We start from the raw sequence: 72,089 nt of genomic DNA, 5'->3' as shown, positions 1-72,089 counted from the left end.
AAGTCTGGGGTCAATGAGGTTGTCAAACGTGATCAACTTCTCCAGCTCAGTGGGTATATCTCGGGCTGCTATCTCATCCTTGATGGTATCCGAGAGACCATTGGAAAAAGCAACCCCGAGGGTCTCATTGTTCCAGGCAACCTCTGCTGCCAGAGTACGGAATTTAATGGCATAGTCAGCAACAGTTCTTGTACTCTGATGGACATGAGGCACTTGGCAGCAGAAGCGGAGCGTGCGGGAACGTCAAATACACTTTTAAACATAGCCACAAACTCAGGGTAGCTCTAGACAACAGGTTTTTGCGTCTCCCATAGAAGGTTTGCTCAGGCCAAGGCTCTTTCAGAAAGCAAAGATATCACGAAACCTACTTTACGTCTGTCCATGGGAAATGCCTGGGTCAGCATCAAAAAATATCTCAACCTGGTTGAGAAACCCTCTGCATTGGACTGGATCGCCCCCAAATCCCCGGGGGTGCGGAACCAGACATAGCTCTTATAGAGGTAATACTAGAGGCGGGTGCCTGCACAGAGACTGGAGAAGCAGCAGGGTCGGCTTGCAACATAGGTTGTACAGGGACGACCACAGTGGGAGATTCCAGGTAAGCCGTGCGACTCGGGAGCATTTGTAACACCATGGCAAACTGATCCATGCGGTGATCCAGTTCATCCAATCTGGAAAGAATATTACCAACAAGTGGACTGACTGCATTTTCTAAATTCATGGCCTACTGTCAGAAACCATGAAATCAGGCCGAGACAGAAGTACAGTTAAATCACAGTTGTTTAATAATAAAAGTAAAAAGAACAAATGTAGTCAAAACATAGCCAAAGTTCAGTAACCGGAATGGATAGTCAGCCAAGCCAGAAGTTGGGGATCAATGTAGTGAAACAGCAAGCAGGATCTGGAGCCAGAAGAGATGTCAGCAAAGCAAGTTTTGAACAGGATCGCAGAGATAGTTTCTGTGATGTGACCAAGGCAAAGGCAGAGCTCCTCTGGACTGGATGGCTTAAGTAGGCAGGACTGACGAGCAGGTTATCATAAACAGCTGAGTAACCGTGGCAATTAGCCGACAGCTGAGCGGCCAGCTCAGAGAAGGAAGGGCTGAGCCCACCCCTGACAAGAACAGACCTAAATACATACTCCTACTTCTGACATTCACAGTGATTCCACATTTGTGTGTTTTTTTTTGTTGTTTTTACCAGAAGCAGGGCTTAAAAACAAGTGTGCATTTTGCTTTTTATCCTACCTAAAACATACTTAAGCCTCATACACACAATTGGATTTTCGGCAGGGAATTGTGTGATGACAGACTGCTTAAAATCCGACCGTTAGTACGCTCCTTCAGACAATTGTTGTCCAACTTTCCGCCAACAAATGTTGGATGGCAGGCTAGTAAATTTGCGGTGAACAACAGTCTGTTGTCAGATTTTCATATCATGTGTACACAAGTCCATCACACAAAAGTCCAAAGTACAAACACGCATTCTCGGAAGCAAGGACAAGCCAGAAGCGGTCGGTCTTGTAAACTAGCATTCGGAATGAAGATTTACCATTCGTGGCACGCCAAATTATGAATTGTCGAAATGCAGCGCACAATTCTCTTCTTCTTTAATGGGATAATAATGAAGCTGCTTTGCTGTTGATACTGATGGATTATGTCAAACATATTTGAAAATTCTTTTGTTTTCAAGTGATATCAAGAATAATATTATTATGCTTGTTTTTTGTTTGTTTTTGGCCAAGTTACCAAAACACTATTATCATTATTCGTTTTTAATCTCAAAGATACAACTATGTTGGTGTCCCTTGTTAATTTTACATTGTATTTTTGAAAATGTACTGGCCTACTCCCAAACTGTCCTTTGAAGTAAAACACATAGCCAAGTATTATTCTACACAATTTTTTTATTGTGCATTAAAAAAAGAAAAAAAATACAATTAGACATGCTATCTGCCAGTAGAACTTAACCAAAAAGTGCATTCTATGCATCCAAAAATATAGAAAATATAACAAATCAAATCATTATTCAACCAAAAAATAAAATAAAATAATAATTAGTAAGTGTAGAAGGGGTGAAAAAAAAACAGACCAGTGGCCTTGGGGAGTCTTGGGGCTGGTATATGCTGCTGTGGTGGGTGGGTTGGCTGTGGAGGTTGTGTATGTGGGCCCACAAAATCACATAGGTGGGTGGTGGCATAGATCTCGCCTGTCGCCCCCCTGTTGAGGAGCTGCAGGATGAGCTCCTCGCACCTTCTCCTCTGGTCACTGGCCATCCCCCTTTTAACCTATTGGCTGTCACCACGCCAATCCCTCGCACTCATTTGGGTCAGTACGGATGGCAGTAGTGGCCTGGCTGAGGAAGGAAGCTATGGCCTTGTCCAGATTCCTGCTCTTCCTGGCCCTTTTAGGAAGAGGGCGTAGGGACTGACACTTTCCTGTGTATGAAAATGGGACATAAGTTGCTTTTTTTTAGGGTTTGGTTATCAATCACACACAATTTTGATCTCCTCACTGTTGCAAATTGAATGTGGACAAATAGCAAAGGCTATCATTCTAAACCCCATCATTTTTTATTCTTGTTCAAATCATTTTTGGGCACTACTGTCTATTGATATGGAAACCACTTTGTTAAGACAGAAATATTTGAACAATAAAGTCTAGTTATCATCATTTTATTTTTTATTATCAAATTTTTTTATTTTTTTTTCATTATATACATTATTTCATACTTTGAATCTACAATATTCAAGTTAATCCACATAAACACATTTATCTTAACAATTCTTCCCCCTTTCAAGCACAAAAAAAAAAAAAACCCCAATAAAATGTAAACACCTCCCCCCTTCCTTATTTCTCCCACCCCTACACCAGTAGTGCTCCCTCCCCCACTCGTCTCATCTCTTCCTCCAAATATAGTGTTTCCATTGTGCTCCACACTTCCCTTCCAAATCCCACAATTGAAAAGTCATTCCGTCCTTGTGATAGAGAAAAAAAAAAAGCCTGTACAAAAAAATTCTGTTTAGGAGGCTACTAAGCCAATTCAAATCACCCTTAAGCGTCAACCTTCATTTCCCCCCAAAAAAATAAAAAAAATAGTGAGAACTATATGAGGCTTCTATGAGCCATACATCCTTCATAATCCGTGAGTAAATATACCCTCTTCCCTTTATTATACCTGTTCAAACTATCCCTTCTCTTCTGTGCCCCCCTTCCTCCCTAAGTGCTCTATCCCTTTCCATTTCCCCACTTCTTATCCCTTCCCCGTATTCAACCCCAGGTGAAAGGTGAAAAAAAAAAAAAACTAATAAGGGAGAAGAGAAAAAAAAAAACATCCCTACCTGGGACACCCATGATCGAACCCAGAGACTACACTGCTCTTTACAGCGTTGTTCTATCTAATCTCTTTCAAGCAGCGCACCCATCCTGCCCATGTTTCAATGTTTTTATCTTTCTTGTCTTTTGCTGCATGCACCCATCTTTCGGCCTCCATTATTAAGTTAACCTCTTTCTTCCAGTCCGCCAAGGTTGGACTTCTAGTTTGCTTCCATAGCCTAGGTATTAATGATTTGGCAGCATTTAGTAAGTGTGGAATAACACTATTCTTATAAGCTCTAACAGACATTGAAGTTCCATGAAACAAAAAGTTCCAGGGCGTCACCTCTATTGGTCCGGGGGATAACCTTTCAACCCAAGAAGCAATTGCTTCCAAGAACACCTTAATCTTAGGGCAAGACCACCATAGAATCAGTCTATACATCTGTGACATCAAGTGTCTTTCAGTGGGTATATTTACACACATGGATTCAAAAGCAGTAAGAGAACTCACTGGTCTCGTCCCGGGTTTCAGACCCTTGAAAAAGCACCCCAATTGATGGTATCTCCACTCCTCCATAGGTATCCTCCCCATTTTCAATGTCAAATCTCGCAGGGGGGTTAATGTTCCATGAGGGGCAAATTTGCCACATGTTATATCCCCATCCCTCCCCCAGGCTCCAAAAAATCCCACCTCCTCCCCTGGAGGAAACCATAGGTACCCCTCCAATGAGGTCAGAGGGGATAGCCGAGGAGCATAATCTCCTGATTGATTTAATTTATCCCAAATTAAGAGTGTGCTCTTTGTTAATGGTGACGTCCATTTTGAGAGACCCCTGTCTGTACTCGGAATACACGGGATTCCGGACAGCTTCCTGCCTGCCATTATCTGCTCTATGGAGACCCATATTTTCTTTGCGGAGTCGTGGCACCAGTTCAGGATCCGCACTAAAGATCTTGCTCTATAATATAAAGCTACATCTGGTAGTCCCATTCCTCCTTCCAATTTGCCTCTACGCAAAACATCATACCCCAATCTGGGATGTTTATCACTCCATACAAATGCTATGAAGGCCTTATGTAAGGTTTTAAAAAAAACTTTGTGGGAGTGTAATTGGCACTGTGTGGAAAATATAAATTATTTTGGGTAGTACACTCATCTTTATGGCGCTGACTCTTCCAAACCACAATAATAACCGGCCCCTCCATTTCTGCAGGTCCCCCATTACCCCCTTCATTAAGGAACCATAGTTTAAATCATACAGTAGTTTAGGATCTGCTGTGATATGTATTCCCAAATATGCCAAAGAGTTTTTGTTCCAAATAAAGGGATAAGAATTTTGCAAAATCGTTTTTATCCCTAAGGGGACATGACTAGGTAACAGTACAGACTTTTCAAAATGTATTTTGAAGTTAGATAAGTCTCCGAACTTAGAGACCTCTGCCATCAAAGCCGGTAGTGATGTCTGTGGTGGTGAAAGATAGAATAATAAGTCGTCGGCATATGCCGAGACTTTATATTCAACTGATCCTACCCGTACCCCCTGAATTTCAATGTCTCCCCTCACTTTGCAAAGAAATGGTTCTAATATCATAGCAAACAACAGCGGGGATAATGGACACCCTTGTCTTGTGCCATTACGTATTTGGAAATAATCCGACAGTGTGCCATTTACTTTGACTCTCGCTCTCGGTGTCGCATATAATGCTGCAGACCATCAAGCGTTCCCCAGACCCATCCCCCTTAGCACCTCCGTCATGAATCCCCAGTTCACCCCGTCAAACGCCTTTTCGGCATCCATTGACAATATCACTCTTTGGGCCTTGTCAGGGCCGTGTTGCATCCAATGAAGGGTGTGTAATGCCCGAATGGTATTATCTCTGGCCTCACGGCCCTTCATAAATCCCGTCTGATCAGAGTGAACTAGTTTCACTATATGATCCTGTAACTGAAGAGCCAAAATTTTTGCTAAAACCTTAGTGTCTGAGTTTAACAAGGAGATGGGTCTGTAGTTCGCGCACTGCTGAGTATCTTTCCCTGGTCTAGGAAGTATCGTTATGTATGCCAACAAGTCCTCTGGAGGTAATGGATTGGAGGCATTAATTGAATTAAAATAGCTACATAACAGGCCTCCTAATCTGGTAATACATTTCTTATAATATGAACTGGTGAGCCCATCTGGTCCTGGGCTTTTACCTTTTGGCAGACTCGATATTACTTCGTTTAATTCATTAATAGAAATTGGTCTAATCTCATTCCTCGATTACCGAGGGCAGCGCTGAATTTTCTATATACTCTCGAATTTCTAATTTACGATGTTCTCCCGTCGCATTCAGCAAAACAGTATGAATGTTATATAAAGCCTTATAAAATTTGTGAAATTCTGCCGCAATGGCTTGAGATTCCACTATCTTTTTATTTTGGACTATTAGGCTATGCACATGCCTGGATTCTTGCTATTTTTTAAGCTGTCTAGCAAGTAGCCGACCACATTTATTGCCCTGCTCATAAAACCGATGCGCATAGTATCTATGCTTGTTTTTAGCTTTGCGGTCTAGGCATTGTGCTAAGTTATGTCTCAAGTCCTCCAATTGTTGGGCATCTGCTGTGTCCAAGTGTCTTTTATGTTTGATTTCTTATTCATTAATCTCTTTCAATAAATCTACTATTTCTTTTTGTTTCTCTTTTTTAATCCATGACCCGTGTGCTATCAGTTCCCCCCTAATCACTGATTTGTGGGCTTCCCAAACAGCCTGCTCTGAAACTTCTCCAGGCATATATGTTTTTATCTTACAAGATAAAGCCTCCACCACTTTATTATCATCCAGTAAAGATTCATTCAACCGCCAAGTTCGTTCTAGGTGGCCCGCAGAAATTGGAAGGAAAGTCATTGGAGCATGGTCTGAAATTGTTATTGGTTCTATAGTGAAAGAACGGGTCTTTTCAAGATAGAACTGGTCCACCAAAAAAATATCTAGGCGAGAATAAGTATCGTGTATTTTGGAATAATAACTATAATCCCTTTTCCCATAATGTGTTACACGCCATCCATCCACCAAGTGAAAGGAACGTAAGAGCTGTTTTAGATGCTTTAACGCTTTAAAAGATATGTGAGTTTTGCCCGTTGACGTATCTATCTTTGAATCTAGGGTAAGGGTAAAATCTCCCCCCAACATCAAAAGGCCCTCCCTGAATTCCTCCAACAGCTTCAGAATCTTTACAAGGAAGTTGACCGTTCCGGTGTTTGGCGCATATATTGAGGCAAATGTATAGCAGAAGCCGTGTAGTCTTCCCTTTACAAACAGGAAGCGACCCTCTGGGTCTATTTGTGAGGCTATTACAACCATTGGACATGTCTTTCTAAAGGTTATGGTTACCCCCCTTGCTCTCGCAATCGGGGATGGTGCATGAAACCACTGGTTAAACACATGCACGGGCATGTTTGGAATGGAATCCTTCACAAAGTGCGTCTCCTGCAAGAAAACCACGTGACCCATAAGGTGGCGTAGTTCCTGCCAAAGACTACCCCTTTTTGTGGTGAACATAAACCTCTCACGTTATATGATATCACCTTTATTGGGGCTGCCATATCCGATAATACTATTGCCCAATATAATCATCCAGTAGCTAGAGTGTCTCTTTGCTCCCAGCAGGTGTCCCCGGGGGGGTGAAAAAAAAAAAAGGGAAGAATTCCAAAAAGAGAAGTAAACCCCCCCCCCCCCACACCATCCCTCCCTCGTCATCCCCCCCACCCCCTCTCCTCCACCCCAATATTCCACTTTAGGGAATATGTACTAAACTATAAAGAACTCTGAGAGGGGGTGTCCCCCCCCCCCCCCCAGACCTCTCCACCTTCCTGCTACACCGCAGGATATCAAGTCCCTTATATCGGACCTGGCCTACTGGGCGACCCACACCCATACTCCCATGCATTAGTATATATCCCCCCCCCCCGGCATCATAATATATTCCCCTTTATAACTGCATCCGGCTATTTGTCCCCTCTGTAGAGACCTTCCCTATCATCCCTCTTACTCATATACACTATGCGGGGTGACCCCCCCTTTTTCCCCTATAAATGCAGGGAAAAAGGGGGAGAAGGAGCAGGGAAGAGAGGAGGAGAGGAAGAGAAGAAGAAAAAAAAACACCCACCTATTCATATGTTATTCACCTTGACAAACACCTCCATTCTGAAGATAATATATTCCCACCCCGTCCCCTCCCTCCATTGCTTATCCTCTTAAACACCAAATTTCATGTCTTTTTAAACACTGGGGGGATGCAGCGTATTTTATCCTCCATCTTTACAACTCTCTCCTAGTGTTAGATTAGGTTATTAAAAAAAATATATGTATACTTCTTTATGGGGCCCACCAGATCTCTGTTGTATATGCAATAGGTGTATCATGAGGTCACACATGTTCCAAAGGATGTATCCATGAGTCCATGTACCCACCCATATAAACACACTCCCTGTTTGCACAACTGACTGTGAAAAATATATATATATATATATATATATACACACATATAGGTGTGCCACAACGCACCCAATCACAGAGGTACATATAAATAAATGAATAAGAGCTGTCTATCACCAACCGTGTGTAAGGAACGTGTGCTCACATACATATACATATCTTGTGTGCATATTTTTATATGAGATCTCTGTTGTATATGCAATAGGTATATCATAAAATCACATACACTCCAAAGGGTGTATACGTGAGCCCATGTACACACACACAAACACAATCCCTGTTTGCACACTTAACTGTGAACGTAGACCCCAAATACAAGTAAACAGTTAAATATATATATCAAAAATAAAAAATACACCCACCTATTCATATGTTATTCACCTTAACAAACACCTCCATTCTGAAAATAATATCGTATTCCCACCCTCCATTACTTATCCTCTTAAACACCAGACATGTCTTTTTAAACACTGGTGGGTAGGGATGAGCTTCGAGTTCGAGTCAAACTGATGTTCGACTCGAACATTGGCTGTTCGCAAGTTCGCCGAACAGCGAACAATTTGGGGTGTTCGTGGCAAATTCGAATGCCGCGGAACACCCTTTAAAAGTCTATGGGAGAAATCAAAAGTGCTAATTTTAAAGGCTTATATGCAAGTTATTGTCATAAAAAGTGTTTGGGGACCTGGGTCCTGCCCAAGGGGACATGGATCAATGCAAAAAAAAGTTTTAAAAATGGCTATTTTTTCAGGAGCAGTGATTTTAATAATGCTTAAAGTCAAACAATAAAAGTGTAATATCCCTTTAAATTTCGTAGCTGGGGGGTGCATTGCCGGTCCGACAATACACATAAAAGTTCATTGATAAAAACGGCATGGGAATTCCCCACAGGCGAACCTCGAACCAAAATAAAAAAAAAAAATGACGTGGGGGTCCCCCTAAATTCCATACCAGGCCCTTCATGTCTGGTATGGATATTAAGGGGAACCCCGGCCAAAAATTTAAAAAAAAGACGTGGGGGTCCCCCTAAATTCCATACCAGACCCTTCAGGTCTGGTATGGATTTTAAGGGGAACCCCGTGCCAAAATTAAAAAAAAAAAACGGCTTGGGGTCCCCCCAAAAATCCATACCAGACCCTTATCCGAGCACGCAACCTGGCAGGCCGCAGGAAAAGAGGGGGGACGAGAGAGCACCCCCCCTCCTGAACCGTACCAGGCCATATGCCCTCAACGTTGGGAGGGTGCTTTGGGGTAGCCCCCCAAAACACCTTGTCCCCATGTTGATGAGGACAAGGGCCTCATCCCCACAACCCTGGCCGGTGGTTGTGGGGGTCTGCGGGTGGGGGGCTTATCGGAATCTGGAAGCCCCCTTTAACAAGGGAACCCTCAGATTCCGGCCCCCCCCTGTGTGAAATGGTAAGGGGGTACAAAAGTACCCCTACTATTTCACTAAAAAACTGTCAATGTTAAAAATGACGAGACAGTTTTTGACAATTCCTTTATTTAAATGCTTCTTCTTTCTTCTATCTTCCTTCATCTTCTTCTTCTTCTTCTTCTTCTTCTTCTTCTTCTTCTTCTGGCTCTTCTGGTTCTTCCTCCGGCGTTCTCGTCCAGCATCACCTCCGCGGCGTCTTCTATCTTCTTCTCATCGGGCCTCTCCGCACCCATGGCATGGGGGGAGGCTCTCGCTCTTCTCTTCATCTTCTTCTCTTCTTCATCTTCTTCATCATCTTCTCTTTTTCATTTTCTTCTCTGGGCCGCTCCGCACCCATGCTGGCATGGAGGGAGGCTCCCGCTGTGTGACGCGTCTCCTCTTCTGACGGTTCTTAAATAACGGGGGCGGGGCCACCCGGTGACCCCGCCCCCCTCTGACGCACGGGACATGACGGGACTTCCCGGTGGCATTCCCCGTGACGTCACAGGGAAGTCCCATCAAGACGCGTCACACAGTGGGAGCCTCCCTCCATGCCAGCATGGGTGCGGAGCGGCCCAGAGAAGAAAATGAAGAAGAGAAGAAGATGAAGAAGAGAAGAGCGGGAGCCTCCCCCCATGCCATGGGTGCGGAGCGGCCCGAGGAGAAGACGCCGCGGAGGAGATGCTGGACGAGAACGGCGGAGGAAGAACCAGAAGAGCCAGAAGAACCAGAAGAAGAAGATGAAGGAAGATAGAAGAAAGAAGAAGCATTTAAATAAAGGAATTGTCAAAAACTGTCATTTTTAACATTTTTGACAGTTTTTTAATGGCCCTTACCATTTCACACAAGGGGGGGCCGGGATCTGGGGGTCCCCTTGTTAAAGGGGGCTTCCAGATTCCGATAAGCCCCCCGCCCGCAGACCCCCACAACCACCGGCCAAGGTTGTGGGGATGAGGCACTTGTCCTCATCAACATGGGGACAAGGTGTTTTGGGGGGGCTACCCCAAAGCACCCTCCCAATGTTGAGGGCATGTGGCCTGGTGGGGTTCAGGAGGGGGGGCGCTCTCTCGACCCCCCCCTCTTTTCCTGCGGCCTGCCAGGTTGCGTGCTCGGATAAGGGTCTGGTATGGATTTTTGGGGGGACCCCACGCCGTCTTTTTTTTTTTTAATTTTGGCGCGGGGTTCCCCTTAAAATCCATACCAGACCTGAAGGGTCTGGTATAGAATTTAGGGGGACCCCCACGTCATTTTCTTTTTTTAATTTTGGCCGGGGTTCCCCTTAATATCCATACCAGACATGAAGGGCCTGGTATGGAATTTAGGGGGACCCCCACGTCATTTTTTTTTTAAATTTTGGTTCGGGGTTCCCCTGTGGGGAATTCCCATGCCGTTTTTATCAATGAACTTTTATGTGTATTGTCGGACCGGCAATGCAATAGCCGCGAGTAGTTTTAAATGACTTTTTTCCTTTGAAATGTCATTTTGCTGTCAGACTGTTCTAAACACGGGAAACATGCGCCCCTTTACAGGCATACTATAGACACCCCCCAGGTATGAAATTTAAAGGGATATTACACTTTTATTGTTTGACTTTAAGCATTATTAAAATCACTGCTCCTGAAAAAACGTCTGTTTTTAAATCTTTTTTTTGCATTGATCCATGTCCCCTGGGGCTGGACCCAGGTCCCCAAACACTTTTTATGACAATAACTTGCATATAAGCCTTTAAAATTAGCACTTTTGATTATTCATGTTCGTGTCCCATAGACTTTAACGGTGTTCGTGTGTTCGAACAAACTTTTTTCCTGTTCGTATGTTCTGGTGCGAACTGAACAGGGGGGTGTTCGGCTCATCCCTACTGGTGGGACACAGGGTGTTTTTATCCTCCATCATCATTGTATTTTTGGATACAAATATGTTCAACAATGCTATACCTGGGTCAAGCTGGGCTCCTCCATATCTTCATCCTGTGCAGCAGGACCTGTGTGGACCTCTGGAGCTGTGGCCTCAGCAGATGTTGAAGGGAGCGTAGACAGCGATGGCCTGGGTTCTGTCTGGTCAGTCAAAAACTGCAGGCTGTGGTAATACCACAGCCTGGGGACATATCGGTCATCCGCTGCTGCTCCAGATCTCTGAGTCCATGACCTTGTTGTGCTCCCTTCTAAAAGTACTCCTCAGGTTGGAAATTTTGTTCTTGATATAGTTTGTCTGCCCTGGGGTACAAAGGCTTCACCAACTCGAGCAGTTTCCCCAACGCTGCCTTCTTCAAGATTTTATTGGAGTAATCTCGACTCTTGACCTTCCAGAGACAGGGCAGGTCCAGGTACAGGTCGATGAATTGTGGTAAAAAAATTAGGCACTGTAAATTTATCCACCATGATAAATGATATGATGCCTGCAAGACAGAACACAAGACAAACCATGATGTCTGGCTTAACTCATAAACTGGTCCCAATATAGGACTCAGTCTAAGCAGTATAGGCCACTAACTACCTATGCCCCAAATTCAAATTGTCCCTTGATTTTATGGCTCCTTTCTTGCGTTTGCGAGCGAACGTCCTTCCCTCCAAGATCATTCCTACAGCCGTTCCATTGACCGTGTGTTCTGGCTTTATATATACACTGCACATGCGGCAAACTCCGCACTCGGTGCATAATGACACTGGGGCGTGACCATCTCTCTTCTGCATGCGACACACATGGCGGAACATTCGGGAGGGACAACATGGCGGAATTGGCAGATTACAGGCATCCCCGCAGTGGTGGAGCTCAGAGGAGGCACAAAGCAACCTCCATGAGCAAGGGTGAGATGGTGGAGATGGTGCACATCCCAGAGAAGCACAACTACGACTGCAAGCTGCGCAATTATGAAAGGCCCAACACCCGAAAGGACAGCATTTTGGATAAGGTCATTGCCATTTTGCATGGCGAATTTTCGGTGCAACGAACAAAGGACCAAATCAGAAAACGATGGTATGATCTCAAACACCGTGAGCAAGACCAGATGGAGTCCATACATAAGATCATCATAAGATCATCAAAAAAAGTAAGCAATATTTGTATCTAACTAATATAGTTTAGAGATTACTGAGTAGTTGCAGTGTGTACATTCCTAGTAGTGTAGGTGTCTGAAGGGCAAGCAGGTTGCAAGCAACAATAGACTGGGTAGGTAAGTATTTCCTGAATTTGACTAGTAACTTGACCATAACTCACTATGTAGGGCCTCAGCCACTTGACCATTGTTCCCTTAATACTTTTTTCTCTTCTTACTAGGTCATGATCTTCCAAGATGCACAATTGGCCGAATGAGTGCAGATGTGTTGCATTGTTTGAAGGATCTGGAACAAATAAAGGAGGCTGCCACTGCTTTACAGTAAAGAATCTGTGATTTTATAGACATGCTTGCCAAATTCTAATTTCCTCTTGCCTGGTCGGAAGTTTCTTGTTCCACTTGTTGGCTCCTGTTTACACTTTTAATATGTACCATGTTCTTTGGACTTTTAAATAAGCAAGTTTAGTGTCCAAACTCAGTGTTTCTCCACTCCACTCCTCTAGGTGCACCACCAGGTCCTGTTTTCTGTATTTGTCTAAAAACGACTGTATGAATTACTAACATTGAAAATGACAACATCACCTGTGCCAAATTCAACAAATATAGAAAACCTGACCTGGGTTTGTATCTTGAGAAGGAGATTTGGGAAACACTGCCCTAAGTAATGTGAAATTTAATCTTTCTGTGTTTTTAAGAATAGCAAAGCCAAAATTTGAAGCTGCCCACAAATTGTGCCTTAACATTTTTATTTCCCTCATGATCCCATGCCTAAAATGTGTGTCTTTCCCTACATCTAGTTTGCTACAGCCCCAAAACACACCGTGTGTCAACATGTGCTAGCTCCCATCATGGAGTATCAATGGACATGTTTCGGGGGTGCAACCCCTTCCTCTGACTCACTTTAGTTATGAGGAAGGGGTTGCACCCCCAAAATACGTCCATTGATACTCCATGATGGGAGATAGCACATGTTGACACACTGTGTGTTTTGGGGGTTTCTAAAATAACATGTTTGGAAGTACACACATTTTTGGCAGGGGATCATAAGGGATATTTAATAGTTTGGCCTCTAAGTGTACGTGACTTCAAATTTTGGCTTTGAGAGGGGTGAGATCAGCCCATCTGAGGAAGGCAACATCCACAGTCTTGGTATACTAATCTCTCATTTGGCCTTCACTTTACTAAAATCGAACTTTGTAGTTTCCTGAGTTGGGGATGTGTATGTATGTGTGTGTGTATGTAGCAGACCCACAGCACACCATAATAGTTAGCTGATGAAGAGATTATCACCCCATGTAGCAAATAAGGTACGTTTGCTCTATTGTAGCAAGTGCCCAAAATAAAGGCCATTTGAGAACATATTATACAGATAAGAAACACAGACAACAGTAGTTCAAATGAAATATGAGTTTATGATCAAATAAAAATATTATTCAGGATCTGCTCCAATTTGCTGCCAAGACACTTCCCCTCTACCTACAAAATGTTCAAGGTATTTTTAACATATATATCTGCCATTTTTGGAGGGCAATCCAGCACGGCCAGTTTCTAGAGCCATCATCATGCCCACAGACTGCCGAGCTGCAGCCTCTTCAGCTGGGCCTGCCACTGCAGGGTCCGCATAAGTTGGCACTGAGGCAAGGTAGCTGCTAGCATTCCTCCATAAAAAAATATGGAGTATACAGCAGCACAATACCACATGGTTGATTTTGTATAGTGCCAGGTTAATTAGTGTTAAAAACAGCCTGAACCGACTGGAGAGGATGCCAAAGATGTTTTCAACCACCCTTCTTGCACAAGAGAGAGCCTGTAATTAAATGTTCTCTTCTCTGGGGTGAGGTTCCTCATAGGAAACGGCTTCATAAGATGTTCCCCCAGAGCAAAGGCCTCATCTGCAACAAATACAAAATTGAGGCCCACAACATTCTCCTCAGCAGGTGAAAAGTTTAAGGTGCCATTCTGGAGCCGCTTGTAGAACTCTGTCTGCATAATGACTCCTCCATCAGAGTTCTTTCCAACATCAAGAAACAAGAACTCGTATGTGGCAGACACTACAGCTAGCAGGACTATGCTGCAAAAGCCCATATAATTGAAATAATAAGTGCCAGAGTTGGGTGGTGGGACAAATCCGGACATGTTTTCCATCAATGGCACCACCACAGTTGGGAAAATCCCACTGATGATGGAACTGGGCTGCAACGACCTGCCATTGCTGTGGGTTGGAAGGAAACTGTGGATTTAAAAAAAGGAAAAATAAATTACTACTTCTGAGCATAAGATTGCAAGCAGATTTGACACAAACATGCTCGGCCAACATAAGTATAAAACTTAAATGAGTATTTAAAGACAACAGTGTTAGGTCAACTTATGTGATTCCTCACCCCCTCTGGTGGCCCATTCTAAAAATGTTATGGTGGGGGGAGGTAATGGGTAGATGTTATGAACGGGTAACCCTCTCCACTTCCATGAGAGCTGTTTGCATAAATAATGCTTGATACTTTGGCCAGCCCCTCCTTACTTACACTATTGGCTGCCCAGTGGACAGGTAAGGAGTGTCATAATCATAAATATGGATACAGACTGTCCAAATTGCAGCACATTTTGACATTCATAAATAACCTATCAAGATAATAGGAGACAAAAACGTTCTACATTACAATTTGAAGGTAATCAGTCAGGCCCTTGCACTACATTCTTTGGTGAATTCATCCAGAAATATGACCACAAAAGAGGGATAATGTGTATGGGTTGTGCAAAGTCAGCAGACAGAGTATTTGTATCTGTTGACTTAGCATTTGGGGGGGGGGGGTTTACAAATGAGTTTGGGCCCCAAAAAATGGCCTCTTGCACTCTGCCTGAATTGGAGGACAACAATAACATTTGGACACATTTTAGGGGGTGTTTAGGGTAAGCACAAAAATGTAGCTGACATAAAATATTAAGTTACTAGGCTAGGTGTGTATGGGCCCAGGATAGCATGCTGGGGAGGTTAGTGAAGAAAAATATGCATGTAGGCCAAAAAAGGAGCAGGAAAAGCTTACAGCATGCATGAGGACAAAGAGGACATTCACAGCATATTACAATAATGTTAATTGTGGAATCAAGAAATTAATACAATACATTAGCAAACAATAAATACATAAAATGTGATGTTAAAGGAAAAAACTTACCCGAATATAGTCCTTCTGCAGGACTTGAATAATAGCTGAGCGGGTCTCTGGAATAATGAGTCCCAGAGCCTGGGGGGAGATCCCAGTGGTAAACTTGAGGTCCTGGAGACTTCTCCCTGTCGCCAAGTACCGCAAGGTGGCTATGAGCCTTTGCTCAGGAGTAATGGTAAGCCTCATGCATGTGTCCTGTTTCTTAATATAGGGGTTCAACAATGCCAAGAGTTGGTGAACGCAGGGGTCCGTCATCCAGAGATAATTCCAAAAATCATCCGGATTATTCTCCTGGAGCTCCCGCAGCAAAGGCATATGACATAATTGGTCAAGATAAAGCAACCATTTTTGGTCCAAGAAGTCGTCCTCTTCCTGTTCCTGAACTGAACTTGGGTCAAAGCAATAACTCCAAGGCCAATAATAGCACATTCTCTCCTCTGATTCCGCAACATGGCTGGTTGACGAACGGCCGCTCAGAAACGAACTGAAAAGCGCAAATCAACACTCACCGAACTTCTACTAACATGAAATTAGCAGAAGGAGCCCAAAGGGTGGCACCTGACAATTGAACTTCCTCTTTTTCAGCTCGTAGTACCTCTAGTATGTCGCTACGTTCATGTTTGTTGGCCGACAATTGTGTGCCGTTAGTATGCAAGACAAAATCCAGGCACACGCCCTTCGGATAAAAGTCTGGTGCTCGGTTGGCCAACAATTGGGTCATGTGTACGAGGCTTAACACTGGCATTGACACAGAGGCGTAACTAGACTTTTCAGGACCCTGGTGGAGGAATCCATAAAGAGCCCCCCTGACCCCCCTCTTCCCGCCAAGCCCAGGGCCCTTGAACCTTGGACCCTTTACTCTAATTGTGGGTCCCTTTATAGTCCTGCAGCGGACCCCCTTCCTGCTGTCTTGGGTAGGGTTGCCACCTTTTCAAACCAAACCTGAACACTTTAGTGGCACATGGCATTTTTTTTTTTTTGTAGTATACACTGTACATATATTTCTGAATAAACAGCGTTTCTAATCATATGGATTTAATTACAAGAGTCCCTCCTTACATTAGAGTCCACAGAGTACCCCTTTTACACTGAATCCACATCAGAGTCCGCAGAGCCCCCTTATATCAGAGTCCGCAGAGCCCTTACATCAGAATTCGCAGAGCCCCCTTACATGAGAGTCCACAAAGCCCCCTTACATCAGAGTCCAGAGAGCGCACTTTACATCAGATTCTGCAGAGTGCCCCTTACATCAAAGTCCGCAGAGCACCCCTCAGATCAGAGGGGGATCTCTGTGGACTCTTGAATGTAAAGAGGAACCTTAGTTTAAGGGGGCAGACACAGGAGGAGAGGGCGGGAGGAGGACAAGCTGATCATCTCTTTCCCATATGTGTAGATGGGGAAACTGTCAGTGCTGACTGTAAGAAAGACACTTGCAACTCAGAGCCCTGAAGCCGCTTGGGAGCTACAATTCGAGCTCTTGGGGGCCCCCACAGTGGTTGACTTCCAGGGCCAGGTCGAAAGTGCGACCTTTGTGACTCTGGTAGTTTTGCCACTGCATTGACACTGACGCCACCACTGAAATTGAATCATTTTTTATTTTTAATCCTACCTAAAACAATCATGCAATGAGGGAGATTTACTAAAACACAGAATATGGTGCAGCTGTGCATAGTAACCAATCAGCTTCTAGGTTTTTTTCTCAAAGCTTAAGACCCCATTCACACAGGGGCAACACGACTTGCAGGTCGCCTCAGCGAGGCGACCTGCAAACGACTGCCCGGGCGACTTGCAAAACGACTTCTGTATAGAAGTCTATGCAAGTCGCCCCAAGTCGCCCCCGAAGTCATACAGGAACCTTTTTCTAAGTCGGAGCGACTTGCGTCGCACCCCTTAGAACGGTTCCATAGCACAGAACGGGAGGCGACTTGTCAGGCGACTAGGTCGCCTGACAAGTCGTCCCTGTGTGAATGGGCTCTAATTGAACAAGCTAAATTTAGAAGCTGATTGATTACTATGCACAGCTGCACCAGATTCTTCATGCACCAGTTTTAGTAAATATCCCCCATTGCATCTTTTCTGCCATTCAAAAAGAATGAGTGGGGGGGGGGTCTATTCACAGCAATCACTTGATAGTCATTCAAAGGCTATCACAGTGATCACGTGAATGTCAAAGTGAAAGTCAGTCCTCCCAACACCTGATCATTTAAGACAAGGAGTTGTTGGTGACAGCTTTCTTTGCTTGCCGGAGGTATGTGACTTCTAGCAAACACACTGGGATCGATTTACTAAAACTGGAGAGTGCTACCATGCACAGCTGCACCATATTTTACACTCTCTAGTTTTTTGTAAATCAACCCCACTGTCATAGGTGTGCACACAGGGTGTGCCAGGTGTGCCTGGGCACACCCTGTGTGGCGCAGATTTACCCCTGTTTAAAGCATGAGTTCACCTTTGTTCACCTTTCTTTTTTTTTTCTAAATTCCAGCTCCCCTATGTACCAATATAGCATTAATGTATTTATTTAGCAAAAATATCAAAGCTTTCAATTAAATCTACAGACACTTACCTCACTTGTCCTCATCAATGTTTCCAAACGTATCCAATACTTTTGCCTTACTTCCTGGTCAGACTAAAGGTCATGACACAGGAAGGAGTTGACCAGCTGACCTCATTAGCACACCCTCCTACCTACCCACCCATTCCCAGCTGCATGCTTTTTAAATTAAATGCATTCAATCAATCAGCGATTACCCTTCTCACTAAATACACAGTATACAATCAGATTGCATAGTGTATGGGCATCTTCCTACAAGTACATAGAAGGGAGTGGACAGAAACACTCAGCTGTCAAACATCATTCACATCTCTGCATAGTGGGAACTCGCATTCCCACATGCATTTTTGCTTTTTGTTTTTTAACGAGGGGGAGGCGTTTTGGAGCATTTTCATTTATCACACATAGGGTAGCCCATCCACCCTACACGCCCCAAAGAAGCTTCAGGACTTTTTTTTTAGAGCAGAGCTTGGTGTGTTTTTAAATGTGATTATTGGTGCAGCGCATTTCTGAAATGCAGGGAAACACACAGATGTGAATGGAACCTCATTGTTCTTGTTTTAACGCACCAATTTCACTTTCAGGCCCCATTCATATCTAGCATAGTGGGAGCGCACATTCAGTGGCTTGTTTTTTCCTTTGACACACATAGAGCACCCTGTTGATTTCAATGTACTGCACTGCATGTGGCTTATGGAACATTTTGGCGTTTTGTGGGTTGCATGTTTTTTACTGTGCGTTTTGCAGCATTTGCCACTCGTATTTTCACATGGCAAAATGTGTGTTTGCTTCTGTCTTTGGTGTTCAGTTAAGAATTAATGGCACAGAAAGCGCAACTTGTAATTTTAGGTGTATAAAGATGGCCATACATTATACAATCTGATTGTACAAACATCCATAAGGACAGTGAAGTAAGTACAATCACTGATTGATTGCATTTCATTTAAAAACCGTGCAGCTGGAAATAGGTGGGTAGGTAGGAAGGTAGATGATGCAGGTGTGTGCTAATAAGGTCAGCTGGTCAACTCTTTCCGGTATCATGACCTAAAGCCTGACCAGGAAGTAAGGCAAAACTAATGGATATGTTTGGAAACATTGATGAAGACAAGTGAAGTAAGTGTCTGTTGATTCAATAGAAGGCTTTGATATTTTTGCAAAATAAGTACATTAATGCTATATTGGTACATAGGGGAGCTGGAATTTAGAAAAAAAAAGAAAAAGGTGAACATAGGTGAACTCATCCTTTAACCGCTTGCCTACCAGCTGCCGCAGTTGTACTGTGGCAACATGGCTCGGCTGCGCGAATCGCCGTTATGTTGAGTCGGTAACATAGATGGCCACTAGGGGGCGCATGCGCTCTGCCGGGGGGGCGTGCGTGCTCCCCGAGCCGATGCGAGTGCCCGGCGGTCTCGATCACCGCCGGGCTCCCGCGATCGCTCGGGGCACACGGAGAACCCAGAACTGTGTGTGTAAACACACAGGTGCCGGTCTTCTGAGCAGAGAACTGACAGATCGTCTCTGTTCATACAGAGTATGAACAACGATCTGTTAGTTTCCCTGCACAGTCCCCATCCCCCTTCAGTTAGAACACAAACTAGGACACACATTAACCCCTTCACTGCCAGTGACATTTTTACAGTAATCAGTGTATTTTTAATCGCACTGATCGCTGTATTAATGCCAGTGGACCCAAAAATGTGTCAAAATTGTCTGATGTATCCACCATAATGTCACAGTCACAATAAAAATCGCTGACCACCGCCATTACTAGTAAAAAAAAAATTAATAAAAATGCCATAAAACTATCCCCTATTTTGTAGGCGCTATAACTTTTGCGCAAACCAATCAATATACGCTTATTGCAATTTTTTTTACCAAAAATATGTAGAAGAATACGTATTGGCCTAAACTGAGGGAAAAAAATTTTTTGTATATTTGTTGGGGATATTTATTATAGCAAAAAGTAAAAAATAATGCTTTTTTTTCAAAATTGTCGCTCTTTTTTTTTGTTTATAGCGCAAAAAATAAAAACCGCAGAGGTGACCAAATACCACCAAAAGAAAGCTCTATTTGTGGGGAAAAAAGGACGTCAATTTTGTTTGGGAGCCACGTCGCACAACTGCTCAATTGTCAATAACCAGACCAATTTTCAATTTTTGGTGCTCTCACATTTTGAATGACAATTACTCAGTCATGCAACACTGTATCTATATGAATTTTTTGTCCTTTTTTTCACACAAATAGAGCTTTCTTTTGGTGGTATTTAATCACCGCTGGGTTCTTTATTTTTTGCGCTATAAAAGAAAAAAGACCGAAAAATTTGTAAAAAAATTAATTTTTCTTCGTTTCTGTTATAAAATTTTGAAAATTCGTAATTATTTTTCTTCATATATTTTGGCCAAAATTTATACCGCTACATATCTTTGGTAAAAATAACCCAAATTAGTGTATATTATTTGGTCTTTGTGAAAGTTATAGCGTCCACAAGCTATGGTGCCAATATCTGAAAATTGATCACACCTGAAGTACTGACGGCCTATCTCATTTCTTGAGACCCTAACATGCCAGAAAAGTACAAATACCCCCCAAATTACCCCTTTTTGGAAAGAAGACACAGCATATGCATACTAAAAATTACACCCCAAAACACATTCTGCTATTACTCCTGAGTATGGCGATACCACATGTGTGAGACTTTTACACAGCATGGCCAAATACAGAGGCTCAACATGCAGGGGAGCACCATCAGGCATTCGGGAGCACCCATGCCAATTCTGACATTTCTCTCCTACATGTAAAAATCATCATTTATTTGCTAGAAAATTACATAGAACCCCAAAACATTATATATGTTTTTTTAGCAAAGACCCTAGAGAATACAATAGCGGTCATTGCAACTTTTTATCTCGCACGATATTTGCGCAGCAATTTTTCGAACGCGTTTTTTTTGGGAAAAAAAATGTTTTTTGCTTTAAAAAAAAACAAAACAGTAAGGTTAGCCCAATGTTTTTGCATAATATGAAAGATGAAGTTACGCCGAGTAAATAGATACCTAACATGTCACCTTTTAAAATTGCACACGCTTGTGGAATGGCGCCAAACTTCGCCACTTAAAAATCCCCATAGGCGACGCTTTAAAATTTTTTACTGGTTACAAATTTTGAGTTACAGAGGAGGTCTAGGGCCAAAATTATTGCTCTCGCTCTACCGATCGCAGCGATACCTCACATGTGTGGTTTGAACACCGTTTTCATATGTGGGCGGGACTTACATATGCGTTCGCTTCTGCATGCGAGCACACGGACAGGGGCGCTTTAAAAAAAATTTTATTTTTTTTTATTGTTCATTTTACTTTATTTATTTTAGTTTGACACTTTTTTCCAAAAAAAAAATTTTTTGATCACTTTTATTCCTATTACAAGGAATGTAAACATCCCTTGTAATAGGAATATGGCATGACAGGTCCTCTTTACAGTGAGATATGGGGTCAAGAAGACCCCAAATCTCACCTCTAGGCTGTGCCTGAAATTAAAAAAAAAAAAAAAAAAAAAAAAAAAAAGATCCTGGCTTTGATCGTAGCGGTGAGTCGGTAGAAGCACCGGAGGGCGGCGGGAGGGGGGACGTCCCCTCTCGCCTCCCGTAAGAACGATCAAGCAGTGTAACAGCCGCTATGATCGTTCTTATGGTGTAGGGAATCGCCGGCTGAAAAAGATGATATCTGAATGATGCCTGTAGCTGCACCCATCATTCAGATATCCCCGCACAAAGTCAAGGACGTCGTATGACGGAAGGCCGGAAGTGGTTAAAACGCTTTTTTTTTTTTTAACACAAAGTTGTCCATTTATACAATATTTCTAACACATAGCATGTACATATCAAAAATGACACCCCAAAATAGATTCTCCTACTCCTCCTGAGTACGGCGATACCACATGTCTGAGACTTCCACAGCCTGGCCACATACAGAGGCTGGGTATGGCTGAGCATGGCCGAGTATGGCTGAGCATGGCTGGGTATTGCAGAGTATCGCCGAGTATGGCAGAGTATGACTGGGTATGGCTGGGTATGCCAGAGTATGGCTGGGTATCACCGAGTATTGCAGAGTATGGCTGGGTATTGCGGGGTATTGCAGAGTATTGCGGGTTATGGCAGAGTATTGCAGATTTTTGCGGGGTATTGCAGAGCATGGCTGGGTATGGCAGAGTATGGCAGAGTATGGCTGGGTATCACTGAGTATTGCAGAGTATGGCTGGGTATCACTGAGTATTGCAGAGTATGGCTGGGTGTCACTGAGTATGGCTGGGTATCACTGAGTATGGCTGGGTATTGCAGGGTATGGCAGAGTATTGCGGGGTATTTCAGGGTATTGCAGGGTATGGCAGAGTATTGTGGGGTATTGCAGAGTATTGCGGGGTATTCCAGGGTATGGCAGAGTATTGCGGGGTATTCCAGGGTATGGCAGAGTATTGCGGGGTATTCCAGGGTATTACGGGGTATTGCAGGGTATGGCAGAGTATTGCGGAGTATGGCAGAGTATTGCAGGGTATGACAGAGTATTGCAGGGGTATTGTGGGGCATACCAGAGTACTGTGGGGCATTGCAGAGGGCATTGCAGGGCATGCAGAGTAGTGGGGATGGCTGAGCATGGATGGATGGATGGCTGGATGTCTCTGTGCAGCGCTGTGGGCACTACACATGCAGCCCACAACGCTGCAGCCATCCATCCAGCTCCCTCTCCGCTCACAGTGTACCGATCGGTACACAGAGGGGAGGAGAGGAACCGGCGTCATCAGATGACGCCGGTTTGTTTACATGTGATCGCTCCGTCATTTGATATGGTAAACGGCTGCGATCAGCGGCCATTTACCGGGATCTGTGATGCGCCGGGTCCTCCGGACCCGGCAGTCACGGATGCTCTCGAGTGCGCGCCCTAGGGGGCGCGCGAGAGCAGAATTCTGGGAGGACGTCCCTGGACGTCCTCCCAGAGTTAAACAACCGCCCTGTAGCCGTCATTTGGCTATGGGCCGGTTGTTAAGTGGTTAAAGCGACGCAGTGCCAAATTGCAAAATGTGCTCTGGTCTTTGGCCAGCCAAATGGTCCGGGGCTGAAGCTGTTAAACCCTTGATATTTCACCAAATCTCCCTAACAGGGCTCCTAAAAAATGTGTAAAAAATGTTTTTAAAAATTACCGACACCAATCTCTGCCCAACTGACACCCTCAGTATATATACACATGCGTGCGCACACAAACATATGTGTTTGAGTTTTGAGGTGCACACCCTAATGCCATAGGCTGTGTACACCTATGCCCACTATGTCCTAATGCTTGAGGCCATATATATGCATATGCTCAGTAGCAAGGGGTTAATAATAACCATCACAAAATCATTTAAGTTTACTTAACTTTATTAAATGTTTTATTTGCTGTTGTCATATGGCTGGAATAATTGCAGTGGTCTTAATTATATTGTAATACAGCTGTTATCAATTTTTCAGATGTACATTTTTTTAAGGGATACCGAATGCAGATATCCAGCAGGCATGACCAGATCAGTGGGCTACACTTTAAGTTATCAGGAACCAGACCAAGTATGGTTAAATAAAGTTTATTAATAGAAATGTGAAAGTGCAGCAAACTCAGAAAAACAATCTAACTAGCACACTTTATGTACAAAAATGGAGGAAGCACACATGAACAGGGCAGGATCAGGACTGGGACTGGGAACAAGGGAAGCAGAGCAGGACATAGGGTACAGGATACTGGGTGCAGGATAAAGGGTACTGGAAGCAAAACAGGGGATACAGGATCAGGCAAGGATACAGCTCACAGGAAGAACGCTGATGCAACAATATTTGTTATGGAGGGATTATACACCTGCCCAGCAACCAGTGTTGGGTGGAACCTAATTACTAGGATTAAGGACCTTAGATTGTAAGCTCCTTGAAGGCAGGAACTGATGTGAATGTACATATATATGTAAAGCGCTGTGTAAATCTATGGCGCTACAAAAGTACCTGTAGTAATAATAATAATAATAATAAGCTGGCTGCTGGGAGACACCTGCTGGTGGCCACGGAAACTGCGCCCTTCAGCCCTGGGAACAACAGTACCACCAGCAGGTGATGATTCAAGTCCTGACACAAGTCCTGAAAATATTATTTTATTAAAAACACAGCTGTTTGAAATATACATAGTAGTATTCAAATAAAAACATTATTAATTATTATCATCACTGTTAGTAGAAGTAATATCTATAATTTATATTTTTTCCCCCCTACATTTTAAGTACAACTAAAGGCTCCTGTTTGACAGTCTAAAAAAGTACCAAATCCAGTTACTATATGATGGACAAACTTCATAAAGCTGGGTGTCTTCCGTCGTCACTCTGTTTGGTGATTCCCTTGAGTACATTGTATCTAGACAAAATATCCAACCCAATTTTAACATGTATTGTCAATTATCTTTTTTGTATACCGGTAGTTTTGTAACAATAAAGAATTTGTAAACTTTTAAAAACTTCTTTAACTTCCGTCTACTTACTTACATAACAACCTAGTACCGTTAAAGTCACATCATGAGGGTTTCTTCCATATATAAAACTTCATAAAGCAAACAAAAAACTCCCTTTACCCTCCTGACTGAGCCAAGGCCTCCTTCATTTGTGCCTGGCCTGCTCCCCCTCTCAGACATTGCAGCACACAGTGGGAGGGTTTCAGCAACAGAGACAGTGCTGCCAATTCAGAAAGCAGAGGCAGGACTAGGGATGGACAGGTGCTGATTGACAAGTTACAGGCTTGTGCAGTGACAATACTAATAACAATGCCACCTGCAAACTTTTTCATCCCACTGTAGTGCAAGCAGGCACAGCCTGAATAAAAGCGCAAACTTTTCTCTAAATCTAGGAGCAGTGTAGCATCATTGCCACACCAATGATTGCATAATAGCACATTATGAAATACTTACCTTAGAACAAATCCCTGCATCACTGCGCTGTGAGCTCTGACAGCTGCTTCCACGTAGCTCCCAACTGTCCCTGATTTGGAGGGACTGTCCCTGTTTGGAGCAATGTCCCTCTTTCCTCCTCATTTGTCCCTCATTTTGGTCTGATCTATATAGTTGTATATAAAATGCACTTTTTATCTTTCAAAAAGTGTTTCCCAGTGCTAAACCTTTCATCCAGTTTCTAAATTGCTGCATTTGTGCATTTTAAAAGCCAATATAAAGGAATAGTAGTGGTAAAAAAAGCACTTGTGGATTTAATTAACCTTTTTTTTTGGGTTAATGCTCCTTTAAGGGGGTGTGGCAGGGATGTGTCCTATGCCTATATACATTTGCTAGCAGGTGTCCCTCATTCCCATCTCAAAACGTTGGGAGATATGGCCTCCATCTTCACCCTGTCTTCCTTCCGGGTTCGCGTCTTCTGGCCGTGTCGCAATGACGTCGCTCCAGCGCATGCAGCATGGAGCTCTAAAGGGACGTCACGTGTATACCATCCCTTCAGAGTGCATGCGCCGGTGACATCACCATCTGCATGAAGTGCGAATATCTCCTAAACCGTGCAGGTTTAGGCGATATTAATAGTACCTACAGGTAAGCCTTATTATAGGCTTATCTGTAGGTACAAGCTTGCAGAATGGGTTTACAACCTCCTTAACAGGTATTTGTGGGACTTTGCAGAAAAAAACTAAAGAGAAACTAAGAAAAAAAACTGTAATCGCAGATCTATTTGTATTTAAGTGCAGCTGCTATTTTTTTTTTTTTTTTTTTAATGGGAGGCCATGGTTCTACTTTAAAGTAAACCTTTGAGAAGACACTTTGGTGGGAATTCAAAAAAAGGTCTAACAACAGATTTCAGGCAATATGGCCCTTTAACCACTTCAGCTCCGGAAGATTTGGCTGCTCAATGACCAGGCCATTTTTTGCAATACGGCACTGTGTCGTGCAACGTTGTACCCAAACAAATTTGACATCCTTTTTTCCCCACAAATAGAGCTTTCTTTTGGTGGTATTTGATCACCTCTGCGGTTTTTATTTTTTGCACTATAAACAAAAAAAGAGCGACAATTTTGAAAAAAAAAACACAATATTTTGTACTTTTTGCTATAATAAATATCTCCATTTTTTTTTAAAAAAAAGCGAATTTTTTCCTCAGTTTAGGCCGAGATGTATTTTTCTACACAGTTTTGGTAATAAAAATCGCAATAAGCGTATATTGATTGGTTTGCACAAAAGTTATAGCATCTACAAAATAGGGGATAGATTTATGGCATTTTTATTATCTTTTTACTAGTAATGGCGGCGATCTGCGATTTTTATCGGGACTGCGATATTGCGGCAGACAAATTGGACACATTTTTGGGACCATTGACAATTATATAGCGATCAGTGCTATAAAAATGCACTGATTACTGTATAAATGTCACTGGCAGGGAAGGGGTTAACACTAGGGGGCAATCAAGGGGTTAACTGTGTTCCCTGTGTGTGATCTAACTGTAGGGGGGGATGGGACTGTCTAGGAGGAGAGAGAGAGATCGGTGTTCATACTTAGTATGAACACACGATCTGTAGCTACTCCCCTGAAAGAACCGGGATTTGGGTGTTTACACACACAGATCCCGATTCTCGCTCTGTCACGAGCGATCGCGCTTGCCCGACGGTCATCATGCCTGCCGGGCACTCGCATCGGCTCCGGGCACACGCTGCAGGCACGTGCGCTCGTCCCTAGTGGCCAAAAGGCGAAGCGTCATAAGGTAACGTCGTTTCGCCCAGCCATGCCATTCTGCCACAGTAAAACTGCGGCAGCTGGTCGGCAAGCAATGGCTTTTTTTTTTCCCCCTGCCACCTGTTTTAGTAGCTTTACTGACATGTGCAGTAGATTCAGGTACTTAACCCCTTTGCACTTGCTGTGCACAAATATGCCTAGTGCCTGGACCTTAGCGCAGAGGGGCTGCATATTTGCATGAATTGCTGCCAATACACCAGTGCTGAGCGCGTGCGCTGTGCGCTCCCAGCACAGTTACTGTCCCCTAACCGAAAGCTCCCAATCACTCCTTGCATTTTCGGATCACGTGACCACCATCACATGATCTTAAGCCCCGCCCCACCTCCCAACATCATAAACCTCTTAAAGGGCCGGGAGGCACGGATGCTAAGAGCTTAAAGCACCACGTTTACAAGGTGGCATTATGGCTGCACCAAACTCAAAAGTACCCAGATACCCACACATTTGTATTGAATTGTAAGTCTTGTGAACTTGCTGCAAATCTCCCTTGTCAAGTTGTACACTTGCAGAGCACTTGAAGTGCAAGTTCTAGTTGACACTTTTCCAATTTGTAACAAATTTGTGTGGCAAGTCTCTAGCAAGAGCAAATTTGCAGTGGTAAGTCTACAGCAAGAGCCCTGCAAGTCTATAGCAAGAGTCCCACAAGTCTATAGCCAGAGTTATGCAAGTCTCCATTTTTTGGCAAGAAAAAAAGAAGCAAGCAGAGCAAATCTATAATACCACAATCTGGGCTAGTGAACCCACTGCTATTAATCTAATCCTTTACTGTACACATGTGAAATACATTCAATCCATTGCATAAAATAATTCATCTATCATACAAAATTATTTGTTTCTATGAAAACAATTAAAGTGCAAATGCTGTTTAAAAAAAGTGCAAAAGAAAAAAATGTGTGCTGACACAGTGAACAAAATGTGCTTAGTGCAAGAAAATACTATTCATTAGTAAAGTGCATGCATCAAAAATTCATATTTGTTCAAAATATTTTGAATAAATATGAATTATTTGATGCATGCACTTTACTAATTAATAATATTTTCTTGCACTAAGCACATTTTGTTCACTGTCAGCACAGAGTTTTTTCTTTTGCACTTTTTTTAACAGAATTTGCACTTGGTTTGTTTCATAGAAACATAATTTTGTATGATAGATGAATTATTTTATGCAATGACACAATTTATCATTACACATGATTGATGGATTGAATGCATTTCACATATGTACAGTAAGGGATTAGGTTAATAGCAGTGGGTTCACTATCACCAGATTGTGTTATTATAGCTTTACGCTGCTTGCTTTTTTTTTCTTGCCAATTAACTGGTGATCATAGGCATGCGCAGGGGGTGTGCCAGGTGTGCCTGTGCACACCCTAATCACATTAGCATTATCGCTCTGTGTGCAAGCAGAGAGATGGGATATACCTCCCTCTGACCAGATCATGAATTGCCATTGCCAATTTCCATTCATGAATTGCTATAGTACTTCTTTCACTGTATCGGCTCTACCATAAGAGTGTGTGTGTCTGTATATGTTTTATATATACAAACACACACACACACATATGTGTATTTGATCTTTGGGGTGCACACCCTAATGCAATAGGTCACACACACCTATGCTGGTGATTCACCAGTACTTAGGTGGCAGCAATCTTATTTAATCCCTCAATCTTCCATTAATATATTTGGCACTAGTTTTTCTTGTTGTTTGTCCAAGTGTCCTTTTTTTATCGGGTCTATTCACTAACAAGTAAAGAGAGGTGAAAAATCTAAGTCAAAGTGGCTGAAGTAGGAAAAAAAAAAAAAAGCTCTCATTGAAATATTTTTAGTTCAGCTTTTTTGGCCTATATTTTAACATTTTGCTAAAAAATGTACCTCAGTTCACTGAATAGTGCATTAAGACAAAACTGATCTTTATAAAAACATTAAAATAAAATCAATACATAACACTGAATTACATCTCAGTTTTTATTTTTATTAGGGTGAACCTTTAGCAAAACATAAAAGAACATTTCGATTATGAAAAAGACCACATTCTCAAAAACAATAAAAATGATACAATAAAAAAAAAAAAAAATTGCAGTAATATGCGATACTATGTTATACTTGTGATACTAAGCAGGCCCGGACTGGCCATAGGGCACACCGGGCGTTTGCCCAGTGGGCCGCTGTCCCTGGGCCGCATTTTTTAGGAAGAGCGGCTTCTTGATGACTGGGCCGCACGGCGGGAGGTAAGCGGCGACCGTGGTCCGGACAGGGTTAACACAGACTGTGGCCGCCGCTCACCTCCCGCTATACGGGCTTTCCTACAGCAGGGCCGGGCACCAGCACACTTACGAGGTGACATGCAGGAAGCGCCTGCACTGGACAGACACCTCGTGGGCTGGGCGCGCTGGAGCTATGGCTGCACTCGAGGAGACGGTGGCAGCCTCTCTCCTAACACCGGCCGGGACACTGATGGCTGTACAGGAAGGAAGGTGAGCACGCTGAAAAAAAACATGCTCCAGTGCGTTACATCCCGCTTTGTAGTGGTGGGGAAAGGGAGTGGACTGGGGCTTTCTAATTTACTGGTCTGGGGCTGTGTACTGGTCTGGGACTGTGTACTAGTCTGGGGCTGTCTATTACTGGTCTGGGGCTGGCTGTGTACTGGTCTGGGGCTGTGTACTGGTCTGGGGCTGTCTATTACTGGTCTGGGGCTGTGTACTAGTCTGGGACTGTGTACTGGTCTGGGGCTGTCCGTGTACTGGTCTAGGGCTGTCTCTTTACTGGTCTGAGGCTGTCCCTTTGCTGGTCTGGAGCCCTCTCTTTGCGGGTCTGGGGCCGTCTCTTTGCTGGTCTGAGGTCCTCATCCTTGCTGGTCTGGGGCCGTCATTCTTGCTGGTCTGGGGCTGTCTGTGTACTGGTCTGGTGCTTTGTACTGGTCTGGGACTGTGTACTGGTCTGGGGCTGTCTATTACTGATCTGGGACTGTGTACTGCTCTGGCGCTGTCCGTGTACTGCTCTGGGGCTGTCCGTGTACTGCTCTGGGGCTGTCTCTTTGCTGGTCTGAGGCTGTCCCTTTGCTGATCTGGAGCCCTCTCTTTGCGGGTCTGGGGCCGTCTCTTTGCTGGTCTGAGGTCGTCATCCTTGCTGGTCTGGGGCCGTCATCCTTGCTGGTCTGGGGCCGTCTTCTTTGCTGGTCTGGGACCGTCTCTTTGCTGGTCTGGGGCCGTCTCTTTGCTGGATTGGGGATGTCTCTTTGCTATATTGCGATGTGTCTCAGAATGAATATACACAAAAAAGATGCACAAAAACTAAAACTAATTACGTGACCAGTGACCAACAAGTGAATGAAATGATCACATAAGTGAATAAATAAACCCAATAATTATAATTCATTGATTAGGGTGCAAAAAACTAGTTTTATGTCACATTTAGTTTTTAGAATTATTTATCATTCACTATATTAATTCATTCATTTTTGATACACATAGGTTTTTTTGCACCCTAATCAATGAATTATAATTATTGGGTTTTATTATTTATTCACTTATGTGATCATTTCATTCACTTGTTGGTCACTGGTCACATAATTAGTTTTAGTGTTTGCGCATCTTTTTTTGTGTATATATGTATTGTTTATGGATTAAGTATTTAATTCTTTAAGATTGCTGCATTTATATAATTAACTGTCCAGTTCTGGGCACCAGTCCTCAAGAAGGATGTACTGGAAATGGAGCGAGTACAAAGAAGGGCAACAAAGCTAATAAAGGGTCTGGAGGATATTAGTTATGAAGAAAGGTTGCGAGCACTGAACTTATTCTCTCTGGAGAAGAGACACTTGAGAGGGGATATGATTTCAATATACAAACACCGTACTGGTGACCCTACAATAGAAATAAAACTTTTTCGCAGAAGAGAGTTTAACAAGACTTGTGGCCACTCATTAAAATTAGAAGAAAAGAGGTTTAACCTTAAACTACGTAGAGGCTTTTTTACTGTAAGAGCAGCGGCGTTGCTAGGGGGGTGCGGGGGGGGGTGCGGCCCGCACCCGGGTGACACCCGCCAAAGGGTGACACTAGGCTCAGACTGATCTGAATGGCACAGTCACCGCGGCTCCCTCCTTCCCTTCCGGGATCTCCTCAGCTGCACGCGATGTGCAGGGAGAGTGGGGGAGGAGGGAGCGAGGCAGAGACAGAGGTGCCCGGGGTCCGACCGACCGTCACACATGCTAAAATCATATGTCTCTCCCCGCTGGCTGCACCGCCTCCTCCTCGGCTCAGAAGTTTCAAGTACACAGGCCGGGAGGAGGAGCCGAGGAGGGAGAAGAGGGATACCGCGCTACAGCAACTTTCTGGGGCCAAGGTATGAAATAGTATTGCAGAGGAGGACATGGGGATTGGGGGAGGGGGGCATTGGCAGGTAACATCTATGCTGCCAGCAGTAATATTAGGGAGGGGGTTGAGGATATGCACTAGGGGATGCTCTGTTTTTGGGTTAGCAATGACTTGTGCTAGAGGTAGAAGGAGGGGGGCAAATTTAAAGTTTAACCCCCTCAGCACAATTCCTCTAACCAATCCCCTCACCTCCCCAAATCAAAGATCCCTTCTCAGCTCCATCCATCCACCCAATCCCATCCCGGGTCCATCCACCCCCAAACCCGATCCCATCCCAGCTCCATCCACCACCCTCATCCCATCCAGGCTCCATCCACCACCCCGATCCCATCCGGGCTCCATCCACCACCCTGATCCCATCAGGGTTCCATCCAACACCCAGATCCCATTCGGGCTCCATCCACCACCCCGATCCCACCCGGGCTCCATCCGCCACCGTGGTCCCATCTGGGCTCCATCCGCCACCGTGGTCCCATCTGGGCTCCATCCGCCACCCTGGTCCCATCCGGGCTCCATCCGCCACCCTGATCCCGTCTGGGCTCCATCCAGTACCCTGATCCCATCCGGGCTCCATCCAGTACCCCGATCCCATCCGGGCTCCATCCAGTACCCCAATCCCATCCGGGCTCCATCCAGCACCCCGATCCCATCCGGGCTCCATCCACCACCCCGATTCCATCCGGGCTCCATCCATTGTGGCAGGTTGAAGGGGGGAGAGCCACACTGATGCACTAGCCTGCTTAGTTCGGGGGGGGGGTGACACCATTTTTTACCGCACCAGGTGACACCAATCCTAGTGACGCCACTGTGTAAGAGCGGAAAGGATGTGGAATTCCCTTCCACAGGCGGTGGTCTCAGCGGGGAGCATCGATAGCTTCAAGAAACTATTAGATAAGCACCTGAATGACCGCAACATACAGGGATATACAATGTAATACTGACACATAATCACATATAGGTTGGACTTGATGGACTTGTGTCTATTTTTCAACCTCGCCTACTATGTAACTATGTAATATAATTTTTTATATTTTAGTTTACATGGTACGATTTAATTAGCTATCTGGGTAAGCACAGAATTTACCAAACTAAACACCTTTCAAAATGAATATCTGGTCACCAAGCACCCCGCGAACGCCCGCCCCACATCTCCGCCCTACTTCCCCCAGGGATTGGGCTGCCCAGTTTAAAATGCCCGGGCCTATTTTTTGTCCCAGTCCGGGCCTGATACTAAGTGATAAAGTGCACTAATTCCAGAAGCTAAACAGCAAAAAGACAAATATGCACAAATGACTATCCCTAATTTTAAAAAATTAATAAATAAAATACAATAATATGCGATACAGTGATAAAAGTGCTTGAATCAAAAGCAGGTATTCATCTGATTTTACATAAAAAAAAAACAATAAAATAAGTCCCAAATAATAAAGTGCATGTGCATCAAAAAGTGATGAGATGTGAAGATCACATGCTCAGAAAACAGTTCTTGAAAGTTGTGAACACAATTGTTCCCACCATCCAGGCATCCACCAGGAGTGTGCCCATGCAGTTCACCTAAACAAAGCCCACAACAGGTCTAGTGGCGCTTTGGTATACAAATCCTTAATGGCAGTTCACGTTCCACTCTCCTCTTCTCACCTGTATTGAAATCCACAGCTGGTCCAACAAGGCCTTAATATATGGATCCTTTATGGAAAAACACATTCCACTCCACTCTCCTCTCCTAAAAGCGCCAATAGACCTGTTGTGGTCTTTGCTTAAGGTGAGCTGCTAGCATATAAACAATGAAAAATAAAACATTCCAAATTGTGCTCCATCAATGGGATATTAGGGTTGGTCACTCCTTGATTTCTACCTCTCTGAACTCCACATCAGATCTCATGGATACCACTCACCTCTCTGCACACCACGCCCCAGCACCAATTAAAGAAAAACCTTGCACACAGCAGGGAGCGATGATGAAAATTCAGCCACAGTGGCCCCTGTGGTGGGATAACTATTAGGCTGCATTCACACCTGAGCGTTTCAAAGTTGCACGATTTTGCCGCGTTTTTACCACGATTTTGCCGCAATTTTATTCAAGTCACCAATGTAAAAGGCAGAAAAATGCCTATAATGTGCCCCAAAGAAGCTCATGTTCTTTTTTGAGCTTAGGGCGTTTTTCAGGCGTTTTGCTTTTGGTGACAAAACGCTCAGATGTGAACAGGTGAAATTAATGGGATTTTGCTTGTTGTGCATTTTTCAGGTATTCTTTCAAGTGTTTTACAAGCGTTTTATGAGCTGAAAAAGCTCAGATGTGAATGTAGCCTTACACAACATAACTGAACCAGAACTTGCAGCAGACTTGCAGAATGTTTGCAAAAAAAGTTGATCTGGAGTCATGCAATGCAGACTTGCTGCAATTGTGCAACAAACTTGTGAAGCTTGGCAAGTCTAGCAAGAGCTTAACAAGTCATTTCAAACTTGCAGCACAATTACTTGCTATCTGGGATAATTACCTGCAGTTTGTAGATAATGAAACTGTAGGTAATTAAGACCAATTTAGACTTGGCATACAGAGACAGGTAGAGTGCCTGTTTCTGTTCTCTGTGTAGAAGAGCAGCATGTTTGCTGTCGCCCCTCCCCACTTGTCACTGGTTGTTAAGGATGCTGTTAGCTTCACAGCTGACAGCCTCCTCACAATCAGTGACACTGACAATGGGCGGAGCCTGATTAGGTAACTGAAATGCAAGTTAATTATCAGATCTGCTTTCTCCTTCAGATTGACAGCAGGCTATTGGTATATAGTCAATAGCAAACTGTGTATTGGTTATAGATATGCCCACTGCCTGCTGTCAATCACAAGGGGAGTGAACCTGATGGGGGATTAATGTCTCTGAATCATTAGGCTCTGCCCACCCAGCTTGACAAATTCTCAGAGCTGTCTACCTGTGTGACAGATGCAGAGGTGGGGAGGGAGCTCAGATGCACTGAGGATGGAGTGTTTATTTCAAAAAGGTACATGAATCTGTCTTCCACACTGAAATTTGTCATGGGGAGGCACAATAGAATTCTAAAGAGTGTCATAGACTTTCTATAGTTTTACTATATAAGCAATGATATCCATGCAGAGAAAGTAATTTCAATTATTTTTGAATATTTACAAGTGATGACCTTTATTCAATCAATTGCCCAACTATAGAGAACCTTTCAAGACAAAGCTTTTTCTATTTTTCTGAGGTTTTAATAAAATTATGTAACATTTTGGAGCAAATATTGAGCCCAGCATCCCAGAGCATGAGGCCAAAATCGCAAATACCTCAACTGCCACTGTGGCCGTGCCTTTAGCACTGAGATAAGTAGGGATAAAGAATATCCAAACTGTGATGAAGACCAGCATACTAAAGGTAATCAGTTTAGCATCATTAAAAGCATCAGGTAGTTTTCTTGAAAAAGATGCAACAATAAAACAAATAGATGCCAAAACACCCAAATATCCCAATATGACATAGAACGCAATGGCTGTTGTCTTATCACATTCCACAACAACCTTTGCAATTTCAGCTTGTGTGTTATTATAAGCAGAAGGAGGAGCTATAAACAGCCACAATAAACAAATAAATACTTGAATAAATGAACTAATCAAAACAATGTATTTAGGAACTTTGGGCCCCACCCACTTTTTTAAGCTTTTACCAGGTTTGGTGGCATTGAAGGCTATCACCACAATCGCTGTTTTTGCCAAAAGGGAGGACACTGACACTGAAAATGTGATTCCAAAAATTGCTTGCCGCAAAAAACAAGATATCCGCTCTGGCCTCTCAATATAAAGAAGACTGCAGATGGAAGTGAGTATAAGTGATGTTAAAATTAAGTAGCTGAGATCTCGATTGTTGGCTTTGACAACTGGAGTGTCCTGATACCTAATAAATATCCCAAGAACAACTGCAGCTGTAACAGAGGACAAGATAGCGATAAAAGTCAGGACAATGCCAATAGGATCTTCATGAGACAGGAATGTGATAAGTTTCTGAACACAAGCAGTCTTCTCTGTGTTGGGCCATTCATCTTCTGGACAATCCATACATACAACTGCATCTGGAAAAATTTAAAATATCAAATAAATAATAACATTATCATTTAAGGGGCATATATATAAAAAAAACTGAATAACTAGCATAGCATTCTCAAAAGACTACAACATTCAACTGAGAAATAGGTGGCGACTTGAGGACCAAGCATCCCATTTATCGGAAAAGCGAGTCGTGAAATTATTAGTAATATGGAGATTCAGATTGGTGCAAAAAGAAAGCTAACCAGGACTGTTAAATTTGTTGGCTGTCCCGTTAAATTGGATGAGAGTTTGGTAACCTCCACAAAATATGTATCGATGTGCCTGGAGAGGAACAACCTCAAAAACAAGAGATGGACACTTCTGTATAGATAGAGTATAGTGACATTCTGACAACAAAATCCATGGATTTTTTCCAACAGATGTTGGCTCAAACTTGTCTTGCATACACACGGTCCCACAAAGTTGTCGGAAAATCCGATCGTTCTGAACGCGGTGACGTAAAACACGTAGGTTGGGACTAAAAACGGGACAGTAGTCAATAGCTTTCGTCTTTTAATTTATTCTGAGCATGCGTGGCACTTTGTGCATCGGATTTGTGTACACACGATCGGAATTTCCGACAACGGATTTTGTTGGGGGAAAATTTTATAGCAAGCTCTCAAACTTTGTGTGTCGGAAATTCCTATGGAAAATGTGTGATGGAGCCTACACGCGGTCGGAATTTCCGACAACAAGGTCCTATCACACATTTTCCATCGGAAAATCCTATCGTGTGTACAGGGCATAAGAGGTGTATAATAACATCCTGTGAGAAATGTATCTGCTACTTTCTGACCCAATATAAATTTGGTACATTTGCGTAAGTTATATCCCACTCTTGAGATGTGGAATAAAGAGCTTAAAATGGAAGCCCCATCGATATCTGATTCTAGCTGCAGCCGGGACAGTAGTGATCTCTTTCATCTTACAGAGTCTATTTTACATGGCAGGAGACATATGAGGGATGATTTGGAGCCTACTACCATCCAATGTAATATTCTACATGTTTCTGGCTTCTCTAAGTATGTCTTCCTTGATTAGAAAGCCTTTTATGCATAATGTAATGTCCTAGGGTGGTTTATCGGGTGGGGGCTTAGGTCGCAGTGTTCTGAGTATACAGTCACAGGGTAATGAGCTAGAGTTCTGATCAAGCAATAGAGATTGAAAAAGCTTGGTCATAGCTGGCGTTAGGCCTGTACACTGAGGTTGTTGCGCCTCTTTCCGTTTTCCAGGTCTTCCACCTGGGACTGAACCTGACTGAAAGCAATGACAAGATTTTCATGTTCTCTGAGGAGATCGCTGTGGGCAAGGCTGAGTGAGAGAGTATTTGTCAATTTGTGTAATTTTGTCTGGAATGTATTGGCTAGTTTGGTGTACATAGACCCAAGACTATTTTCTAAGTCTGTCTTGGTAAGCTGTGAGGAGTACTCATGGGCTGGAGAGTATCTGTGGGATTTTACGTGGGGACTAAGAGTAAGTGTAGATGCACTTTCAGTTAAATGCAGGATCCCTCTGTGCCTGCAATGGAGGAGAAGCACTTAGAACCTGAAGCACAGACTTGAGCCATGCCATATTGTTCCCTTGCTCTGATCAGATATGTTGGCTTTTTGGGGTTTTTTGTGGACTTTGAGCACAGCTACAGCCTGTATTCTTGGATGATGGCATGCACAGGGTGCTTAGGTAGGGGGGATATCAAAATTAGCTGCTGACAGTGATTATTGGTCCATTGGTGCAGGCAAGTGTACTTGAGGAGAGCCGAGCTAGAGTAGTGGTACTGCCTGTCAAATGTGTCAGGATGTATAATTTTTGCTGCATGTGTACAACCCCCTCCAGCTGCTGTGTTGGGTTAAGGGGGCTGTAAAATTGTGGTTCAACCACTTATTTTTATCACTGACACTGTGTCAGGTGGTCTGATTTTTTTAGACAGCAGCAGCTTCTACAGCTACTGGCTTGACACAGCAACTCAGTTTTCAACCAGCAAGTGTAAAGAAAGGAGAAAGCAGCAGAACAGAAGGACAGGGAATACTACACATATAGGTGTAGATTTACTAAAACTGGTGCACTCAGAATCTGGTGCAGCTGTACATGATAGCCAATCAGCTTCTAACTTCAGCTTGTTCAGTTAAGCTTTGACAATAAAACCTGGCAGCTGATTGGTTTCCATGCAGAGTTGTACCAAATTTTGCCCCCTCTGTGTGGTCAGCTACTGATTAACAAGCTACAGGTTTATGAATCAGTGACATGGCTGATATTCCCGCCCCCGCAACATTTTTTTTATCCTACTCTAGTGCAAGCAGGAACAGCCAACATGAGAATAGCAACTCCGAGTTCAAAAGCAGTGCAGCATTGTTGCCACACCATCACAGTAAGCCGCATTAGGTTGACTTTACTGGAAGGATCAACAGGTATCTTTGAGACTTTACAGGTGGACTAAGAGCAAGTGTTGATGCACTTTAAGTGCGGGGGCACATATTTTTATTAATAGGGGGCCGTAGTTCTACTTTGGCAATGACATTCACCAATGCAGAACTAACATTACTTATCTGACCAGTGCTCAGGAAGGTGACAAACTACAAAAAAGTCATGTTCTACTATCTGGATAATAGATCTGCTGGGGGTCTGAAGAGTTTCATAAAGAAAAATACATTGACCTCATCCCCTGCCTCAGTCACACATGACAGAAGTGGTAAAAAGAAAATTGCTGTGAATTTTTACTAAATAACTTTTTGCCTTAATACATAAACATAAATGGAAAAAACATTACCATTAATAATAACATTATTATATGAAACATGACCAAAGCCAATTCAATTCAAGACTAACCTGTCTCATTGGAAAATTGTCCTTCTGGACAGGGAATACAGTAAAAGCAGCAAACTGGCTGTCCTTCCCAGGTAGATTTTCTGCGTCCAGGTTGACAGCTCTCACTGCACACGGATTGAGGAATCTATATTTTACATGGACATATACAGTATTTAGATCTCTGTATTTATGGTGAATTAACTCATATCATCAGCTTTTAAAGTCATAATAACTTTAAAGTGGTAGTAAACTGCGGACCTTAAAAAAAAATCCCCTACAAGGCAATGGCATAATGTCCTAGTATGCATCGCATACTAGGACATTATGAAATACTTACTTTAGAACAAAGCCCTCCAGCAGTGCGCTGTCACTGCTGACAGGGCTTCCATCTTCACCCAGCCATCCTTCCAGGTTCGCAGCCTCCAGCAGCTTTAATAGCCAAGCTGTGACGATGGCATGTGCGCTGGAGTCAGAGCCATGGCACAGCTTTCTGAAGGAACGGCACAGGTATGCTATTTAGACTTTAGAGCACATGTACCGTTGATGTCACCGGCTGCCAAAAGAACGAAAATCTCCTAAACAGTGCATGTTTAGGAGATATTCATTTTACCCACAGGTAAGCTTTATTATAAGCTTACCTGTAGGTAAAAATCACAAAGTGGACTTAACTACCACTTGAATATTTTACCTGCACTAGTAAAATAGTTAGTAAGAATTGAAAACAGGTGTAACCTATGAAGTTGCTTTCAAGCCAAACTATAACTTGTTTTTCTTGAAGTCCAATACCGGGCTCCTGTTAAATTTTCTGTATGTGGTTTCTTTTCAGCCTTGAATCAAACAGCTATAGGGATATTGGGTAATATTCCCCAGAAAGGACACTTTTTTTATAAAGTCTGATGGTGAATCAAATTTTGCAGTATATTATTTTTTTGTTCATTCAGCCCTAAATAAACAGTTTTGCAAGTATGTTTTTATAGCAGGTCTCTTATGAAAATGTAAGGTCCACTCCCCAGCTTCTTTTCATGCCTGGTCCTCCGCTAATCTTATCCATGCCCATAAATTCATGACCCCCACCTCCCTTAAATCTTTCCCAACTTTGCAATAAACTTTTGGCAAACTAAGTACTGAGCTTATCCGATACCTCCAGATTAAAAATGTCTTTACTCCTCTCCTACAATCTGATTTGTCTCTCCCTCTCATGACCAGTTTGGAACACATCTGTAAGCGTGACCCTTATGTCTGGGGCCTTATTTCAACTTTGTACGCTCAGTTGCTAAGCCCATTACCTGTTTCTACCCCCTCATATATTGTTAAATGGGAGAGAGATTTTGGACTTTCATCTGGAGCCTGATGACCTGGCCGCAATCTAGTCAGCAACAAAATCCTCGTCCCAAAATGTAGTTGGCATGGAAACTAATTATAAGGTCCTCCTGAGGTGGCACCTGGTCCCTGCCGGAATTGCGAAGTATCTCCCCAGGTACTCTCCCTCCTGTTTTTGTGGATGCATGGTGCCAGGTGGCAACTATCATATCTGGTGGGACTGCCCGGTAGTCCGTACTTTTTGGATTGAAATTTTTCATATATTGTCCACACTCTTTGATACCCAGTTGACCCAACAATAGCCTTACTCAATAAAAAAAAACCTTGACCTCATCTTCTGACTTTTGAAGCCTCTACTTACAAATCCCCAGAGCTTAATCTCCTAAACGTACCCCATCAGGAGGGACATTTAGGAGCATTCTAATTGGTCAGCGCTGTCACATGGGCAGGGGCCGACCAATCAGAACCCATGTAGCCCTTTTCTCAACGGTGAAGAAGAGAAGAAAAAAAGCTGAGGGGACTTCTAAGTGTCGGACCTGTGAGGCGGCTATACTGGGGCTTAGAACAGGAGATTGCCACCATGCAGGTCAGCAGGACTCCGGGGGGCGAGGAGGGGGTCCTGTGTAAGTTCACCTTACAGATTTTTCTGTAAAGGTGAAATTAAACCTTAAGTTTATGCAAAAAGTCAATATTTGCCGAGTTGACCCTTCTTTTTCAAGACCTCTGCAATTCACCCTGGCATGCTGTCAATCAACTTCTGGGCCACATCCTGACTAATGGCAGCCCATTCTTGTATTAGCAATGCTTGGAGTTTGTCAAAATTTGGGGGGGGGGGTTTGTTCACCCGCCTCCTTGAGGATTGACCACAAGTTCTCAGTGGGATCAAGGTCTGGGGAGTTACCTGGCCATGGACCCGAAATTTCGATGTTTTGTTCCCTAAGTCACTTAGTTATCACTTTTACCTTATGCCAAGGTGCTCCATCATGCTGGAAAAGGCATTGTTCCTCAGCAAACTGTTGGATGGTTGGGAGAAGTTGCTGTCTGGGGATGTTTTTGTACCATTTTTTATTCATGAATGTGTTCCTAGGCTAAATTGTAAGTCCACTCCCTTGACTGAGAGGCAACCCTACACATATATGGTCTCAGGGTGCTTTAGTGTTGGCATGGCACAGGACTGATGGTAGCGCTCACCTTTTCTTCTCCGGACAAGGTTTTTTCCGGATGCCCCAAACAATTGGAAAGGATTTATCAGAGAAAATGACTTTACCCCAGTCCTCAGCAGTCCAATCCTTGTACCTTTTGCAGAATATCAGTCTATCCCTGATGTTTTTCCTAGGTAGAAGTGGGTTCGTTGCTGCCTTTCTTGACACCAGGCCATCCTCCAAATGTCTCCACCTCACTGTGTGTGCAGATCCACTCACACCTGCCTGCTGCCATTCCTATGCAAGCTCTGCACTGGTGGGGCCCCGATCCCGCATATGAATCAACTGTAGGAGACGGTCCTGGTGATTGCTAAACTTTCTTGGGTGCCCTGAAGCCCCTCTTAACAACAATTGAATATCCCTCCTTGAAGTTATTGATGATCCGATAAATGGTTGATTTAGGTGCAATCTTAGTAGCAGCAATATCCTTGCCTGTAAATCCTTTTTGTGCAAAGCAATGGTGACTGCATATGTTACCTTGGAGGTAACCTTGCAGGTAACCACGGTTAACAGAGGGAGAACAATGATTTCAAGCACCACCCTCCTTTTAAAGCTTCCAGTCTGTTATTCTAACTCAAACAGTATTACAGAGGGATTTCCAGCCTTGTCCTCGTCAACACTGACACCTGTGTTAACGAGAGAATCGCTAACATACTCCCCTCTCTTTCTGTAATTTCTAGACAGGAACTTAATGCCCCTCTGACATTAGAGGAACCTGTCAAGGCATTGACAGATTGCCCAAATGATAAGGCCCCGGGTATTGACGGTCTACCATCAGAAGTGTATAAACAATATTAGGATGTCTTGCTTCCAGAACTGTTAAAAGTCCTAAGTAACTAAGCTTCAGAATCATTTAAGCTTCCAGACTCTGACTGATGCCTGTATCATTGTGTTACCAAAACCAGGAAAGGACCCTGTGGCTCTGGAATCTTACTGCCCGATATCATTGTTGAATTTGGACGCTAAGATTCTAGCCAGGGTACTGGCAACAAGATTAAGCAGCTTTATGCAGGGCTTGATTCATCCAGATCAGTCTGGTTTTATCCCTACAAGGTCTACAGCTATTAATTTAAGGAGGCTTTTTTAAATATGCAAATACCATCTGATAACCCTGGAAGGAGAGCAATTTTGTCACTTGACGGTCTGAAAGCTTTCAATAGCTTTGAGAGGACATATCTGTGGGAGGTGTTGGGTTAGTTTGTCCTTGGGGATAGGTTTATACGTTGGGTTAAACAGTTGTATTCTGCCCCGAGGGCCTGTATGCAAATAAATGGTTCGGTTTCAGAATTGTTTTCATTATATAGAGGTACTAAACAGGGATGTTACCTGTTTCCTCTGCTATTTGCACTGGTCCTTGAACCATTGGCTGAAGCTGTCCAACAATCGGAATCTATTTGTGGATTTATTAGAGGAATTAGGAATGAAAAAATTTAATTGTATGTAGATGACGCTTTGTTGTTTCTTGGGGATACGGATAATTCTTTAAGTTCTTTAACATCACTTATACAAAATTTTGGTTCGTTCTCTGGATATGTTATCAATTGGGATAAATCTGTTATACTTCTTTTAGATAATCCCAGTTTGTTCGTATTAAGAGAGGCTCAGCAAATTAAAATTGTTTCATCGTTTAAATATTTGGGAATATGGATATATTCTATGGTAGAAGATTACCTAATATATAATGTATCTCCTATTCTCATTAAATTCCAACTTAACAGCACAGCGTGGATCAAGCTGCCCTTATCGGTGGTGGGCCAAGCAAACCTTATAAAAATTATTTGAGCCCCTCAATTATTATACGTCCTTCACAATTCACCGATATGGATACCTCCTAAATGGTTCAAAAAAATCAAATCATTATTTCGAAGACTATTATGGAAAGGGAAAAACCCTAGGATTCTTCAGTGAGCTAGGGATGGGGGCAGATTGGCGGTGCCTCAGCCGAGACTATATTTCATAGCCTCCCAACTTCAGCATTTTGCTAGTTGGAGAGTTGTGAATTGGGAAGATCCTTTAAGCAATTGTTAAGCAATTGTTCTTGTTACAATCTTCTGGCTCAGCTGGAATCTGGAGCTTTCCTTTATACCTGTAAAGGTCCAACATCGTTACTTATGAATCGGGTCTGGCAGGAAATGAGGAGTATAATGAAATTTGAAGGGGCCTCAGAGTACTCACCACTTTGGGGGAATAGGCATTATAAAGAACTATGTAAATTGGAGGGATTCGAGCATTGGTGTTCTCAGGGGTTTCAATGTATAGCCCAGCTTTATTCACATAACGTTCTATGCTCCTTTCAGGATCTGCAAGAATCTTTTCAATTGCCTCATTGTAATTTTTTTAAATATCTACAATTACGGCACGTGGTACAGTCTCAGTTTAAAGAGGAAAAGATAGTGATAAGATCGATGCCACTCTTAACTTCATTGGCATTGGCGACTGAGAAAAAAGGCATTATTTCATCTTTATGAGGCCATATCAAGATAATGGTGTCAGCCCAGGTAGAAGAGGGTGGGAGATAGACCTTGGGGATATTTCAGATGATGTCTGGCAAACAATTTTGGAAAGGGTGCCTTTAGTTTCAATATGACCTGCACAATGTTTGTTTCAATTATTCATAATATATAGGGTATATAGAACACCGGTAAAGTTATTTAAGTGGGGCAGGCGTGATTCCCCGGATTGTCCATGGTGCCAAAAATCTCCCGCTGATCTAATACATATGTTGTGGAAGTGTCCTAAATTGGTTAGATACTGGCAAGAGGTGGTGACTACAATTAATGACGTTTTTTATACTCATATCGATATGGATCCTAAGATGTGTTTATTGGGTTATCTCGATAAAGAGACTATTGTTTAGAACACAAAAGTTAATTGCCTTAAAATGGATGTCTCCGAGTATAACCCCATTTGAGGAATGGCGTCTTCAAGAAAATGGTAACCTTCTGAAGGAACAACAAATCTATTGTAATAGGGGCATACCTAATAACTTAAACAAACTGTGGAAACCGTGGATATTGGCCCCAGGGTTGGCCCCATCTTCATTGGCTTTTGTTGTTCCTTTGTAGGGTGGTCAATTGTAGTTTACGATTGACCACCCTACATTGACCACCCTAAGTTTAGGAAGTATGGTTTCAGAAGGAAAATGGGAATGGAGGGCCATACCAGCGGGTAGATAGGAAAGGTGTGAATTATTCCACCTGCAGTAGTAACTTTTCTCATAGACACAGGTATATAGCGCTTTACATCATGCGAATATTGGATAAGTTGCTTGATTTATTTATTTGTGTGTGTGGTTTTTTTTTTCTTTGTTTGTTTTGATTGTATGTTTGTCTATCTGTTGTTATTATTTGTATATGTTTATAATGCTTGTTATGTTGCATAGATGATATGTGTAAGAAAAAGAAAGAAAACTTCAGAATTTGCTTTGGTTTGACCTTATGTGATGGAAATAATGGAATTTTTGTATTAGTGTAATACTGAGATATGTGCTATATTCCCCAATAAAAATGTAATTTGGTCTGTAATGATGAACTTTTAATAAAGAAATATTAAGGGAAAAAAAGAATCACTAACATGATGTCAACTGGTCATTTTGTGGCAGGGCTGAAATGCAGTGGAAATGTTTTTTTTGGGGGGATTAGGTTCATTTTCATGGCAAACAGCGACTTTGCAATTAATTGCAATTCATCTGATCACTTTTCATAATATTCTGTAGTATATGCAAATTGTCATCATTAAAATTGAGGCAGCAGATTTAGTGAAAATTAAGATTTGTGTCATTTTCAAAACTTTTGGCTAGGGCTGTATTTCCCCAAACTGTCCTTAAATTAGGAAAATTAACTGGAAACATTGATCAAAGTGGAGGAGTTGAGTCAAATTTGGTAAACCACTAAATCTTGTTCCAGCAATGTGTATGCTCTGGAAAAAAATACAAATTTTTTTCTAGGCGTTTGGTGCCTTCATGATGAGCACAGTTTAGCTAGATCTTGTCTCCCCCCTCCCCCCACTTCAGAGGCTATAGCGAACCAGTTACCTTTCTATACATCTGGTGGTTGTGCCAGCTGTTCACAAACTGAGGAATCAAATAGACAAGATCTCTGCAAAGCCCTATTTAAAGTGGAAGTAAACTCCCTTGTATGATTTTTACTTATAGGTAAGCCTTTAATAAGGCTTACCTATAGGTACAGTAACTATCTCCTTAACGTGCACTGTTTAGGAGATATTTACTGTAGATGCAGCCAATGACGTCACGGCGTATGAGTTCTGAAGGGATGGCAAACCCATGCCGTTCCTTCAGGGCCATGACATAAGCAGTAACTCCCATGCGCATGCGTGGGAGTGACATAATCACCAGCCCGGCCATTCATATCACCAGGAGGAAGACTGGATGAAGATGGAAGCGCCTTCAGTGGTGACAGCGTGCCGCTGGAGGGCTTCGTTTTGCGGGGGGGGTTAGGGGTTATTTTATAAAAGATAAATAGGCTGTTCACTTTGCAAGGGAATTTTCCCTGTGCAAGGGAATTTCCCCCTAGTATAGTTAATGAGGTGGAGCTCTGCTGACTTCCACCATCCAATCATGTGCAAGCAAAAATACAAAAATACAGTTTTTTATTTCCTTGCGCATGATTAGGTATTTTTTTACCACATTCACTAGGCCAAGGGAAAATTCCCTTGTAAAGTGTATGTTCTCTTGTAAAGCAAATAGTCTATTCACCTTTAGTAAATCGACCCCTAAAAAAAAGCCCCTGAAAACCTCTAAATGTGTTAATGACTGTCAAATTACTTGGCTTACAAGTCACATTTGATAACATATGGGAACCCAGGTTAAAGTACTTTTTACAATACAAAGCACACTTACCTGCTAACCTGCAAACAAAATGATACTCTCTAAAAATTTACGTTAAAAACAGAGATTTTAGTTACATCATGTGCAAATACAGTTGGGACGGAAAGTATTCAGATCCCCTTTTCACTCTTTGTTATATTGCAGCCATTTGCTAAAATAATTTCAGTTTATTTTTTTTCCCTCATTAATGTACACACAGCACCCCATATTGACAGAAAAACACAGAATTGTTGACATTTTTGCAGATTTATTAAAAAAGAAAAACTGAAATATCACATGGTCCTAAGTATTCAGACCCTTTGCTGTGACACTCATATATTTAACTCAGGTACTGTCCATTTCTTCTGATCATCCTTGAGATGGTTCTACACCTTCATTTGAGTCCAGCTGTGTTTGATTATACTGATTGGACTTGATTAGGAAAGCCACACACCTGTCTATATAAGACCTTACAGCTCACAGTGCATGTCAGAGCAAATGAGAATCATGAGGTCAAAGGAACTGCCTGAAGAGCTCAGAGAAAGAATTGTGGCAAGGTACAGATATGGCCAAGGTTACAAAAAAATTTCTGCTGCACTTAAGGTTCCCAAGAGCACAGTGGCCTCCATAATCCTTAAATGGAAGACGTCTGGAACAACCAGAAACCTTCCTAGAGCTGGTTGTCCGGCCAAACTGAGCTATCAGGGGAGAAGAGCCTTGGTGAGAGAGGTAAAGAAGAACCCAAAGATCACTGTGGCTGAGCTCCAGAGATGCAGTCAGGAGATGGGAGAAAGTTGTAAAAAGTCAACCATCACTGCAGCCCTCCACCAGTCAGGGCTTTATGGCAGAGTGGCCCGACAAAAGCCTCTCCTCAGTGCAAGACACATGAAAGCCCGCATAGAGTTTGCTAAAAAAAAAACACCTGAAGGACTCCAAGATGGTGAGAAATAAGATTCTCTGATCTGATGAGACCAAGATAGAACTTTTTGGCCTTAATTCTAAGCGGTATGTGTGGAGAAAACCAGGCACTGTTCATCACCTGTCCAATACAGTCCCAACAGTGAAGCATGGTGGTGGCAGCATCATGCTGTGGGGGTGTTTTTCGGCTGCAGGGACAGAACGACGTTCTTGTAATTGTAGTCTTAGTTGTAATCGAGGGAAAGATGAATGCGGCCAAGTTGACATGACGCTCTCTCCCGCTGTAATACTGTGTTCACGGTGCGCAATGACTTATATAGGCATGGGGCGGGGTCACCAGGTGATGTCACCCAGTGACCCCGCCCCTTATGATGTCCCGAAGGTTTACCTTCCAACAAGACAATGACCCTAAGCACACAGCTAAAATAACGAAGGAGTGGCTTCACAACAACTCCGTGACTGTTCTTGAATGGCCCAGCCAGAGCCCTGACTTAAACCCAATTGAGCATCTCTGGAGAGACCTAAAAATGGCTGTCCACCAACATTTACCATCCAACCTGACAGAACTGGAGAGGATCTGCAAGGAGGAATGGCAGAGGATCCCCAAATACAGGTGTGAAAAACTTGTTGCATATTTCCTAAAAAGACTCATGGCTGTATTAGATCAAAAGGGTGCTTCTACTAAATACTGAGCAAAGGGTCTGAATACTTAGTACCATGTTATATTTCAGTTTTTCTTTTTTAATAAATCTGCAAAAATGTCAACAATTCTGTGTTTTTCTGTCAATATGGGGTGCCTTGTGTACATTAATGAGGAAAAAAAATGAACTTAAATGATTTTAGCAAATGGCTGCAGTATAACAAAGAGTGAAAAATTTAGGGGGGGTCTGAATACTTTCCGTCCCCACTGTATATGTGGAAGCTGCACTGCCTCGCCAAGGATCTTCTGTAAAGTGCGTTCCTGACTCCTAAATTAGAGTCTCCTAATGGAGCATTTATAGCAGTGGATAAATTGAGGGCAGGTATGTCTGGAGGGAGCCCATTCTTCCTCAAAGGAACAAGGATACATTCATAGGCGTGCGCAGCCTATTTCATTAGGGTGTGCACCCCAAGGCTCAAACACACATGCGTGCGTGCGTACGTACATATATATACACACACACACACACACACACACACACATGCACTTCTAAATAAATGTAAAAAAACATTTTAAAATGTATTAAAATGTGTTTTAATTAAACACTTATCAAATGTAAAAGAAAAAAAAAAAGAAGAAGAAGAAACTTGAATTTTTAAAATTTATTAAAACATTTAATTGTTCACACTAGCGGTTGAGGCGCAGTAAAACCCTGCTGTTGAGCTTTTACCGCCACTCAACCACTACCATCTTTTAGCTTTAGAGGCAGCGGCTGGGCTTGTTCACATGCCACAGCTGCAATTGTACTCCCTGTTGCTTTCAGCAGGTGTAGCACCCACTGACCATGACCCATTCAAGTGAAAGGCAGCACTCTGCAAGCAGCCTGCAACTGCATGCAAAGTGGAGTTCAAGGGGTTAAAGCAAGGGTTGTGGAGGCGATACAACCCCTCCTCATCACCTCTCAAATTCTCTCTGCATGTGCGGGAGTGACATCATTGCCACTCATACAGCTGGAGCCCACAAACCGGGGAAGATGTATGCCCTGTCAGAGGGCTTCGTTGTAAGGTGAGAATTTTATAATGTGCCAGTATGCGATGCATACTAGCACACTATGCAATTGCCTTACAGGGGAAAGTGTTTTTTTTTTGTTTTTTTTTACCGCTGCGGTTTACAACCGCTTTAAGTTGGTACATGTGCATGGGTTTTTTTTATTCAGATCGCTAGCTGAATACACTGATTAGTGCTGCAGCTGATTGGCTGCAAGAACAAGGTTTCCATTAGTCCTGTCCAAGAGAAGCTGATCTAATGATTGGCTTCTGTCTTACAGGGAAGGCTACACGTAGATTGAAATATATCGAGTCCCTGGTGAACTGGACAAATCTCAATCTGTGTGTACTCAGCTTTACCTTGTTCCTTGCCCCACTTCCTCCACTGCTGTGACTGTCCCCCTTAGCTTCTGTGTAAGGTATTGGCTGTGGTCACACTCCAGCATCTCCATCATAGCATACAGGGTTAATGTCTCTGTATGGTATGTGATGATGTCACGACTTGGAGTAAAGAAAGAGAGCTTGGAATCAGGTAAGTAAAAAAGTATATCCCCCCTCCCCCCAACATAAGGATGGACTTTTTTTAAACAGAAAAGTTTTATTAATGACCTAAGTATATACAGAATCCATTCGTAAAACAGTGAGGTTTGTGATACATCAAACCAGCAGGTATATAGACAGTCCTATGCACATAGCTGGTCAAAACAAAAAGAAACATGACATAGCATAGGAGTTAAATGTCGTGCACCAAGTTATTGTCTATAGGGCATTAAGCGAAGGGTTAATATAATCCGTAAACAAATATAAAGGATGGAATTTTTTATTTTCCTGAAGTTGGGATGTTTTATAGAGTTCCATATATTGATGTTAATGCTCAGATTTTTTGCTAGGATGAGAATTACTGAGACCTCTGAGGTGCTACATAGATGTATTTACCATACACTGTATATCTTATTAACCACTTGCTTACCAGGCACTTAAACCCCCCTCCTGTCCAGACCAATTTTCAACTTTCAGCGCTGATGCACTTTGAATGACATTTGTGCGGTCATACAACACTGTACTCAAATGAAATTTTTATCATTTTTTTCCTCACAAATAGAGCTTTCTTTTGGTGGTATTTGATCACCTCTGCAGTTTTTATTTTTTGTTTAAAAAACCGAATTTAACATTTTTTTTTTTAATATATTTTGTTATAAAATTTTGCAAACAGGTAATTTTTCTCCTTCATTGATGTTCGCTTATGAGGAGGCACTGATGGGCACTGATAGGTGTCAGTGATGGGCACTGATGTGTGGCAGTGATGGGCACTGATGGGTGGCAATAATGGGCACTGATCGGTAACACTGCTAGGTGGCACTGATTGGCACCACTGGTGGGCATTGATAGGTGGCACTTGTGGGCATTAATAGGTGGCACTCGTGGGCATTGATAGGTGGCACTGGTGGGCACTGGCAGGTGGCAATAGCAGGTGGCACTGGCAGGGGGTACTGGTGGGCACAGATGAGGCAGAATTGCCTCTTCCTCTTTGGGACTGATGTCCCTTGCAAATAAGCCATCATTCGGCTATAGCGCGGATGGCAAGAGGTTAAAAAAGAATGAATTTAATAAGATATACTGTGTATGTTGAATACATCCATGTAGAAGTCTCAGTAATTCCTAACATGTTGAAGAATGTACTTTTCTTTCAGTAAATCATCCCTGCTAGGTACAGGACAGCTTAAAAGCACAGCTCAGTATAGTGTAAAAGGCAGAGAAGGTCAGGACTCACATGTGGAGAAGATTCAGGCTTCCATCATTCCTCTCAGATCTTCAGTCTGCCCCAGGGAGATCTCTTCCTGCTCCGCCCACCTGTACTGAGCTGTCAAAGCCCCGACTCAGCAAGTAAAACGAGTACCAAGGAGAGAGACGGTTTTCCAGTTGTAAGCTGTTTTTGTGGCAACAGGAGGCATAGGATTGTGGGCTCTACTAACTCCTGTGAGGACTGCAGCCACCAGCTGTGGAGTAAACAGGCAGGAATTATCAGATGCTGCTGCCTCTGTCCAGAGCATCCCTGATAGCAGGTGGCGGAGTGTTATTCAGCTGTCAAGGATTCTGTAGCCGGGACTGCAGAGACAGTATCGGAAAATGTGGCTGCCTGCTTGCTCAGTCCGCAGCCAGTGGCTGCAGTTCTGACAGGAATTTTACATTCAACTAATAAATAGTCACACTGGCAGCACTATTAATTAGCAGGTGTGCCAAACTGGAGTTGTCACACATTGTGACAGTGAAATAAAAAGTGTGGTGTGCCTGGGCATTAGGGTGTGCCCAGGCACACTCAGCACACCCCCTGCACACGCCTATGGATACATTATAAGCCTGGCACAATGACAGCTGAAGGCATCCAATGTGTCCCCATGCCAAATCCATCAAACAAACTATACAAGTATGGCAACCACCCCAATTTAAAGCAAACGTTTGAAGTAAGGGGCACATGGGAAGTGCATTGCACTATACAAACAAGCGGTTAAGCAGTTTCCTATGGATGTAGATTTGTGGGCTAAATGGTCCATGTAGGTTTGTGTTAGTTTGTGTTAGTTGATAATATGTAGGTGGCGCTATGTCAAGGTTAATTTTTATTTATTTTAGGTATTAGGCAAGAGGAAATATGGGTATATATAATGAAAACAGTGTTTTCTTAGTGAAGAGAGGAAAAGCCTGAAAGATAGTTAGGTCAAATAGAAGGAAGCAAATTAAAATGGTGGGGAGGTTGGAAGTGAGCGAAGGGTAGAAGAGGAGGGTAGATGGGTAGAAGGGCTGGCCTGGGTGTGAAAACCTATGGCATTTTTTAGATGGTTAGAAAGATTTGGTCAAAGTTGTGCAGTATACAGTGTTAAACCAAGGATGACTACAGATGGTATATGTTTACTTATCATAGGCATTGGCAACTTCTAAACATTTGCTAGTTTTGACTGTTTGGCTGTTTTTTTAAACTTTTACTTAAAATTTTTTCTGGTGGTTTAGGCTAACAAATAGGCAGGCCTTGCATTTTCATGTAAGGTCTGCGTTAATGGCAATTTGTGATAAAATGATGTAGTTTTTTTTCTTTTTTTAGTTATAAATATATACTGTAAATATATAAGCCTGCATAAACAATATATAAAAGAAAAAAGTGGATGCCATCAATTCCATTATATATATATATTTATATATATATATATATATATATATATATATATATATATATATATATATATATATATATATATATATATATATATATTAAAGTAATGTGGTGATTTTCAGAGCGAGTGCCTGCAGGTAATATGACTTCCTGGCTCCTGGCACATTTGCATTCTTTGTACTCCTCTAAATCCTCCATAGAATGGCTCTAGATGCAGATATGCTAAATATATTTAAAAAGATACAGAAATCATTGTAGTTTATTTACTAACCTTGGTAAAATTGCTTTCCCAAATGATTGCCTCTGTATCAATGGTGAGCTGTTTCTCAGGTGCTTCGTGATAGTTAAAATTTCCAACATTTATTGATAAAATTGTGTGATTTGGTAAATAAACTGCATTATAAATGTCGTACCAAGTCGATATTTCATCTCCAGCAAAGCAGATCTGTTTTCCCATTGTGTTTGTGAAATTGACCATTTTTAGAAATCTGTGTAACTGCAAGGTACAGGCAACAATGTGATTTTAATGCTACTACTACTTTACTATAGTTAATACTGTGTTGTAATCTTGCTGTTATGTGTAATTGGTATTGTGCTAATATTAATAAATTTAATTGTAATAACAATATTAATAATATTAACATAAACCAAACATGAGGCCCCCATCAAATCATTCTCTGCAGCTATTACCTTTTGTATCACCACCCCCTCCCTTTAGAATGTAAGTTCTACAAGCAGGGCCCTCCTGTACCTTTTATATTGAACTGTACTGTAATTGTGTTGTTCCCCCCTATACATTGTAAAGCACTGCATAAACTGTTGGCGCTATATAAATCGTGAATAATAATAATAATGAGGCCCACAACAATTAATGCCAGCACTGTTTAAAAAATATAGCAAATAGATTAAAACCTCCATTTTATTTACATGAACTCTAACTAGCTACAGCTTGCCTTAATTAGTATTACTTTTGATCTTCACTTGAAAACCAAGTATGCAATATGACATGTTTGGAGTTGCACTGGGTGATCTTTTGTTGCAAAAATAGAGCTAAATTCATGTGGGATAGAAGTTCTGCTCTGGTAGGGTGTGTCACCTCAGAATATGTGCAAGGGGATTGTTAGCTGTGATAGAAGTTGGGAACAGCCCACTTATGAGTGCAGGTTGGCCCTTGTAGTGCAAGAGGTGCATCTAGGACAGTTATGGCGAACCTTGGCACCCCAGATGTTTTGGAACTACATTTCCCATGATGCTCATGCACTCTGTAGTGTAGATGAGCATCATGGGAAATGTAGTTCCAAAACATCTGGGGTGCCAAGGTTCGCCATCACTGATCTAGGGTCTCTTGAAGTCTCTTGCATGGATTAAGTGAGGGGTGGGGTGCGGATAGCTACTTTCTTGATAAGCAAGCATAGGACATAGTCCTTGGGGTTTCTAAAATGGAAGATTGTGTCTTCCATTGAGTCATATTATTGCTCAGCTACAAAATTTCATTGATTAACTGTGTCTCCTGGGCACCTTAGTTACTTAAAAAATGGTTGGAATCTTAGGACTTTAAACTGTACAGCGCTACATTAGGACTACAGTTGAAATGGTAGGTATATTACAGTTGCACATATTGGTGGTTATACTTTGTTGCTGCTATCTGGCATTTATTATTAGTTTTAATGAACCTGCCAGAATGCTGGATTACTGTTTATTCCAACTGAGCACCAGATGACTTCTACACTGTTGCCACAGGATAAAAAGTACTATTGTATGTATATTGTGGATATATGTCTACGTGTTTTAAATGTGACTTCCTTCTGCAAATCCTTTGTAATGATTGCAAGTCTTGTAATTAAGCAGATCCTGTATGTTGGGCGTTCAAATGCAACTAATGGCCCATACACACAATCTGAAAATCGTACGAAAAATACCGCTTTCGAAACGATCGTACGATTATTGGATTGTCTTAGCCAATGGCTGAGAGCACTGATTGGAGTGTTCTGGCGGGGGGGCAATCCCCCTATCAGAACACAACAGCTCAGCGGGGGAGATCTCTGAACTAACCTTGCATGGTTAGTACAGCAGGTCCGACCGGAGCGGGGTTGAAGGAAAAAAAAAACGAATAGTATGTACGTGGTTTAAGGAAAGGCCACAGTGCTCTAATTTACTGGGGGACTATCTTCTCTGACTGAAATGAAAATCTACAGTCTCAAGCTATCAATACTCGAATTACAATCAATTCCTGCTAAATCATCCAAAATTCAAGCTGTGGGAGGCCCTGTCTACAACACCCAACTTCATAAAGCTGACTAAAAATTAAAAGGAGTTAGGTGGAAAAATTTTAACTGAACAGTGACCACAACCAATCAGACACAGTGATTGTTTGGGTATGCAGATGCTGCAGCTGTCTGAATACAATAGCTGCCAGCAAGATTTCTCCCTCATCTACACTGTTTTGCGTGGAAGGGGGTATCAAGCAATTTCTCTCATTTAGCCTGCAGGTCCACCGAGGCTAGCCATACACAACAATAAACCCTCGGTCCACTGAGGCAAGCCATAGATGGCTCATTCTTTCTAAGGCTAGTTCCAACTGAAATTAGCCATACAAATATAACTGTGTATGGATAGCCTCAGTTCCAGAGAAGTGTAAGCAGATGGCATTTAATTCAATCAACCAGCATCTTTCAGGTACAGAAACATAGCTGCCAACAGTCCTGATTTTACCAGGACATTCACAGAATTCAGTCTGTCCATGTCCTGGGAAAAATCACGGGAAATTGGCTTTGTCCCCGTATTCTGTAGGCAACCCACCACTGGCCACAGCTCCGGCTGTGAAAACATGCATGCAGGATCTCCCTCCGGCTAGCAGGTCACTTTCCTGTGTACAGTGGAGAGGGGAGGGGTCTCTGACCCAGGCAGCCAATCAGCTTCTCTCTTCAGTGTACAAGCAGAGCAATTCACTTGTACACTGAAGCCGATTAGCTGCCCGGGTCGGAGGCTCCTCCCCTTTCCACTGTACACAGGGAAGAGACCTGCTAGCCAGAGGGAGATCCAGCGGGCACCGAAAGCAGCCGTCCGCCCCCCCTCAATTCTTAGTGAGCTGACACAGCCAGAGGTGCAGGGGGAGATGCTACAGGCACCACAGTTGCAGGTGAGTGGCCATGGGGTGATCTGCTGGATGTTCTGTGTGTTGGGGGTTGGTGTACACATCAAGTCCTGTACCATGTCTGCACCCTCTCTGACAATCACCTGTAGCATGTCTGCACCCTCTCTGACTGTCTCCTGTAGCATGTCTGCACCCTCTCTGACCGTCACCTGTAGCATGTCTGCACCCTCTCTGACTGTCACCTGTAGCATGTCTGCACCCTCTCTGACCGTTACCTGTAGCATGTCCGCACACTCTTTGACTGTCACCTGTAGCATGTCTGCAAATTTTCTGACCGTCACCTGTAGCATGTCTGCACCCTATCTGACCATCACCTGTAGCATGTCCACACGCTCTCTGACCGTCACCTGTAGCATGTCCACACCCTCAATGACCGTCACTTGTAGCATGTCCGCACACTCTCTGACCCTCACCTGTAGCATGTCCACACACTCTCTGACCGTCACCTGTAGCATGTCTGTACTCTCTCTGACCATCACCTGTAGCATGTCCGCACACTCTCTGACCGTTACCTGTAGCGTGTCCGCACACTCTTTGACCGTCACCTGTAGCATGTCCGCACCCTCACTGACCGTCACCTGTAGCATGTCTGCACCCTCTCGGACAGTCATCTGTAGCATGTCTGCACCCTCTCTGACTTTCACCTGTAGCATGTCCACACACTCTCTGACTGTCCCCTGTACCATGTCCGCACACTCTCTGACCGTCTCTTGCATCATGTCCTCACACTCTCTGACCATCTCTTGTATCACGTCTGCAGTCTCTGACCATCTCTTGTATCTGTTTGATGGGATCTGTCTAGGGGGATGGTGTTTGGAGTACCTTTATCTGTTGATTGATAAACTTTCTGGAATACACATATTGCTAGTGTGGTGTAGGATCTGGGCCTGCTGTCCCTCCATCCCTCTTTCTTTCCTATTTTCTTTCCTTCCTTCTCTCTCCTTCCCTCCCTATCTCTTTCTTTCTCCCTTTCTTTCTCCCTCTTTCCCTCTCTTCCTTCTCCCTCCACCCCTCTTTCATCTCAGACTCTAACCATGCCTCCTTTAAGCCTCACTCAATATTTTTTTTTCTCTTAAATAATCTTTATTGACATCTCTTAACTTTACATACACCATGTTAAAAACAACCGCAAATTCAAGTATACATACACTGTTGAAGAAGAGACCGTGTGACCCTCAACCTTTCCCCTCCATACAATATTACACCTACATATCCTATCCAGCAGCTAACCTCGTGTGGTACCATAGGACGGCAGGTAGTTATTTTCCCCCATACCCTCCCATCTTCCCCTTACTTCCGTCCCTCCCCAAACCAGGGCCTCCCTTTTATTCCTGACATCCTAGACTTACTAACCAGGGGTTCCACATCTTTTTAAACTTTTTAAGGCTCCCTCTTCTGATATATAAGGCTCTCTCCTTCCATATTACGTCGTTTATTGTTTTAACCCACTCATCAACTGCCGGGGGGAGGGCTGATTGCCATCTTTGCATAATAAGCTTCCGAGCTTGGTATAAGCATCGTAAAACCGCTACCCTGACCGTTGTCTCCTCCAAACTCCATACCCTATATCCAAGGATGCAGAGTCTGACATCTGCCTCTAAAAGAATCCCCCACTTGTCTCCGATATGGCCCACAACCCCCAACCAGTACCGTACCAGTTTAGGGCACCTCCATACCATATGTATCAGATCACCCTCCTCCCCACACCTGGGGCACTTAGCATCGGGTCTTACACCAAAACGGAATAGTTTTTTTGGGGTATAGTATGCTCTATATAGCAACATTAGGTGGGAGAATCTCTGTGCAGGTGAGACTGAAACCTCCTGTCCTACCTCCAGAACTTCCCTCCATTGTGAATCAGTTAACTTTCCCACATCCTTCTCCCACCCCTCCCTGCAGCCAAGGTGCTCTGGACTAACAATGGCTTCCTTGCGTAGTTGCGTGTATATTCTGGAGATGAAGCCCTTCATCTGCCCGGGCCTAATCACTCTCTGTAGCAGTACAGCGTCTGTCCAAACTAGGGGACCTACCCTAAATTGTGCCTCCAGGGCCGCTCTCATTTGTAAATATCTAAAAAATGTTTGTTTTGGAATATTGTATTCTTTTTGGAGGTCCTCAAAGGTTTTCAGTACGTTCCCTCGGTACAGTTGGGCCAGCCTATTTATACCCCACCTCACCCATTCCTTAAATTCCCCCATAGCCACAATCTCCTGTAAGTTTCTGTTGTGCCAGAGGGGAGCGAATTCTGTAAACCCGGCATAACCCAATAATGTCTTAGTTGCTTTCCAAACTCTTATTATTAACTTAGTTGTGGGACCGCTACCCGGTAATGAGTCTGCCTCCAGTGCCTCCACTATGGTTTTATGGGGTGCTTCCAGAGTTAACAAACCTCTATCAGCATAACCCCCCCTATATGCTGTAACTGTGCCGCCAAAAAGTAACTCCTCGGATGCGGGAGAGCTATTCCTCCTTCTTTAACTGGCAACTGTAGGTTCTGCAGGCCAATCCTGGCCTTCCCTCTCCTCCACAACAGTTCCCTAAAGAGTGAGTCTATCTTTTTAAACCACTTTTTATTCACCCACACCGGCGAGTTGTGCAACAGGTACAACAGTTGGGGCAACCAAACCATCTTGATTAAGTTGCCTCTTCCTGCTACGGATAGGGGCAGCCGACTCCAGATGTCAGTTTTACGCTCGAATTTACCCAGTAGTGGAACTAGATTATCTACAACGTACTGATTGGGATCTTTTGACATATTTATACCCAGGTAACGAATCCTTGAAACTACTTTTAGGCATGGAATTCCCGATAGGTCCTGGCCCTTGGGTGTATCTAGTGGCAATAGCGCAGACTTCCTCCAGTTCACCACCAGTCCTGACACTTTGCCAAACTTCTCCATTATATCCATTACCTGCCTGAGAGAGCCTTCCGTATCCCCCAAAAATAGTAAGACATCGTCGGCATACAGGGCAATCCTTTCCTCTCCTATACTTCTTACGAACCCCTCGATCTTTGAGCTGGACCTTATATGAATTGCTAGTGGCTCCATGGCAAGGGCAAAAAGCAGGGGGGACAGGGGGCACCCCTGCCTTGTTCCCCTTTCTAAGCATATTTTCTCTGAGAGGCCTTTATTGACCCTAACCCTTGCACTTGGGCCCCAATACAATATTTTTATCCACCTTCTGAAAACCGGACCCAAACCAAACTTCTCCAGCACCCGCCAGAGATAAGGCCACTCCAAACTATCAAAGGCCTTGGTTATGTCCAGCGATAATACCGCTCTTGATCCCATATTCTCTGTCGGGGTCTGAAGGTTCAGGTAAGCCCTCCTGACGTTCATGCTCGTGGTTCTATGAGAAATGAATCCCGTCTGATCCGGGTGAATACGTTTATGCATGACTTTGTTAAGCCTAGTGGCCAACACCCTTGCCAAGATCTTGGCATCTGTACATAGCAGGGATATAGGCCTATATGCCGACGGGTCCAGTGGGTCACCCCCTTCTTTATGTAGCAGGATAATATCTGTTTCAGACATCGAAACAGGCAAACATCCTCCCTGTAAAGCCCAGTTCAGTGTTTTCAACAACTCTGGCAGGAGAATCTTCCCATACTGCTTATAGGTTTCTACTGGGAGACCATCCGGTCCTGGAGATTTTTGATTCGCCATCCCGCTCACAGCCTGTTGCACCTCAGCTAGAGTAATTGGCGCATCTATACCCACTCTGTCCTCTTCAGTAACCGTTGGGACCCTTATATCCTTAAAAAATGTTTCCATGTCCTTCTCCTCGACGATCCCTTGCGACCTATACAGCCTCTCATAGTATTTTTCGAATACACCTGTGATTTCTGAACTCTGAGAGGATATCTCGCCCTTTGTGGTCCTAATTGCCGGGATCGCCGAGGAGGAGGAGTTGGTTTTTACCAGAAAGGCCAGCATACGTCCCACACTTTCCCCTTCCCCAAAGGTCCGTTGTTTCTGGAAAAGATGTTTGTTTTCACCCCTCTTCAGGACTGCCGCTCTGTAAGACTCCTGTTTTTCCTCCCACCATTTCTGCTTCTCTGGAGTAGGATCCTCTATAAATTGCTTCTCTGCTATCTCCAACTCCCTCCTAATTCCTTCCTCCCACTCCCTCACCCTCTTTTTGATTCCTGCCACCCCCTGGATTAGAATACCCCTGAGAAATGCCTTTAGTGTGTCCCATTGTACACCCACCGTAGTTGAGCCTTCATTAGATTTTAAGAAGTTTTCTAACTTTATTATTATCCTCTCTGGTTCCCCCATTAGCTCCAGCCAATATGGGCTTAGTTTCCAAAACTTCCTAGCCTCCCTGACCCCTATGCCCACTGAAGCCACCATCAAGGAGTGATCCGAGATCCCTCTTGGATAATATACTACATCCTTTATTAATGGTACTGCCTCCACGTTCCCCAGAGTCATATCAATCCTGGAGAAGGTGGAGTGGGAGGCAGAGAAGCAGGAGTATTGCCTTACTCCGGGGTTCCGAGCCCTCCAGATATCCAGTAGACCTGCCTCCTCTAAAAATTGGCCCAACCGGCCCCCTGCTAAACTATCTGTTTGGGCTCTCGGCGGGTACCTGTCCAGCTCTCTGTTCAGCACCTCGTTAAAGTCCCCTAATACTATCACCGGGGTGTCCGTTTTATCCAACATAAAATCCAACAAGTTGTATAACACTTCCAATTTAAAAGGTGGAGGAATATAAACATTGGCAATGACATACATTCTGTTTTCAATAGAGCAATACAAAAAAACATAACGACCTAGACTATCTATCCTGGTCTGCCTGCAGGAGAACACCACATTCCTTGTTACCATTATACTCACCCCTCTAGAGTAGGAGGAGTAAACCGAATGGTATTGGGCCTGAAACCTCCTACTTGGTAGGCGAATCAACGTGTCCTTTGTCAGGTGTGTCTCCTGCAGGCAGACCAGCCCCACCCCTCCCAGCTCCAAATACGAAAAAATGGCAGCCCTCTTATTTGGGTTCCCCATCCCCCGAACGTTCCAGGAGCCTATTTTAAGGACCTTAGACTGCATCAGACAGGCAACAGACGAGAGCTGGCGTCTATGGGACCAGAACTAATGGGCGCCTTTAACTTGGCACGGTGTCTTATACCAGAGAGTAACACCTTCTTACCCGTTATACCTCCCACAGAACCCGTAGGATAGCTAAAGTGAAAATCCTCTATTAACACCATATTGTGCACTACACGTAGATAGAAGGAGAAGAGAAGAAAAGAAAGAAAAAAAAAGAAAAAAGAAGAGAATTACCCCCCGTACTTTATAGCCCATAGGGTTTTCATACTATTATATTCCATTCCAGTGAGTGCTCTAAATATCCCCTTTCTCATAGTGTTTTTTGATTTACCACACATGTGCTTAATCCTACCTCCCCCCTCCCCCCTCCCCCCCTAGCTACCCTCCCAGGTGCTATGTGCATTTTGATTACTCTTAAGGATGATTTTACAACCCTTCTCCCACTCCACCCCCCCACCACCTCTCCCCCCCCACCAGACCCCCCCCAACCCTCCCACCCCCCCACCACAACCCTCCCACCCCTCCCCCCACTCTCCTCCACCCCCCCCCACCTTACCAGGTTTGCCCCTGGGGCTCTATTCGTGACCTCCTCATATATTCCTTCCAACATAACCCCTCCTAACGTTCCCCCCCCCACCCTCCACCTCTGGCAACCACATGTACAGAATTTTAAATATAGTATCCTCCATATCCCCCATTCCTACTCTACCATACACCCTCATTTACTCTCTATACCAAGTTCATAGCGCTTCCCACAGTCCATATCTTCTTATCCTCCTATCACGCATCCTCAAAAAAGAGAACCTCTCCATTTGCCTCAACCCGTAATCTGGCTGGATACAGCAAGGCATATTTGAGCTCAAATTTTTGTAGGGTGCGTTTGATCTTCACAAAACCTTCCCTGCGTCTCTGCAGCTCCGGTGAAAAGTCCGCAAAAAATGAAACCTTTACTCCGTTGAAAAATATAAGCCCCTTCTCTCTGGCTTTATGCAATAAAGTTATCTTGTCACAGTGGTTCAGGAATTTCATTAATAAGGACCTGGGGTGCCCTCCAGGGGGCGGAGCCCTGAAGGGGACCCGGTGGGCTCTCTCAATTGCAAACTGTGAGGAAAATGCATCCCTTCCAAAAGTTTCTGTAAGCCATCCTTCCAAAAAAGCGATGGGACTCTGCCCTTCACATCTCTCTGGGAGGCCCACTATTCTTATATTGTCCCTTCTCAGGCGATTTTCTATTTCATCCATTTTTTCATTAATTCTACCCAGTTGTTCCTTCATAGATTTAACATTTTGTTGTAGGGGAAAAACATCGTCCTCCACTTGGCTCACTCTTCCCTCCAAACCAGCTAATCTATCTACTGCTTTTTGTAACTCCTGCTTTATTATTAGTATTTCATCTTTAACCTCTTTAATTTGGCAGCTTAGCCCCTCCACTGATGCCCTGCAAGAATTGATTGCCTGTAAAACTTCCCTCAGGGTGGGTTCTGCCTCTGCGACGGAGATAGTTGTTGGTGGGGGTAGATGAACTTTTTCCCCTGCCCCTGTTTCTTTATTAATATTCGGGTTTTTATGCCCTGCTCCCGCTGAGGATGAGGATGCCTGTCCTTGACTTTTCCTGTCCCCGGTGGCCTTAGGTTGCGATGATTGCCCGTTCTTAGTAGGGGTCTGTTCAGGGGCATGTGCAAACCTCTCCAATTTTGCTGCCGCTGCTGCCGCCTGGTTCCCCTTCTCCTTTGCTGATCGTAGTGACTGGGGCCCTAAACTCTCCATATTGACTGGCTCCTCCCCTCTCCTCCTTGACATTGCCATTATTGCCTCTATGAGCCCGGGAGCCCAACACTACCCGAAGGGAACAGGTAGAGCGCGAGAGAAGCCAGGTAGCAGCAGGAAAAGAAAAAAAAATTTAACCGAGGTTGCACAAGCAGGTACTGTATCTTTAATGCAGGGAGCTAACTACAACCCTACAGTCTCCACTCAGTCAGGGTACATGTTCAGCAGTTTAAGAGTTTAATATACTGGTCATGTATATCACAGCTGTCCGTTCACTCCTCCGTCCCCCTGTTACAATACAGAGTAACAACCTTCTGCCTTTCAGCCAGGTACAATGAACTGTGCTTATTCGAGAGGGATAGAACCCTCATTCAGGTCTCGCTCACCCGCTCCAAACTCCAAAGTCCCAGGACCCAGCGTCCAGCTCCTTACCGGTCTCTGCAGTATATCATGAGCCGTTTGACATCAGCCTCTGTTCACCACCGGTTTCCAAATCCAGCCGTTCCCCCACTCCTCCTTTCTCGCCGCTCCGCAACGGTACAATGAGGTACGCTGAGAGCCACTCCACCAGCTTCCGGGAACACAGGCGCAGTACCTGCCGAGGCTCCAGTGAGAGCGTCACAGCGCAGCACAGCTGACTAGCACCAGTGACCGGCACCGGCTTCTCCGTCCTCCTCGTCCGCCGCCCTGCACGGCCACGCCGGGACCCAGACACAGGCCACCCCACAGCAACAGCCGGCCAAGCGCTCCAACACACCAACGCTGGTAGATAGACAGTGGGGCACAGAGGCTTTCAGCAGGCTGTTCACTCCGCACCACACTCCTTCCACATCCACATCCGGTCACGCCCCTCAAATCACTGCCCTCACTCAATATTTAGTTTAAACCACGCCACGTTTTTTCTTAACCACACCTACAAACGAATGCTCCACCCCTAATTGAAATCATTTTTTCAGAATGTTGGCAACTATGCAGAAATATTACTTTTTTTGCCTTATTTTTCACTTAAATCCTCCTAGCTGTCAAAGAGATTGCCATCTTAGCCTCCATTTAGATCTGCAGTTACCATGGTACTGCAAACATGCAATGACACCAGCCATTTGAGGGTTTGAAAGAGCAGTTGAGAGTTAACATAAGCACACTAGCAACTTTGACAGTTATCTCCAAAGGCACCAAAAAATTGGTGTTTGATTAAGGATTTATTAATATCTAGTTCTACTTTAAAAAGTCAGTATTCCCAATCATGATATTTCAGACATTGACAGATGTTAATCTGATTAATCAGCTTCTTATATTTTTATGAACTCCAGTGGTGATATCTCTCAGCTGAATTTTTAGCTTTTACTTAACCCTGCTGCATCTCCATGCAATATGCCCAATATGCTCAGTTCACGAAGCTAACTTACCAGGATAGGCATCCTTATAAAAAAAATAAATATATATATATATATATATATTTTTTTTTTTTTAGTCAATTGAAACTTGAAAATAACAGTAATATAGCTGAAAATAGGGAGCCTTATGTATCCTTACTGAAATGAAAGATCAGGGAGGGTAAAGCCATTGTATCCTCCTAAGCAGGTTGGGTGGGGCTCAGTAACAGATTTGCTAATCTCTCTTTCACCAAACAAGACTCATCAAAAGATATGCAAAGCTAGTGGGTAATATGGCCTGCTGAAATTCATCCAAGGCAAAATATTGGTTTTGACTGGATTAGCCAGTTAATGTCATTGCTTTTTTCTAAGACAGAAACAATCAGCGCTAGAACTGAACCCATTAAAATTGACTTGAAAGGGACTATTGATAACTGTAATGTTAGAGAGGGGTTCAGTTACTTTTCTCTTACCTTCCAAGAATGTAAATCTTGAAACTTCAGTTTATATTTGTTATTTAGCCTTTCAGTTATAGGTATCTCTTGATACAATTTTTGTAATGCATAGGCCAAGATATAGACAGAATTGTAGACAACATCACTCATGCCTGTGAATCTTAGGTTACAATGTGAATATACAATTAGTCTGCCATTCTCCACCCCTGTGCAGTTCCGCCTTCTTGGATTGAATGGGCATCGGTTAGCACAAAGTTCATCCCACCACGTTGTAAACGTCCTTCCTGGTGGGAACCTACTCGGATTAACTTCCTTGATGAATTTAATGAAATTTGGATTTTCTTTTTTGTTTATTATAAATCTCAGAGAACCGTTGACCATCGTATCATTTTCTTGTGTGAACATTCGGAAACTGGAATCAGCAGTATGGATCCAGATTTTCTTTGGTATTTGAGTAATGTGAACATTTAGTTCCAGGTAATATACATCATTTTTAGATCCATATACTAGTATGACATTTGCGGTTGACCTAGCAATAGTAAACTTTATCTGCTGTATCCTAGCTGGGCTGTAATCATTAATGGCAGGCACGATTAAAGTAAAGTCAATACATACCCCAATTTCTGTTAGCATTTTTTTTATGACTTTTATAGCATTGATGCAACTGTCTGAATCTGGATATATAATGCCTATCCATTTCCAGCCAAAGTGTTTTAATAAGGCTACTACTCCAGCATACATAGTGTTTTCACTTGGAACAGCTCGGTAGAAGTAGGGGAACTTCTGTTTGTCTCCCTGTAAAGGATCCTGAGAGGCAAAACTTATCTGGCAACAGAATAAAATGTTGAGACAATAAAAATGTATGCAGAATTAGGCAGCTGGTCAAGAATAAGTTGGCCTGCATCATAGTGAATTACAAGTAAAGCAATAGCCTACATTGTGATGAAGTAAGAGGCAAGAGAATTTGGGAAGTCAGCAGAGGATGAAGATAGCAGTGTCATATTTTTTTTCTCAGTAGTGGAGTTGGTTAAATATGCTATTGAATGCCCATCTCTTTTATCTTGTGATATCAAGATTTTTGCCCCACAAATCTACATCAGTTAAAGGAGAAGTACAGCCTAAGCTCGGTGTTGGATCGCTCGGTTATCAGTGTTAGAGGCGCTGGGGGGACAGATGCAGCCTCAAACTGATGCTGTATCTACCTAGGTAAGTATGATTAAAAACCAAGACAAAAAAACATACATCTCTTTTAACCACTGTAGATTATTCATTAAAATGCAAATACCCCCCTACAACTCAGGCACTAGGGCCTTACTGTCGCTTGATGCCACTAAGGCCTTTGACATTACAGAATGTTCGTATAAAATACATGAAGGGGTAAACTTTCCTCACCCTTTGCCCTGAATAGAAATACCTGACAAGGATGGCCTGGTTTTGCCATTATTGTTTGCCTTAGCCATAAAGCCACTTGCTGCCTAATCACATATATTTAAAATATTGTGGGTTATAATTATGGAGAGATACATGAGAAAATCATGCCCTTTGTAGATGATACCCTACTTCTCCCATTACTCCTTCATGGCCTACACAACTTAGGGATGTTTTCAAATATATGGGTAATTCAATTACTTTGCACCTCACAAAGTATTGCCAGAGTAACGTTTCTCCTCTATTTATGAGATACTGAGTCAGTGTGTACTAAGCTCCCACGTTCTTTTATAGGGAGAGCACTTCTCATAAAACTGATTTGAATGCCAGAACTGCTTGTTCCAAATATTTAGAAAAAAAAATTAACTTGTTATCCAAATTATTTGGAGATGTCCAAAACTTAATAGATACTGGCACTCTGTAATTACTACTCATAATACAATTTTTAAATTTACTATACCCTTAAACTCTAAACTATGAATTTTAGGTCATATGGATGATCTCTATACAGATTACTACTAAGAGAATCAGAGGCGTAACTAGAACCTTCAGGGCCCCGGTGCAAGAAACCATGATGGGCCCCCCTTCCATCCAAGCCCCGGGCTTCCAATTTTGAGAGGGTGTCCATGGACATCCTCCCAAAACCATGCTTCCCGCATGCCCCCTGGGACATGTATTCAGCGCAATCACAGTGGCCTTTTACCATGTGATGTCAGCTGATCACATGTAAACAGACTTGGGGGTTATCCGCAGCCCTTTCCTCCCATGCTGTGTCTGTGTTAGGAAAGGACTGCCATTAACTGTCAAGAATGTCAGTAAATTATTTACACTGATAATAAGTGCCCCAGTCATCAGTGCCATCTATCAGTGCCCATCAATGCCGCCTATCAGTGCCCATCAATGCTGCCTACAAGTGTTACCAATCAGTGCTCATTAATGCCGCCTATTAGTGCCCATCAAATCTGGCTATCAGCACCACCTATCAGTGCTCATTAATGCCACCTAACAGCGTCCATCCGTGCCACCTATCAGTACTCTTCAATGCTTCCCATCAGTGCCATCAATACTGACTATCAGTGTTCCTCAGTGCCCATCAGTGCAGCCTATCAGTTCTGCCTATCAGCACTCATCAATGCCTATCAGCGCCACCTACAAGTGCCCATCAATGTCTCCTATCAGTGCAGCCTATCAGTGCCCCCTATCAGTGCTCATCAGTAAATCCTATCAGTGCTTCTCATTCCCCACCAGTGCCTCCCATCGGTGCCCGCTATCAGTGCCCCCTAGTGCCTTCTCAGTGTCCCCTATCAGTGTCCCCTATCAGTGCCCCCTAGTGCCTTTTCAGTGCCCCCTATCAGTGCTTCCCTTCAGTACTCATCAGTAAATCCTATCAGTGCCCCCTATCAGTGTCTCCTATCAGTGCCCCCTAGTGCCTTCTCAGTGCCCCCTAATGGCTTCTCATTGCCCCCTATCAGTGCCTCCCTTCAGTGCTCATCAGTAAATCCTATCAGTGCCCCCTATCAGCATCCCCTATCAGTGCCTTCTATCAGTGTCTTCTATCAGTATCCCCTATCAGTGTCCATCAGTGCCTTCTATCAGTGTCCCCTATCAGTGCCGCCCATCAGAGTCATCTGTCTTCTCAGGACAGCATGGCTCTGAGCGGAGAGCGTGTCTCTCATGTAACAGCAGCACAGAGACACCGGCATTGACAGTTTTATATCCCACTCCGTCTGTCCTCTCTTGCACGGGATGACACAGGACACACAGCTGATCTGTTCCCCCTTCTCTCCCCTCCCCTCTCCTCTGTGTGTGCTCTGCGGGCAGTCAAGTGAGTGGGATATAAAACTGTCAATGCCGGTGTCTCTGTGCTATCTTATTATATCTTTTCATGTGACAACACTGAAGAAATGACACATTGCTACAATGTAAAGTAGTGAGTGTACAGCTTGTATAACAGTGTAAATTTGCTGTCCCCTCAAAATAACTCAAAATAACTCAACACACAGCCATTAATGTCTAAACTGCTGGCAACAAAAGTGAGTACACCCCTAAGTGAAAATGTCCATATTGGGCCCAATTAGCCATTTTCCCTCCCCGGTGTCATGTGACTCGTTAGTGTTACAAGGTCTAAAGTGTGAATGAGGAGCAGGTGTGTTAAATTTTGTGTTATCGGTCTCACGCTCTTATACTGGTCACTGGAAGTTCAACATAGCACCTCATGGCAAAGAACTCTCCTAGGATCTGAAAAAAATAATTGTTGCTCTATATAAAGATGGCCTAGGCTATAAAAAGATTGCCAAGACACTGAAACCGAGCTGCAGCATGGTGGCCAAGACCATACAGTGGTTTAACAGGACAGTCTCCACTCAGAACAGGCCTCGCCATGGTCGACCAAAGAAGTTGAGTGCACATGCTCATCGTCATATCCAGAGGTTGTCTTTGGAAAATAGACGTATGAGTGCTGCCAGCATTGCTGCAGAGGTTGAAGGGGTGGGGGGGGTCAGCCTGTCAGTGCTCAGACCATAATCCGCACGCTGCATCAAATCATCCTGCATGGATGTCGTCCCAGAAGGAAGCTTCTTCTAAAGATGATGCACAAGAAAGCCTGCAAACAGTTGGCTGGGATGGAGGAACTTGACTGGCCTGCACAGAGTTCTGACCTCAACTCAATAGAACACCTTTGGGGTGATTTAAAGCGGAGACTGCGAGCCAGGCCTTCTTGTCCAACATCAGTGCAGGCCAGTCAAGTTTCTCCACTCCAAACTTGCTCATGCATGTCTTTATGGACCCTACTTTGTGCACTGGTCCAAATCATTTGGTGGAGAGGGGATTATGGTGTGGGGTTGTTTTGTTTTTCAGGGGTTGGGCTTGGTCCCTTATTTCCAGTGAAGGGAATTCTTAAGGCATCAGCATACCAAGACATTTTGGACAATTTCATGCTCCCAACTTTGTGGAAACAGTTTGGGGGTGGCCCCTTCCTGTTCCTACATGACTGCTTACCAATGCACAAAGGAAGGTCCATAAAGACATGGATGAGCGAGTTTGGGGTGGAGGAACTTGACTGGTCTGCACAGAGCCCTGACCTCAACCTGATAGAACACCTTTGGGGTGAATTAGAGCGGAGACTGCGAGCCAAACCTTCTCGTCCAACATCAGTGCCTGATCTTACGAATGCACTTCTGGAAGAATGGTCAAATATTCCCATAGACACACTCCTTAACTTTGTAGACAGCCTTCCCAGAATAGTTGAAGCTGGTATAGCTAAAAAGGGCGGCCAACTCAATATTGAAGCCTACGGACTAAGACTGGGATGCCATTAAAGTTCATGTGTGTGTAAAGGCAAGCGTCCCAAAACTTTTGACAATATAGTCTATATATAGTGGGTAAAATAATTATTGAACATGTCACCATTTTCCTAGGTAAATATATTTGTTAAGGTGCTATTAAGATGAAATGTTTACCACATGTCGGTAACAACCCATGCAATCAATACATATAAAGAAACCAAAACAAATAAGTCCAGAAATTAAGTTATGTTTAATAAAATGGAATGACACAGGGAAAAAGTATTGAACACATGAAAAAAGGGAAGTGCAAAAAGGCATGGAAAGCCAAGACACCAGCTGAAATCTATCAGTAATTAGAAAGCAATCCTGTCCCTTGTCCGTGCAAATTAATATCAGCTGGTTTAGGCTCAACTGATGGCCTATAAAAAGGTGTCTTATTACCAAGGTGTCACACAAGAAACATTTCATGATGGGTAAAAGCAAAACCTTTGCAACCTTATTGTTGCATAACACTCTATGGCATTGGTTACAGAAGGATTTCTAAACTTCTGAATGTACCAGTGAGCACTGTTGGGGCCTTAATCCGAAAGTGGAAAGAACATAATTTCACCATAAACAGGCCACAGCCAGGTGCTCCTCACAAGATTTCTGACTAGGAGTAAAAAGAATTATCAGAAGAAACATAGAAAAGTAACTGCAAAAAAGACTGAATAGTTTATCAAGTCTGCCCATTTTTTTTATTTTATTTTTTATTTTTTTGTGTTAACTTTGTTGTCTGACTAAAGATCTATGTTTATCCCAAGCATGTTTGAAGCCATTTACTGTTGACTGTCTTACTACCTCTGCTGGTATTTTATTCCAAGCATCAATTACCCTTTCAGTAAAATAATACTTTCTAAGATTTGTTTTGAACTTGCCTCCAGTTAGTTTGAGGACATGTCCCTGTGTTCTTGATTTTGGTTTCATATTAAAAAAACTGCCTTCCTGAACCTTTTTCACCCCCATGATGTATTTAAAGGTTTCAGTCATGTCTCCCCTTTCTTTTCTTTCCTCCAGACTGTACATGTTAAGTTCCTGAAGTCGCTCTCGAAATGTTTCATCCCCCACACCTTTCACCATTTTTGTTACCTGTTTCTGGACTCATTCTATCTTATTAAAATCTTTTTGTAAGTGAGGTTTTCAGAACTGGAGACGGTATTCTAAATAAGGTCTGACTAAAGATCTACTGTATAAAGGGGAATCAGAATCTCCTTCCTCCTGCTGGCGATCCCTCTAGTGATGCATCCCAGAATTCTATTAGCTTTTCCCACTGCCTGGCCACACTGTTTTCTCATTTTGCAATCATCTGAGATAAGTACCCCTTATAAGAAGAGTTGTCCAAGAGACAAGGGCCACTTGTGTAGAGCTAAAAAAGACCTGGAATTAGCAGGTACAATTGTTTCAAAGAAAACAATAAGTAATGCACTCAACCGCCATGGCCTGTACGCACGTTCCCCACGACTCCATTGCTGAAGAAAAAGCATGTTGAAGCTCATTTAAAGTTTAGACAAGCCCGTGAAATACTGGGAGAATATAGTCTGGTCAGATGAGACCAAAATTGAACTCTTGGATGCCATAATACACACCATGTTTGGAGGTCAAATGGCACTGCACATCACCCCAAAAACACCCCCATACCAACAGTGAAGTTTGGAGGTGAGAACATCATGGTGTGGGGCTATTTTTCAGCATATAGTACTGGCAAATTTTATATCATTGAAGGAAGGATGAATGGAAAAATGTACCAAGACATTCTTGATAAAAATCTGCTGCCATCTACCAGGATGATGAAGATGAGACGAGGTGGACATTTCACCAAAGCAATGATCCCAAACACAAAGCCAAGGAAACTCTCAATTGGTTTCAAAGAAAGAAAAAAAGCTGCTAGAATGGCCCACCAATCACCCGACTTGCCTTCAATAGAAAATCTGTAAAAAAAGAGCTAAATAGGGTTCATAGAAGAGGCTCACAGAATCTTCAAGATTTGAAGATCGATTGTGTGGAAGAATGGGCCAAAATCACACCTGAGCAATGCATGCGACTAGTTTCTCCATACAGGAGGCGTCTTGAAACTGCCATTACCAACAAAGGATTTTGTATGAATTTTTAAATAAATTTCAGTTAGCATGTTCAATACCTTTTCCCTGTGTCATTCAATTTTATTACACATAACTTAATTTCTGAACTTATTTGATTTGGTTTCTTTGTATGTATGGATTGCTTGGGATGTTATCGACATGTGGTAAAAATTTCATGTCAATAGCACCTTTAGAAATACATTTACCTAGAAAAATGGTGATGAATTCAATACTTATTTTACCCGCTGTGTGTGTGTAAATATATTTATACATATATACAGTATATTCCATTTAAATGGTTTAAGTTATATCTGTTTAATAGGTGGAAACAAATGCCTGTTGATCCTGCCAGAAATCTACTGCTGCGCTGTGTACTTTGCACTCTAAAGAGTTATCTCAAGCACTTTCATCTTCCTGCCTAGGTAATCTCAGTGAACTACAGTACAGAACCTCTTTCCCCTTTTAGACAGGATTTCCTATTGGAAGTATCTCACTAAAAATTACATTTTTGTTGCAGGGAATGTCTGAAATCTGACTTGTATCTTAGTGCAGACTTCTGGGAAAATCAGTGAGCCAATCGCACAAGCAGGAAATTATGTTTCTTGGGGGCGTTCTGTACACATTCTGTGTACACAACAACTCCAGGTTGCCATATTGCATTGCATTTTCAGAAAATTACAGAGCTGCAGATTGAAAAGGAAAGGGAATTTTTAATAAAATTAAATTACAATATGGTTTGTGTCCCAATTGTATATGCTCTATTATGTTTTTTTTATTTGCAATTTTTTTCCCTTTAAGTACACTTTACCATAGACCTGATCTCTCCCTTCTGTTTTGGCAATCTTTCTTTCTGTCACTACAAAAAAATGTTTGAAATAATCAGAACAGGTGAAAATTGTAGGAATTATTTATTATTTATTTAGTGATGATATTTCATAGAATGTTTTACATTTTTATATAGGAATGTCCACATCGGTCACAGCAGGAGTTTCCAAGGCTAACTTCAAAACTCTAGGGTCAGTGTAGTTTGGTGATGATTAACCTACTAGCAAGTGTTTGGGTGAACAGTGGGGCACCCAGAGGAAACCCATCAAAACAATGGGAGGACAGACTAACTTCATAAATTGTAGTATCACCATTCAGACCTAAAAAAAATATCTATCTATCTATCTATCTATCTATCTATCTATCTATCTATCTATCTATCTATCTATCTATCTATCTATCTATCTATCTATCTATCTATCTATCTATCATTATTATGCATGCATTACAAAATATTTGTTTTTTATTTAAAGTAGGTATTTTACCTGGGGATACTTATACATTCCAAATATATTAGCATATTGTAAAGAAAAGCTAGATGACATCCCTTCAACGACAGCAGCAAGAACTCCATACTGATCACAATTATAGTTAGGATATTGTGAAGTGTTTCCTGAATAAATAAGAACAGCACCTTGGACGGTTCTGAAGAGGTCAACATAGGAATCATATATATTATAGCCCAAAGTTACATTTGGTAATATGTTAGGGTTGCGGTTGATCTCATCCACGGCAAATACTAAACTTAAAAAGTTGTAGAAGTCTTCAAGCAGCATGCTGAAAATGATTAACATTTTCACTTTTTTATTATCATGTTTTATTGAGTCTTAATACATAATAGAAAAAAAAAACAATCTTGCTAATATAAATTTCTTTTAAATTATAATAAAAATAACAATAATGTGAGCACTATGAATAACACTGACCTTATTTTCCTTGGTTGGAGATGTGGAGGGCTTGAATAGTTAAAAGCCTCAGTTTTGTAGTACATGTGTATGTCAAATAGTCCTCCTATTAGAATGTCTCCACTCATGTAGAAGGGTCTTTGAGGATAATGTGTACCTGGTCTGCAGCCATATTGTAGAGACTGACATGTACCACCACAGAGAAACAACAATATCATTGCATTCTTTTCTATATACATCATGGCTGCATGCTCTTTTTTACGTAATAATTAGTATGTCAATACATTTTAAAAATTTAGAAATTCAGAATGGCAAAATGTATTTGAAAAAATAGTCTAAAAACGTGTGAAATTTTATACTGAATATTAATGTAGTATAAGTTTTGCTAACATTGTATTAAGCTGTTTTGGTGTTCTAGCATTTATATAACAACATTTATATATGTGAACTGTCCAGAGGGAATAGTGATTGCATAGCATGAAGATGAAATTGCTACCTTATGAATAATGACTATAATTTTGGAGATGCACTTATTACTAAGCACAGATGGCTAAGTCCCAGGGTCATTAACAAAATTAACAGAA

The 72,089-nt window shown here is 42.9% G+C and overlaps 1 protein-coding gene across 1 annotated transcript; it reads right to left on the bottom strand.

Moving 5' to 3' along the window:
- Window positions 1-34,307: 34,307 nt before the first annotated feature.
- LOC141108966 (vomeronasal type-2 receptor 26-like) lies at window positions 34,308-71,394 on the bottom strand. Its single transcript, XM_073600924.1, has 6 exons — window positions 71,293-71,394; window positions 62,965-63,771; window positions 58,823-58,826; window positions 51,413-51,474; window positions 38,049-38,172; window positions 34,308-35,209 (listed from the first exon to the last, which is right to left on the bottom strand). Exons 1-6 carry the CDS (start codon window positions 71,392-71,394, stop codon window positions 34,308-34,310), a joined length of 2,001 nt encoding a protein of 666 aa, XP_073457025.1.
- Between the last annotated feature and the right edge of the window lie 695 nt (window positions 71,395-72,089).

This window comes from Aquarana catesbeiana, linkage group LG09, assembly GCF_042186555.1.
Source record: "Aquarana catesbeiana isolate 2022-GZ linkage group LG09, ASM4218655v1, whole genome shotgun sequence".
Classification (NCBI taxonomy): Eukaryota; Metazoa; Chordata; class Amphibia; order Anura; family Ranidae; genus Aquarana; species Aquarana catesbeiana.
Note: the sequence above shows the minus strand (reverse complement) of the source record. Positions and strands in the feature narration are given on the sequence as shown.

Coding starts and splice junctions, on each gene's coding strand:
- LOC141108966 (XM_073600924.1), bottom strand. CDS start 71,394: ATGTTAATCATTTTCAGCATGCTGCTTGAAGACTTCTACAACTTTTTA. Junction 38,173..51,412: donor GGGAAAGCAATTTTACCAAG/GTTAGTAAATAA, acceptor TGTAAAATATAG/ATTCCTCAATCCGTGTGCAG. Junction 35,210..38,048: donor ACAATTTTCCAATGAGACAG/GTTAGTCTTGAA, acceptor AAATTTTTCCAG/ATGCAGTTGTATGTATGGAT.